The 69,505-nt window shown below is 45.0% G+C and overlaps 5 protein-coding genes and 2 long non-coding RNA genes across 12 annotated transcripts; 3 read left to right on the top strand and 4 right to left on the bottom strand.

Moving 5' to 3' along the window:
• Window positions 1-5,574: 5,574 nt before the first annotated feature.
• On the top strand, window positions 5,575-19,284 carry LOC115198950 (UPF0577 protein KIAA1324-like). Of its 2 annotated transcripts, none has more exons than XM_029761389.1 (22): window positions 5,575-5,797; window positions 9,393-9,513; window positions 10,061-10,250; window positions 10,646-10,793; window positions 11,091-11,180; window positions 11,286-11,391; window positions 11,596-11,745; window positions 11,857-11,945; window positions 12,083-12,263; window positions 12,516-12,644; window positions 12,892-12,982; window positions 13,213-13,315; window positions 14,036-14,173; window positions 14,337-14,606; window positions 14,834-15,007; window positions 15,132-15,321; window positions 15,490-15,586; window positions 16,003-16,104; window positions 17,874-18,000; window positions 18,161-18,339; window positions 18,461-18,623; window positions 18,785-19,284. In XM_029761389.1, exons 1-22 carry the CDS (start codon window positions 5,693-5,695, stop codon window positions 18,851-18,853), a joined length of 3,012 nt encoding a protein of 1,003 aa, XP_029617249.1. In that variant the 5' UTR covers window positions 5,575-5,692; the 3' UTR covers window positions 18,854-19,284. The 2 variants fall into 2 exon arrangements, with proteins under 2 accessions (XP_029617249.1, XP_029617248.1); XM_029761388.1 differs by having other exon boundaries at window positions 5,576-5,797; window positions 18,782-19,284.
• A 1,143-nt stretch (window positions 19,285-20,427) lies between these two features.
• LOC115198956 (uncharacterized) lies at window positions 20,428-20,863 on the bottom strand. The gene is made up of 2 exons (XR_003879325.1): window positions 20,823-20,863; window positions 20,428-20,676 (listed from the first exon to the last, which is right to left on the bottom strand). It is a non-coding gene; the product is annotated as an uncharacterized LOC115198956 (long non-coding RNA).
• A 65-nt stretch (window positions 20,864-20,928) lies between these two features.
• Window positions 20,929-24,795, bottom strand: LOC115198957 (uncharacterized). Its single transcript, XR_003879326.1, has 3 exons — window positions 24,707-24,795; window positions 21,201-21,328; window positions 20,929-21,114 (listed from the first exon to the last, which is right to left on the bottom strand). It is a non-coding gene; the product is annotated as an uncharacterized LOC115198957 (long non-coding RNA).
• On the top strand, window positions 24,753-31,814 carry LOC115198954 (tetraspanin-9). Of its 4 annotated transcripts, XM_029761393.1 has the most exons (10): window positions 24,753-25,004; window positions 25,589-25,637; window positions 26,626-26,650; window positions 26,857-26,936; window positions 27,066-27,257; window positions 27,354-27,428; window positions 27,550-27,651; window positions 28,343-28,474; window positions 30,332-30,415; window positions 30,496-31,814. In XM_029761393.1, exons 4-10 carry the CDS (start codon window positions 26,874-26,876, stop codon window positions 30,565-30,567), a joined length of 720 nt encoding a protein of 239 aa, XP_029617253.1. In that variant the 5' UTR covers window positions 24,753-25,004; window positions 25,589-25,637; window positions 26,626-26,650; window positions 26,857-26,873; the 3' UTR covers window positions 30,568-31,814. The 4 variants fall into 4 exon arrangements, with proteins under 4 accessions (XP_029617253.1, XP_029617256.1, XP_029617254.1 ...); XM_029761396.1 differs by lacking the exon at window positions 26,626-26,650; XM_029761394.1 differs by lacking the exon at window positions 25,589-25,637.
• Window positions 31,815-33,173: 1,359 nt separating this feature from the next.
• amdhd1 (amidohydrolase domain containing 1) lies at window positions 33,174-37,178 on the bottom strand. The gene is made up of 8 exons (XM_029761392.1): window positions 36,934-37,178; window positions 36,578-36,684; window positions 35,853-35,917; window positions 35,301-35,578; window positions 34,649-34,874; window positions 34,275-34,493; window positions 33,937-34,097; window positions 33,174-33,610 (listed from the first exon to the last, which is right to left on the bottom strand). The coding sequence occupies exons 1-8, from the start codon at window positions 37,062-37,064 to the stop codon at window positions 33,505-33,507; spliced, it is 1,293 nt and encodes a 430-aa protein (XP_029617252.1). The 5' UTR covers window positions 37,065-37,178; the 3' UTR covers window positions 33,174-33,504.
• A 170-nt stretch (window positions 37,179-37,348) lies between these two features.
• LOC115198955 (small nuclear ribonucleoprotein F) lies at window positions 37,349-39,097 on the bottom strand. The gene is made up of 4 exons (XM_029761398.1): window positions 38,966-39,097; window positions 38,565-38,684; window positions 38,074-38,138; window positions 37,349-37,594 (listed from the first exon to the last, which is right to left on the bottom strand). The coding sequence occupies exons 1-4, from the start codon at window positions 38,966-38,968 to the stop codon at window positions 37,528-37,530; spliced, it is 255 nt and encodes an 84-aa protein (XP_029617258.1). The 5' UTR covers window positions 38,969-39,097; the 3' UTR covers window positions 37,349-37,527.
• A 5,544-nt stretch (window positions 39,098-44,641) lies between these two features.
• Window positions 44,642-65,929, top strand: ntn4 (netrin 4). Of its 2 annotated transcripts, XM_029761390.1 has the most exons (10): window positions 44,651-45,246; window positions 46,003-46,544; window positions 52,192-52,464; window positions 59,615-59,741; window positions 59,927-60,112; window positions 63,143-63,356; window positions 63,513-63,607; window positions 63,925-63,993; window positions 64,570-64,743; window positions 64,880-65,929. In XM_029761390.1, the coding sequence occupies exons 1-10, from the start codon at window positions 45,189-45,191 to the stop codon at window positions 65,017-65,019; spliced, it is 1,878 nt and encodes a 625-aa protein (XP_029617250.1). In that variant the 5' UTR covers window positions 44,651-45,188; the 3' UTR covers window positions 65,020-65,929. The 2 variants fall into 2 exon arrangements, with proteins under 2 accessions (XP_029617251.1, XP_029617250.1); XM_029761391.1 differs by lacking the exon at window positions 64,880-65,929 and having other exon boundaries at window positions 44,642-45,246; window positions 63,513-63,558; window positions 64,570-64,676.
• Window positions 65,930-69,505: the final 3,576 nt, after the last annotated feature.

The following is a 69,505-nucleotide window of genomic DNA, read 5'->3' on the forward strand; positions in this document are numbered from 1 at the left end:
CCAACTATCAACAACATAAACTTGCAATGAAGTAAGATATCAGTGTATAGCCTCTGTGGCACCCAACACACAGCTCATCTAGCCTCCAATCTCAGGCTGAGCCTACCCATCAGGGGCATGTTAATTGGTGGTTGATGTAGGATACAGTATTTTACTGTTAACTTAATGGCTATATGGACTGGAGGCAAGCATTACCCAGTGATGAAATATGTAACTGTTTTGCACTTCGCTGAGTAGGCCTTTTGGAGTACCAATGATATATATATTTGAATCACAATTTAACAGTAGAATAGTAGGAAGCTGAATCTGATACTTTTCTTTGGCATGACTATTTTGCCACTCGATTTTTCTCTTTCTCAGGAGCATCTGTTAGTGGAACAGCAGGTTTTGGGGAGAGTTAAAACAGAGAGACTTTCTGCATTCTTCTGCTCCGTGGAAAAAACACTCATCGAGGGAGTACAAGTCTAGATAATGGCTGATTGCGCTCTTCAAGAATGTGGATGGCCATGTATAGGGGAGGGCAGCTTGTCTGTGTGTGTGTGTGTGTGTGTGTGTGTGTGTGTGTGTGTGTGTGTGTGTGTGTGTGTGTGTGTGTGTGTGTGTGTGTGTGTGTGTGTGTGTGTGTGTGTGTGTGTGTGTGTGTCTGGGTGTGTGTGTTGGTAGGAGGTGGGATGAGTGATGACACGACACTATGGCAGACCCCACTACTTCAGACTGGGACTAACAACAGATATTCACCCCTGCAACGGGTCTTCCCTATATGGGACCTATGAGCTGGACTGTCAGGTGCTCATACGTTGTAGACACTGCCCCAAAACTGTGGCTTGCTGCACCTCTACAGACAACCAACCATCTGGCACCTCCTTCCCATGCACCATACCATAGAAATTGTATTCCTATGGCATACATGTTTCCAGGGCAAAGCTGCCTAAATGTGTCCTGGTTAAGGTTGCAAAGAGAGGTTATATTACTGGTAACTTTCAAAGTTTACCAGTAAACTACCAGAATTTTGGTAACTTTCAAGGATTTTTTGTCATTCATCAAAGGACATCGAGTGGCCCTTTTGGGTACTTCAGATTATCACAGGCATCTGTAAATATATATAGGCCTCTGTGTGGCCTTATCACATGTAAAATATATAAAATAAGAGGATTTTTACCATAAACTTTATATAAGGGTTTCAGCACAAAATATTTTGCACACTTTCATTTATTTTACTATGTCAATATATCTGTGTTGTTAATGTTTTGCCACCAAACTGGTGGCAGTTGTGAATAAAGTCAATAGTTGAAAGAGTTGCAGAGTTAATAAAAAATGATGCCTGGTATTTCCCCAGTCATTTGTATTCTACTTCATTGATGTCTCATCTTGCATCTGGCACAACTCCTCTTGAGAATCAGGATAGGCCTACAACTGGTTTAGTGTGGTTGTTAGCTGACAAGTCAGCAGCTCAGTATCTTCCTGGTGCTTCGTTTAAAGTGGTGTGCAGTGCCAGGGTCTGCTGCTTGACCCAATGCTTGACCCATCTGTCTGCCTATTTAGCCTCCCCATTTTGACCAACATTCACCCCATTCCATGTTATTGGGCTGCTGTAAGATTATTTTACGTTCACCTAATCATTTATGGAAATAAACGGTAATATATTTTAACAGCAAACACTGTTGGTAATAGGTCTATACATAGATGGTGGACTTAATAACAAAACACATTGTTCTTGCTGTCAATTAGACTGAGGTAAAGTTGGTTTTAGATTCACACATTCAGACATTCAACAGACATTCAACAGATATACACCAACATCCATTTAAAGCTGTATAAATCAATAACCTTTTCACTGTTTGTCACAGAAACATAAAAATAAATATGGTTTATTCTATAAATGTCTAGCATACTTTTACAACCTTTGTTTTGAATAAAAATTCCAGTTTTGATTTGATGGAAGTACACGTCGCCTACATAGGTATTACCATATGCTTTGAGTAAACATTCCAGTTCTGATTTGATAGAAATACATAACATCTATAAAATGCCATTTAAACCTATATAAATCAATAACGTTTTCACTGATTACGACAAAATCATCAAGCTAGGTATGATTTATTCTATAAATGTCTAGCATACTTTTACAATCTTTTTTTGTCGGAAAAATTCCAGTTTTGATTTGATAGAAATACATAAAATCTATAAAATGCCATTTAAAGCGGTATAAATCAATAACTAATTCACCGTTTGTCACAGAAACATCAAACTAGGTATGATTTATTTTATAAATGTCTAGCATACTTTTACAACTTTTTGTTTTGAGTAAACATTCCAGTTTTGATTTGATAGAAATACATAAAATCTATAAAATGCCATTTAAACCTATATAATTCAAAAAGGTTTTCACTGATTATGACAGAATCATCAAGCTAAGTTTGATTTATTCTATAAATGTCTAGCATACTTTTACAACCTTTTGTTTTGAGGGAAATTTCCAGTTTTGACTTGATAAAAATACATAACATCTATGGACTTGGTGTATGTAGGAGCTATTTATTTTCGTGAATAGGATGGTGAACCTAATAAAGTGGCAACTGAGTGTAGATATCACAAACAACTCCTTTTGAGTCTGTTATACGTTTGATCAATGGATATAATGGTAAATCTGATCCCCAAGGTCCTCATAGGCTCACTTGGATATATAGAGTTGGAGGTAAAGAAAAAAAAAAGAAACTAGGACATTAAAACACTGACAGAATTCTTTCATACACATCCATTCACATAAAATATGTATTTTAAAGTATAAATACCCTTTTAAGACCACTGTCTTTCTGGACGTTTTAAAAGGTTTGCAAATAGTTATTTCTGCAAGGAATGTGAATTGAAAGGGATATGGTAATACCTACGTAGGTGATGTAGTTTCTCCACTGGTATAATGTGTGGTAGTTGCACACCTCCCTGCTGAATTATGAAGAGCTGATTTGGGCCAGTTTATATATTTTTTCATGATCTTTTGTGAAAAAACACATTTTGAAGTAGGCTTTATGCTAGCAGTTTAAGAGAGAAAGAGAGCAAATAGCATAGGGACAGCCCGGTTGAAGTCCTCGTTTTTAATGGTTAGTGCCAGTAGATTACATGAGGGGTTCACATACAGCTCAGAGGTAAATCATAATGTATACATTTAGCCCAAAAACAAAACATGTACCGTCCACTTCTTATATTAGTGTTTTTTGTTTTTGTTTTCCAACCTCTGTTATCTTTCAATACCCATGCTAATATATATATACTGCTCAAAAAAATAAAGGGAACCCTTAAACAACACAATGTAACTCCAAGTCAATCACACTTCTGTGAAATCAAACTGTCCACTTAGGAAGCAACACTGATTGACAATAAATTGCACATGCTGTTGTGCAAATGGAATAGACAACAGGTGGAAATTATAGGCAATTAGCAAGACACCCCCAATAAAGGAGTGGTCCTGCAGGTGGGGACCACAGACCACTTCTCAGTTCCTATGCTTCCTGGCTGATGTTTTGGTCACTTTTGAATGCTGGCGGTGCTTTCACTCTAGTGGTAGCATGAGACAGAGTCTACAACCCACACAAGTGGCTCAGGTAGTGCAGCTCATCCAAGATGGCACATCAATGCGAGCTGTTGAAAGGTTTTCTGTGTCTGTCAGCGTAGTGTCCAGAGCATGGAGGCGCTACCAGGAGACAGGCCAGTACATCAGGAGACGTGGAGGAGGCCGTAGGAGGGCAACAACCCAGCAGCAGGACCGCTACCTCCGCCTTTGTGCAAGGAGGAGCAGGAGAAGCACTGCCAGAGCCCTGCAAAATGACCTCCAGCAGGCCACAAATGTGCATGTGTCTGCTCAAACGGTCAGAAAACAGACTCCATGAGGGTGGTATGAGGGCCCGACGTCCACAGGTGGGGGTTGTGCTTACAGCCCAACACCATGCAGGACGTTTGGCATTTGCCAGAGAACACCAAGATTGGCAAATTCGCCACTGGCGCCCTGTGCTCTTCACAGATGAAAGCAGGTTCACACTGAGCACGTGACAGACGTGACAGAGTCTGGAGATGTCGTGGAGAACGTTCTGCTGCCTGCAACATCCTCCAGCATGACCGGTTTGGCGGTGGGTCAGTCATGGTGTGGGGTGGCATTTCTTTGGGGGGCCGCACAGCCCTCCATGTGCTCGCCAGAGGTAGCCTGACTGCCATTAGGTACCGAGATGAGATCCTCAGACCCCTTGTGAGACTATATGCTGGTGCGGTTGGCCCTGGGTTCCTCCTAATGCAAGACAATGCTAGACCTCATGTGGCTGGAGTGTGTCAGCAGTTCCTGCATGAGGAAGGCATTGATGCTATGGACTGGCCCGCCGTTCCCCAGACCTGAATCCAATTGAGCACATCTGGGACATCATGTCTCGCTCCATCCACCAACGCCACGTTGCACCACAGACTGTGCAGGAGTTGGCGGATGCTTTAGTCCAGGTCTGGGAGGAAATCCCTCAGGAGACCATCCGCCACCTCATCAGGAGCATGCCCAGGCGTTGTAGTGAGGTCATACAGGCACGTGGAGGCCACACACACTACTGAGCCTCATTTTGACTTGTTTTAAGGACATTACATCAAAGTTGGATCAGCCTGTAGTGTGGTTTTCCACTTTAATTTTGAGTGTGACTCCAAATCCAGACCTCCATGGGTTGATAAATTGGATTTCCATTGATTATTTTTGTGTGATTTTGTTGTCAGCACATTCAACTATGTAAAAAAAAGTATTTAATAAGATTATTTATTTCATTCAGATCTAGGATGTGTTGTTTAAGTGTTCCCTTTATTTTTTTGAGCAGTATATATACACAGTATATACGTACACTACCGTTCAAAGGTTTGGGGTCACTTAGAAATGTTTTTGTTTTTGAAAGAAAAGCAATTTTTTGGCCCATTAAAATAACATCAAATTGATCAGAAATACAGTGTAGACATTGTTAATGTTGTAAATGACTATTGTAGCTGGAAACGGCAGATTTTTATGGAATATCCACATAGGAGTACAGAGGCCCATTATCAGCAACCATCACTCCTGTGTTCCAATGACACGTTGTGTTAGCTGGAATGTTTACTCAAAGAAAAGGTTGTAAAATTATACTAGACATTTATCGAATAAATCATACCTAGTTTGATGATTCTGTGACAAAGGGTGAATTAGTTATTGATTTATACAGCTTTAAATTGCATTTTATAGGTTTTATGTATTTCTATAAAATCAAAACTGGAATTCGTATTCAAAACAAAGGTTGTAAAAGCCTGCTAGACATTTATAGAATAAATCATATCTAGTTTGTTGATACTGTGACAAACGGTGAATTAGTTATTGATTTTTACATTTGTGAATGGCTTTTGGCGAATGTCTGTTGAATGTCTGATGAATGTCTGTTGAATTTACGAATTTGTGAGTATAAAACCAACTTTACCTCCTTGTCAATGAGCTGTCTTAAAATAACGCAAAGCCAGTACTTTAGCAGAGTGACGTCGGCCGCGTGCCTCTGACAGGATGGCTCTTGAGCGCAGCGTAGCGGAGTGGGTGGAGAGAACCGCGCGCATGCATAACGACTGGGCACCAGAAGACAAAATCACGCACTGTCATTCATGCGTTTGGTCTTCATCCGAAGCCTTTGACGGACTGTCTTAAAACAAAACGAGGATGAAGGAAGAGTCACGCTGGTTCTGTTTTCTTAAATGTTTTTTATTCATCATCAGCGCCCGGCAATGGGTGTCCGCGAGCAGGAACCTGCGCCCGTGCAATGAGGTAAGAGCGCGCAGCTCGACACGAACGGCATTGGCTGTCACACTGTTATTTAGAACACTGTTATTAAACTACAATAAATAAGCAAGCCATGACATTGCCACCAAGTGCGCCGAACGCACAATGTGTAATCATCTTATACTATGTCCCAACCATATTTATCATGTTTATGTTACGAACGTTATCTTATGGGTCAATAATAAACATTAACCAGGGGATTATAGGCTACAACCTTCTGCCAATCGTTGTTATAAAATACCTATTGGCGTGGAATGGAGTGGAGATATACGATGTTATGGAGGCCTTCTTTGTTAGTGGTGGGATTTAAAATGTGTTGGTCGCCTATTCTTCTTATCGTCTTAAATCCTAAACATGTTGACAAAATATAAGCCTACATAATATGATGACGCGGCGCACTGAGCGGATCACTTGGCATCCATCATCGTCCGTGCTGCTTTCCGACGATGTGTCGGAGTAATATTACCGCTGAGTAAGAGGAAAACAGAGGGAAGGACAGCTGAACAGCAAGGGCCCTGACACTGCATTATCCGGTTAGATGTATCTATGACGGCTATGATATCAGCTCTCTAAGGACAATAGCTGCCTGGAAGCCATTTCTGTCCCAGCCTTCTCCATATTGTTTGAGCTGAAAATTATTGAGGGCTGTCAGATTTGTGTCCAAGAGTGTGTCCCATTACACTGCCAGATCTACACACACACACACACACACACACACACACACACACACACACACACACACACACACACACACACACACACACACACACACACACACACACACACACACACACACACACACACACTGATGGATTCATGGACGATGGATAGGTCACACTGACACTAAATATCTCCTCTTGTGGCACATGGTCTCCTCTGTATCCATGGTGACCACGATGAGTCACAAGGAGACAAATTATGCACATTAATCTCAATATCCTTTTATCTACCTCCAATTCCACTGCACAAGCCCCATATCCACAACAGTACCAATATTGACCCACCAGCCCCTCCCCAGACTCCAGTTGCCTCAGAGGAAAGCAGGTGCACTCCACTTGAAAGAGGTTGCCATGTGGCATGGTACTAAGGGGTTTCTATAGCTACCTCTCATCTAGCTGATATAGGGCCTCACCTATTGAGAGTTTGCTCATCTATACTCCACACACAGGCTTAAACTGTCTCTCTCTCTCTCTCTCCATCCTCAGATTCCACACCCCTCTCTCTCTCCATCCTCAGATTCCACACCCCTCTCTCTCTCCATCCTTAGATTCCACCCCCCTTCTCTCTCCATCCTCAGATTCCACACCCCTCTCTCTCTCCATCCTCAGATTCCCCACCCCTCTCTCTCTCCATCCTCAGATTCCCCACCCCTCTCTCTCTCCATCCTCAGATTCCCCACCCCTCTCTCTCTCCATCCTCAGATTCCACACCCCTCTCTCTCTCCATCCTCAGATTCCACACCCCTCTCTCTCTCCATCCTCAGATTCCACACCCCTCTCTCTCTCCATCCTCAGATTCCACACCCCTCTCTCTCTCCATCCTCAGATTCCACCCCCCCTCTCTCTCCATCCTCAGATTCCACACCCCTCTCTCTCTCCATCCTCAGATTCCCCACCCCTCTCTCTCTCCATCCTCAGATTCCCCACCCCTCTCTCTCTCCATCCTCAGATTCCCCACCCCTCTCTCGCTCCATCCTCAGATTCCACACCCCTCTCTCTCTCCATCCTCAGATTCCACACCCCTCTCTCTCTCCATCCTCAGATTCCACACCCCTCTCTCTCTCCGTCCTCAGATTCCCCACCCCTCTCTCTCTCCATCCTCAGATTCCACACCCCTCTCTCTCTCCTTCCTCAGATTCCACACCCCTCTCTCTCTCCATCCTCACATTCCACACCCCTCTCTCTCTCCATCCTCAGATTCCCCACCTCTCTCTCTCTCCATCCTCAGATTCCCCACCCCTCTCTCTCTCCATCCTCAGATTCCCCACCCCTCTCTCTCCATCCTCAGATTCCCCACCTCTCTCTCTCTCCATCCTCAGATTCCACACCCCTCTCTCTCTCCATCCTCAGATTCCACACCCCTCTCTCTCTCCATCCTCAGATTCCACACCCCTCTCTCTCTCCATCCTCAGATTCCACACCCCTCTCTCTCTCCGTCCTCAGATTCCCCACCCCTCTCTCTCTCCATCCTCAGATTCCCCACCCCTCTCTCTCTCCATCCTCAGATTCCACACCCCTCTCTCTCTCCATCCTCAGATTCCACACCCCTCTCTCTCTCCATCCTCAGATTCCCCACCCCTCTCTCTCTCTCACACACACTCACTCACTGACTCGCACACTCTCGTTCTCTTGCTCTTTCACACACAAGCACACACACATTTAACATGAACAGAACCACATACAGTCAGTATATACACACACACTCACCCACGTTGAATGCAGTAATGATTTGGGTGGCAGTGAGCTGTTTGTCAGTGGTCCTGATTGATTGCCATGACAATGCTGGGTGAACAGAAGGTTTGGGAGGATGGGGGATGGGGATGGTGAGCAACATGGTGGTGGAAGTGAAGTGTTGCATGACTGGCTGCAGATAGAATGCTTAGCGACAAACCACCATGTCCTCCAAAACAAGATGGCCATCCAGTCTCCTTATGCATTTTCTCTGTGGGGATCCTCCCTCTCTCTCCCTTTCTCTCTCTTTCTCTCTCCCTCTCTCTTTCTCTGTAACGTTCTCTCTCTCTCTCACACACACACACATGCTTGGTTGTGTGGATGAACTGTTTATTCCGGTAGAAGTTATAATGACATTGACCTGAAGTGACCTGTTCACAACTGGCTTACTACTTAGTAGTAAACAAACAGAAGAACAAATGCACATGGCTGAGACAAAGATGAGCGGTAATAACCCAGAGAATTGACTTAACATACAGCAGAACAGACCCCAGTCTCTGACTCAGAGACCGTGATGGTGACTCTCTGTCAATTATTAGTGGAGCTTTCTGTTCTTCCCGTCTGATTTTGTTTTCCTTATCTGCCCAGCCTCACTGATGACAACCTGCTCTACCACTGGCTTTCCATCATACTTGATGTTGGCTGTTTAGTACGCCTATGCAGCTTATTAGATTCATTTGGTGCATGCTGTCTTGAAAAACAACTGCCTATGACGAGTGAATGGGTGTTCTGGCACATTGACAAAGAAGTGACAAGGAGGTGTCACTAAAATGAAATCCTTGCAACCTGTTCTGTCACTGCAGATTTAAGTGTGTCTTAGATTGTTTTATCTACTGGGACATGTGTGACTGTGTGTCTAAGTGAGTGTGTGACTGATTGTGACTGTGTGTCTAGGTGAGTGTGTGACTGATTGTGACTGTGTGTTTTAGGTGAGTGTGTGACTGATTGTGACTGTGTGTCTAAGTGAGTGTGTGACTGATTGTGACTGTGTGTCTAAGTGAGTGTGTGACTGAGTGAGTGTGTGTATCATGCTCTAATATGACTACTGTGTGACTGATTGTGACTGTGTGTCTAAGTGAGTGTGTGTATCATGTTCTAATATGACTACTGTGTGATTGTGTATCTTCCAGACAGACTACTACTATGAGTATACAGAGTGTGACAGTGCAGGGTCTCGATGGAGGGTGGCCATCCCCCACAATCTGGGCACCTGCTCAGCCCTGCCGACTCCCACCAGAGGAACAGACTGCTGTGAGTACTGCGCGCGCGCACGTGTGTGTGTGTGTGTGTGTGTGTGTGTGTGTGTGTGTGTCTGGGCGCGCGTGTGTGTGTGTGTGTGTGTGTGTGTGTGTGTGTGTCTGTGTGTGTGTGTGTGTGTGTGTGTGTATGTGTGTGTGTGTGGGCGCGCGTGTGTGTGTGTTCATTCACATTTATTCCACCTTTATTTATTCAGGTTTGCCTCATTTAGATAAAAAATCTATTTTTCCAGAGAGACCTGTTCAAGATAGCTGCGTACGTTCATGAGAGAGAGAGAGATACTGTCTAGGTGTGAATGTATCTGTCACATTGTGTGTGTGTGTGTGTGACCCTCCTCTCTCCCTGTCTCCCTGTCTCCCTGTCTCCCTGTCTGTCTCCCTGTCTCCCTGTCTGTCTCCCTGTCTGTCTCCCTGTCTCCCTGTCTCCCTGTCTCCCTGTCTCCCTGTCTGTCTGTCTGTCTGTCTGTCTGTCTGTCTGTCTGTCTGTCTGTCTGTCTGTCTGTCTGTCTGTCTGTCTGTCTGTCTGTCTGTCTGTCTGTCAGCATTCTCGTGTGCAGCGGGAGAGTTCCTAGAGATGTCCACTCAGCAATGTACGCCGTGTGCGGCCGGCTCCTATTCGCTGGGCAGTGGGGTGCGTTTCGACCAATGGGACACTATCCCTGCTGGCTTCACCAGCCTGGCCACCTACATGGACCCAGGACCCAGTGGAGAGGAGAGTCAGGCCTGTAATAGGTAACACACATGTCGGGTTTTACTGTCCTTGTGGGGAACAAACAGTTGATTCACATTCAAAACCCTAGCTCTTAACCCTAACCTTAACACCTAACTCCTAACCCTAACTTTAACCCCTAAACCTAATTCTAACCCTAACCTTAACACCTAACCCTAATTGTAACCATAAACATAAAATAGCCTTTTTCCTTGTGGTGAAAATCTTACATTCTTTCCTTGTTTTACTATCCTTGTGAGAACTTCTGGTCCCCACAAGGATAATAAAACCCAAAACACACACACACACATACATACATACATACACACACATATACTACACACACCTGTCCGACACATACAGCCATACACACAAACTCACAGTAGTCCTGTATTCTCTTTCTCTCTGTGTACTGTAGCTCATCGTGGACTCCGCAGGGTGTGTATCTGGAGTCTAGTCGTGATGAGTGTACCGTGTCTCTGGTCTACGCTGTGCATCTGGAGAAACAGGGCTCTGTCTCCTTCAGCTACCAGTACCCTGACAACAACATCTTTTTGGAGTTCTATGTGAGTCTGACTCTCTCCTCCCTGCTGAACTTTATATCAGTTCATTTATTACCCTTTTATTTAGCTGGTTGACGTACGTAGAGATGAAAAGTGGGTCTGTTTTGTGGTAGCAGGGAAGACTTTAATTGTACATTAATATATTTTTGTACATCATTGGCTTTACGTTACTGGGTTTTACATCAGTAGATGTGGGCAATTGAGTGCTTTTCTGTGGTGAGGAGAATCAGCTGCTAATTGGAAGCGAGAGAATCATGTGATGCAATGTTCTGAGTGGTTACTGCGGTGACGTGTGTTCAGGTCCAGAACGAGCAGTGTCAGGAGATGGCCCAGACCGACGATCAGAAGTGGATCAAACTCACCACCAACGGAGAGTGGGACACACACACGGTGAGGAGGAAGGCAGTGTGTGTGAGACGTGTGTGTTATATGATGGGTGTGTGTGATGTGTGTAACAAAATCTGTGTGCAACATATTGTGTGACATGTGACTCAGGTGAATCTGAAGTCTGGCACTAACATACTGTACTGGAGGACGACAGGGGTCCTGGTCGGAGGGAAGATGGTTAAACCAGTGTTGCTCAGGAACATACAGATTGAGGGTAATGACCGCTCGTACCCCTACTCCCTGTCTTCACACTCACCTATATTCTCTCTCCCATTCCGCATGCCTCTGTAATGTGGTTGGTCAAGGCACTCCAGATTCTGCCCACTCCAGAACTCGCCCTTTTTAGATCTAGAAAATGAGGCCACAGTGTGAGACGACAGCAGACTCTACATCCTAATGAATGAATGTGTCTCTTTAGGTGTTGCCTACACCTCGGAATGTTTCCCATGCCGACCAGGCTGGTTTAGCTCCGCCCCTGGCTCCTCCTCCTGCCAGCCCTGCCCCAGGAACACATCGTCTAACAAGGGAGCCACCTCCTGTACTCCCTGCCCCGACACACAGTACTCACGTATGTACTAGACACACACACACACACACACACACACACACACATTGAAATGTATCAGTAGATACCAGTTAAAATATCTACTGTCTCTCTCTCTTTCACTCTTTCCCTCAGATGAAGGATGGTCACAGTGTAAGGAGAGGCCTCCGTGTTCAGAGAAGGATTACTTTCAGATCCACACAGCCTGCGACAGCGAGGGAAAGGTAAGTCACACACACATAAAGTGTGCATATAGAGAGAGAAGGCTGTGGTCATATACATTAGATTACAATGCATAGGACATTCTGTGTATAGTATCTCTATGGTTGTGATGTAACTGCTGTGGTTGCCGTGGTGACAGACGCAGGTGATGTACCGGTGGGTGGAGCCGAGGATCTGTGAGGAGAATGTGACGGGCGCTGTGGCACTGCCCCCTACAGGGGAGAGAGAGGCCTGCCCGCCCTGTAACCCTGGTTACTACAACACCAACGACTCCACCTGCTTCCCCTGTCCTCCTGGAACACACTCTGACGGCACCTCAGGTACACACACACACACACACACACACACACACACACACACACACACACACACACACACACACACACACACACACACACACACACACACACACACACACACACACACACACACACACTATATATGTATATTCACATGTGTATATACATTAACAGTGCACATACACACACTTACAGTTCACACACACACGCCACTCACGTCTGTATTGCTGTATATTGAAATGTGTTGTTGACGGTTGTGTGTGTCTGTCCCAGTGTGTGAGGAGTGTCCTGCGGGGACAGAGCCAGTACTGGGGTATGAGTATAAATGGTGGAACGTCCTCCCTTCCAACATGAAGACTTCCTGCTTCAACGTGGGCAACTCCAAATGTGACGACATGAACGGTGAGACAGAAACATGTCTCGGGTGATTAGGGTCAAGAGATGTGTAATATGTATGTAGTAGTACACATGGGTGAATAGTAAATATGTCTAATATAGACATCCTGCTGGGTATGTAATAACTCTGTGTCTCTCTGACTAATGGGAGCATAGATGTCTTTTTAATAAATATGTGGTGTCCCTCAGATTGTAAGGAATATAGACGTGTGTTTAATAGAATGTGTAATCACAGTGATATGTTGTCGTTCAGGCTGGGAGGTGGCAGGGGATCACATCCGTAGCGGTGCTGGAGGCTCGGATAACGATTACCTCATCCTGAACCTACATGTTCCTGGCTTCAAGTTAGTCTTGGCTTGACTGTGTATTATTGTTAGAGCTCTCATGTTTTTCCTGGTTAGGTCATGTGGTCAGAATGAACACATGGCTATGGTTATTGTGAAACATGAAATGTGTGTGTGTGTGTGTGTGTGTGTGTGTGTGTGTGTGTGTGTGTGTGTGTGTGTGTGTGTGTGTGTGTGTGTGTGTGTGTGTGTGTGTGTGTGTGTGTGTGTGTGCGTGCGTGTTCTGCCAGGTTACCCACATCACTTGCTGGGATGACCGGGTCTGAGTTTGGCCGGATCACCTTCGTCTTCGAGACAATCTGCTCTGCCGACTGTGAGCTCTACTTCATGATGGTGTGTTGGGCCATTCACATCTGCACAAGTGTGTGTCTAGGTTCTCAGGGAAATGTTATTGACAATATCAACAGTGTTTTAGCCAGTAAATAAATATTACCCAACCCAAAATAGCCAGTATGACATAGCCAATACACGAGTGACCTACTTTCATCCCGCTATTGGATAAATACATATCAATATCTATGTTTGTTAGTAAAGCCATATAAAGCAGAACAGGGTTCCCCAACTGGCGGCCCGCAGCCCCCCGAGTTTTCTGAGCCCAAAGAAATAATACAAAATGTAATTGTTGGACATAAAACACTGTAAAAACACCAGCAAATCAGCTACAAGTGATTTTAATTTTGGAAATCTGTTCCCAAGTATGCCCACGCATAATAGAGAAATATATGTGATCGTATAAAAATGGACACAAGGTTTGAAATTATTATGTTTTAGTCAAATATTATGTTTGGGCTTCTTGCGGTCAATCCGCTCAAGAATACATCAGCCCGCGGCTGAATCTAGTTGATAATCCCTGCAGTAGACTCAGTTAAAACAACCCATGTATCCAAATGAAACCAAAGTATATTTGAACAAACACAGCCAATCACAGCACACAATATACACAACTAAATCACAGTAAAGCAGTGAGATTTCAGATAAACCAGTCACTGTGTAAGTTGTAAACGAGAGTGATCCGCTCCCATATAAACCCTGTGTGTGTGTCGCCCCCTGCAGGATGTGAACAGGAAGAGCACCACTGTGGTGGAGTCATGGGAGGGCAGTAAGGAGAGACAGAGTTACACACACATCATGACCAGGAACGCATCCGTATCATACACTTGGGCCTTCCAGAGGACCAACCAGGCTCAGGACGTGAGTACACACACACACACACACACACACACACACACACACACACACACACACACACACACACACACACACACACACACACACAAAGTGACACGGTACACACACATACTTCACAGACACCCTCACATAGTGCACTATAATATATTGGCGTGGGTGTATCTAGGTGCGGCGGTACATCAGTGACGTGGTGATACTCTACTCGGTGAGCGTGACAAACGTCCAGGATGGCGTGGCATCTGCGTGCCGGGCCTGCGCCCTCCTATCCCAGAGTTCTCAGCGGTCTGGGTCGTGTATTCCATGCCCAGCTGGGTTCTACATTGACAGAGACACCAACCGGTGCCAGGAGTGCCCCCCCAACACATACCTGTCGGGTCACCACACATATGGAGAAGATGCTTGTCTGCCCTGTGGCCCAGGGAGTAAGAGCAACAAGGTACTATATTACTCACAAACACAAACACACAAATCATATCATCATTCAACCATAAGTTACAACCTTACAAACTAACCTTACGTAACCATTATAATCATTAGAACCACTTTATAACATTAAATCCTCATAACCTAATCTAAAATCTCAGGGCCATACTTAAGAGTTTTACTCTCATCCAGCTATTTGTGCGATGTGTGTTGACTTGAGGCTATTGTGCCCCCTCCTAGGAGCACTCTCGTTGCTATAGCGACTGCTCCTTCAGTCACACGGAGAACAACCGCACCCTGACCTTTGACCTGAGCTCTCTGAGCACCGTGGCCTCGCTCACCATTGGCCCCAGCTTCACCTCTAAAGGCACAAAGTATCTCCACGTCTTCAACGTCAGCCTGTGTGGACACCAGGTAACACACACACACATTCGCACACGCACACACACACACACACATTCATGCACGCACACATCAGCTTGTGTGGACACGAGATAACACACACGCCTCAGGGTCGTCGTTGTGTGTTCTGTTTCAGGGGAAGATGGCAGCTGTCTGCACAGATAATGTCACCGATATCGCCAACAAGGACATGGGGAGTGATTCCACCCAGTTCGTCAACTCAGTGGACAGCTTCATCTGTCAATCAACCATCATTCCTGCGGATGGGCGGGGCTTCAGGATGGCTCTGGCATCCCAGTCTATCAGTCTGGCTGATACCTTCGTCGGTGAGATGGCAGTAGAATAGTGCCTTCATAATGATTATAGGACAGTGCCACAACCACTAGTAGTCATATAGCCAGAGCACAAAGTATACTCTTGATCTAAAAACTGATTTATTTTCAACCATTTCATTTGAAACTTGTTTTCTCCATCTCTTTCCGTCTCTCTCTCAGGAGCGACAGTGGACAGTGATTTAGACGGAATAAACGCCAGACCAGAACTCTTCTCTGACAACTCAAAAAGCATACCAGACATCAACTTCTTCTACAGGTAGGCCAGCGTAGAGCTAGACGCCATAGAACAGCATTCATAGTTTTATGGTTCCAGTGAAGATCAGTCATTGTGGTTGAAAGTGGGTTGAAAATGTATTTTTTGTACACTGCTGCTACGCGATGTCTATTAACTATGCATAGTCACTTTACCCCTACCTACATGTACACATGACCTCGACTAACCTGTATCCCCGCACTTTGACCCTGTATATAGCGTCGTTATTTTATTGTGCTACTTTGTGTTTTTTTTACTTAAGTTTATTCAGGAAATATTTTCTTCACTCTTTCTTGAACTGCATTGTTGGTTAAGGGCTTGTAAGTAAGCATTTCACGGTAAGGTCTACATCTGTTGTATTCGGCGCATTGACAAATAAAATTTGATTTGATTTGTGTGTGTGTGTTTGACTGTCTCAGGTCGACTCAGGCGACTGGATCCTGTCAGCGTGGTCGGAGTGCGGTCATGACCATACGCTGCAACCCAGAGAAGACGGACCGCGGGCAACTCACAGTGCCCAGGTACACACCTGTCTGACTGTCTGCTCAACATCACCTGTCTGACTGTCTGCTCAACATCACCTGTCTGACTGTCTGCTCAACATCACCTGTCTGACTGTCTGCTCAGCGTCACCTGTCTGACTGTCTGCTCAACGTCACCTGTCTGACTGTCTGCTCAGCGTCACCTGTCTGACTGTCTGCTCAGCGTCACCTGTCAGACTGTCTGCTCAGCGTCACCTGTCTGACTGTCTGCTCAGCATCACCTGTCTGACTGTCTGATCAGCATCACCTGTCTGACTGTCTGATCAGCATCACCTGTCTGACTGTCTGCTCAACGTCACCTGTCTGACTGTCTGCTCAGCGTCACCTGTCTGACTGTCTGCTCAGCGTCACCTGTCTGACTGTCTGCTCAACGTCACCTGTCTGACTGTCTGCTCAGCGTCACCTGTCTGACTGTCTGCTCAGCATCACCTGTCTGACTGTCTGATCAGCATCACCTGTCTGACTGTCTGCTCAACGTCACCTGTCTGACTGTCTGCTCAGCATCATCTGTCTGACTGTCTGCTCAGCGTCACCTGTCTGACTGTCTGCTCAACGTCACCTGTCTGACTGTCTGCTCAGCGTCACCTGTCTGACTGTCTGCTCAGCGTCACCTGTCTGACTGCCTGATCAGCATCACCTGTCTGACTGTCTGATCAGCATCACCTGTCTGACTGTCTGATCAGCGTCACCTGTCTGACTGTCTGCTCAGCATCACCTGTCTGACTGTCTGCTCAACGTCACCTGTCTGACTGTCTGCTCAACGTCACCTGTCTGACTGTCTGCTCAACGTCACCTGTCTGACTGTCTGCTCAACGTCACCTGTCTGACTGTCTGCTCAGCGTCACCTGTCTGACTGTCTGCTCAACGTCACCTGTCTGACTGTCTGATCAGCGTCACCTGTCTGACTGTCTGCTCAACGTCACCTGTCTGACTGTCTGCTCAGCGTCACCTGTCTGACTGTCTGCTCAACGTCACCTGTCTGACTGTCTGCTCAACATCACCTGTCTGACTGTCTGCTCAACGTCACCTGTCTGACTGTCTGCTCAACATCACCTGTCTGACTGTCTGCTCAACGTCACCTGTCTGACTGTCTGATCAGCATCACCTGTCTGACTGTATGCTCAACATCACCTGTCTGACTGTCTGCTCAACATCACCTGTCTGACTGTCTGCTCAACATCACCTGTCTGACTGTCTGCTCAGCGTCACCTGTCTGACTGTCTGCTCAACATCACCTGCCCGACTGTCTGCTCAACATCACCTGTCTGACTGTCTGCTCAACATCACCTGTCTGACTGTCTGCTCAGCGTCACCTGTCTGACTGTCTGCTCAACATCACCTGTCTGACTGTCTGCTCAACGTCACCTGTCTGACTGTCTGCTCAACGTCACCTGTCTGACTGTCTGCTCAACGTCACCTGTCTGACTGTCTGCTCAACATCACCTGTCTGACTGTCTGCTCAGCGTCACCTGACTGACTGTCTGCTCAACGTCACCTGTCTGACTGTCTGCTCAACATCACCTGTCTGACTGTCTGCTCAACATCACCTGTCTGACTGTCTGCTCAACGTCACCTGTCTGACTGTCTGCTCAACGTCACCTGTCTGACTGTCTGCTCAGCGTCACCTGTCTGACTGTCTGATCAACATCTGAGCTGAAACCGTTTGTGTATTATTTATATGTGAATTTTCATTAGCTCCTTCTACATTTCTCGTGTGTGTGTGTGTGTGTGTGTGTGTGCACGTGCAGTGCGTGCCCTGCAGGTACGTGTGACGGCTGTACGTTTCACTTCCTGTGGGAGAGTGGGAGTGCCTGTCCCCGCTGCACCCAGGATGACTATCACCAGATAGAGGGAGCCTGTAAGGGAGGGGCCCAGGTAACTTGTTCCCTCTCTCTTCATCTCCTTTAACACACTCATGCTACTCTTACTTTCACCTCTTGGTATTTCAATTGAACCTACTTTCTATCCTTCTCTACTCTCTCTCCATCACTTCCTCCCACCTTCCCTCTCACCTTCTCTCTCTCTCTCTCTGTAGGAGACTCTGTCTGTGTGGAATGAGCCAAAACTGTGCATCAAAGGCATGTCCCTGCCAGCTAAGAGCTCCGCCCCCTGCGAGGCCATCGCCCTATGGCTAAAGGCTGGGGTAGGGGGCGGGGCCTTCTTAGCTGTGCTGCTCGTCTCTCTCACCTGCTATTTCTGGAAGAAGAACAAGAGGTGATTGACTGACACCTGTTAATCAAATAACCATCCTAGCCATAGGCTGTAGTACAACATTCCTGACTCCTGCGTCTCTGTGTCCTGTGTGTTTCTGTGTCACTGTGGCGCCCCCTGTCAGGCTGGAGTATAAGTATTCTCGGCTGGTGATGTCAGCCAATAAGGATTGTGAGCTGCCAGTGGCAGATAGCTGTGCCCTGGCCGAGGGGGAGGAGCCTGAGGATGACGTGGTCTACTCCCACAAACCCTCACTGCTCGGCAAGCTCAGGGCCATCGCCAACAAGGTGTGTGTGTGTGTGTGTGTGTGTGTGTGTGTGTGTGTGTGTGTGTGTGTGTGTGTGTGTGTGTGTGTGTGTGTGTGTGTGTGTGTGTGTGTGTGTGTGTGTGTGTGTGTGTGTGTGTGTGTGTGTGTGTTAACCCTGTGTGTATCTCTATCCTTCAGCAGAGGGAGGGAGACAGCAGTGAGTCGGTACAGCTGAAGTCATCCCAGTCTGAGAGATGGGTCTGGGGGTAACGACGAGAAAGAGGAAGGAAGGAAGGAAGGAAGGAAGGAAGGAGAGAGGGAAATAGAGAGAGAAAGAAGAAGCGAGAGTTGGTAGGGTTGGCACTGAGTTCCACTCCTCTTCATGTCTTCTGGGCTCTGCTTATTCCTGAGGACTCCATCATGGCTCCAGCTGCTCCAGTTTCCTCTGCAAAGGTACCTGTTCCCATGATTCTGACTGAAACTGGAAAGTGGTTTGGCTCCCCACCCTAGACCCTACCACACAGGGGAACACAACCATGCTTATTGCCATGGATATTGAAGGGCTGCAAATGAAAGAAACTGTCACTGTTTTTGTATATTTTGTATTGTCATTTGGAGTTTATCTGTACAGTCATGTCCAAAGTATTTATAATTATTAGTGTTGTTATGATTGATCTTTATTAAATTCTCACTTGCCTTGCCGTGTTTGTATTTGTGTGCAGTTCTGTTCTGTTAGGCTACACATTATTATTATTATTATTATTATTAACAATAATACAACAGTAGTTAATGGGGCCTGGAATACTCCTGAGAATACCATGTCTTGCAGAATTAGACCAGTTTGTTAGGAATTTGACGGCTATTTGCGCTTTCAAACCTCAATAGCTTTCAAACCACTTGAGCCACAGACTCCAAATAAGTGTCACGATGTTGGAAAAATTGCGCACAACATTGCACAGGTCTTATTTTCATGATTTGGGCATTAATTTTCTTTCCAAAGCTAAGAAACATGTGGAAATGTGAGCAGCATTTTGTAGGGAGCGTAAACAAAGTACAAACTTTTTTTACATTCAAATTTCAATAGCTCCTTGGTCATGTGACCTACTGGACTCAAACAAGGTTCAGAATGTCCACTGACTACCCTTCTATATTGCACACCCTTTAGTTTGTCCATTTTCATCTCACAAGATTTTACAGGAATTTTTCTAAATTAAAACTTCAATACCTCCTTGGGCATGTGACCTACTGGACTCAAACAAACTTCAGAATGTCCACGAACTAGCCTTATATATTGCACACTCTTGTTTGTGTACTGTAAAATCACGCAGTGTAACGTACATTTTTCAAAGTCTTACATTTCAATAGCTCCTTGGTCATGTCAATTACACACCTAAGAAGCGTGCAGTGGATATACACCCATATTGCATAACCTCTAGTCATGTATCTTCTATATTGTTGTAGATTAATATTAGTTTGACAATTAGGGGGTTCAGTCCAGTGATGTGTTTACCCTTTTCTTTAATATTTATCTATAATAATTGGTAGTTCTAAGTAGTTATTTTCCCTGTTTTTTTATTTTGCCACAGTATTTAACAGCGGTACACAATTGGAGAGAGACAGATAATATCTCCTTTCGTCGTTAATATCAACCATAAAGGAAAATGGCAAAGTACGAGAGTCATGTTATTAATTGTCCAAAGCAGGGATGGAGAGTGAGCTAGTGAGGTAGGCTGCAGTGGGTTTGCTGGTCAATACATATACTGAACATGTAACCACAGTAATGGTGGCCACTAAATCAATTAATAAAAATCGAATATTGGCAAATTAAACAGAAATTGTAGACCTTTAAACTTTTCCAACATGTCAACAGACACTTTACTTTAAATAAGTACAAAACATTTCACAGTGTTAACTTTGTCTTTATCCCTGGTTGATGTACATTTCAGAGCCTCTTCAGTGTGGATGGGGTATAGCAGACATTTTCAACAACACAGACAGCACTTCCAGTTTGTGTTCTTTACTCTGTTGAACTCTTTTGTCTTCATTCCTAGTTACAGCACATGGAACCACCGTTGGCATGCAAAACATTCAATCTAAAACAAAACGTAACACGTTATAAATAATATCAAATATCAATGCAGTATGACGAATTAGCCATCCATTGTGTTATATCATAAATTGTCTTACATGCCGTCACTGTTGTCAGAAGGTTATAAACATGTTAAATAAAGTTACTAACCCAGTCAGTCTTTGGGCCACATCCAGGTTCTTTATCAGTGGCACACATGAAGCAGTTGTTGGCTTTGTTGAACTCTGAAATCATAGGCCTGAACTGAACATATGGCTGTCCCACACAACTACATAAAAATAAAGAATTGACATTTACTTTGAATTAAATGTCATTACATACCAGACATTTTTAGTATATCCTCAACCATTTCTTTTCGCAGTTGCTCCATGTGTTTTTGTCAAGGTTCTATATCAATTTGGGAGGGGATGTTTGGGAAGTTCTGTGTAACTTCCTTGGCCATCTTCACCAAAAAATAAAATATCATTTTTTTTACATAATTGCCACATAACAGCTAACCATTAATTGTTGAAAAAATAACAATCAAACCTTCATTACAAAGACCCTGCAGCTGAAGCTGTCCTGCTGCATGGTGGGAGTTATTTCCCCTCCTTTCCACTTTATGTCCGCCCAGTCGTCTTTTCCATGGCAGGACCTTCTCATTTTGAAGTATTCTCCTTTTTAACGTAAACATAATGGAATTCTGATTAGTTATAGGCAAATGAATACACAGGTCAGAACTGTATGCTGATTTCCTTATCACTATAATCTAGTAGAGGTCATTTCCTTTATGCCCCATTCTATACACAGCCTAAATTATAAGCACTGAACCATTTACAGGAGAATAATAAAAGTAGCATATAGGATCCAACCCTATCACAGAGGGCATACATGTAGAGCGTTTGTAGACTTTAAGAAAAAAATATTAAGTGACAGTTTCATCAGTACGTGCTTAAAGAAAGTCATATCACAAAGATCACAGATGACAGTGCCCACCAAGTCTATGACTATGGAGAATGAATTGAAAGCACCAAGTGTGTTAAAGTGTGTTTGTCAAAATAATATCTGAAAATGTCAGTTGTTGAACATAATACAATTTACGATATATGCAGTTGAGGAATATTCCTTGTACCAACACTACATGTAGGACGGACATAAGACATTCCCAAATATAGTATACAGATACATAGAGGCATTTTTCAGCTGTGATTTTACCACTCAGGATCCAGAAGGGATATGACAATGGGGCCAGCACAGGATGTAATACACCCTTACAACTATCTACTTTTTGATCTTCTTGACTTCTTATCTGGTAAACTGCTACTATGTGTCAAGAAAAGATCCCCAATTAGGGGTTAGTGTACTCCAGTAAAAAAGGGCTGGTTTAGATTAAAAAGTATTGCCATGTGTCCCTGTTCATAGGGGCATGAGAGACTAGTCAGTGGTAGAATTGAGTTGGCACTTTATTGGCCCAAACAGCCACAGACCCACAAGGTTGAGGTTACTCATGTACAGTAATTTGTATTTTTTGGGGGGCATTGACGCATTGTGTCTTCTAACTGTCCAAGAATAGGATCCAAAGTGTTAGGAAATATTTGTTCCCATGAATACAAAGGAGGATGTCTGTCCTCATACCTCTGGCACTTTAGTCAGACTGCTAGACGGTGTAAAAACTTTATGATGGGGCCGGCAACGGAGTTCCCATTGACTAAGCACCACGGAGACCAATCAGGAGAGAATACATACAGGTCAAGGGTGCCAATTGAAAGTCAAGGGGTGTGTCTGTGCCTTTTGGATTACTCTCTTTTTACAGAGAACCCCTGTGGTTCATGTCAAGAGCTACCCTTCCCCTTTGTCTGCTCTATGCATGTCTGAAAGTGACAGAGCCAGCAGCCAAGAAAGTTTTTCACAGTATGTCCTAAAAAATTATTACACTTATGAATATATGTAAAATGCTAGTATGTATTAGATCCAGTACAATGGAATAACTATAGTCCACTGACTATATACAGTGGGGGAAAAAAGTATTTGATCCCCTGCTGATTTTGTATGTTTGCCCACTGATAAAGAAAGGATCAGTCTATAATTTTAATGGTAGGTTTATTTGAACAGTGAGAGACAGAATAACAACAAAAATATCCAGAAAAACGCATGTCAAAAATGTTATAAATTGATTTGCATTTTAATGAGGGAAATAAGTATTTGACCCCCTCTCAATCAGAAAGATTTCTGGCTCCCAGGTGTCTTTTATACAGGTAACGAGCTGAGATTAGGAGCACACTCTTAAAGGGAGTGCTCCTAACCGCAGCTTGTTACCTGTAAAAAAAGACACCTGTCCACAGAAGCAATCAATCAGATTCCAAACTCTCCACCATGGCCAAGACCAAAGAGCTCTCCAAGGATGTCAGGGACAAGATTGTAGACCTACACAAGGCTGGAATGGGCTACAAGACCATCGCCAAGCAGCTTGGTGAGAAGGTGACAACATTTGGTGCGATTATTCGCAATTGGAAGAAACACAAAAGAACTGTCAATATCCCTCGGCCTGGGGCTCCATGCAAGATCTCACGTCGTGGGGTTGCAATGATCATGAGAACGGTGAGGAATCAGCCCAGAACTACACGGGAGGATCTTGTCAATGATCTCAAGGCAGCTGGGACCATAGTCACCAAGAAAACAATTGGAAACACACTACGCCGTGAAGGACTGAAATCCTGCAGCGCACGCAAGGTCCCCCTGCTCAAGAATACATATACATGCCCGTCTGAAGTTTGCCAATGAACATCTGAATGATTCAGAGGACAACTGGGTGAAAGTGTTGTGGTCAGATGAGACCAAAATAGAGCTCTTTGGCATCAACTCAACTCGCCGTGTTTGGAGGAGGAGGAATGCTGCCTATGACCCCAAGAACGCCATCTCCACCGTCAAACATGGAGGTGGAAACATTATGTTTTGGGGGTGTTTTTCTGCTAAGGGGACAGGACAACTTCAACGCATCATTTGACGGGGCCATGTACTGTCAAATCTTGGGTGAGAACCTCCTTCCCTCAGCCAGGGCATTGAAAATGGGTCGTGGATGGGTATTCCAGCATGACAATGACCCAAAACATACGGCCAAGGCAACAAATGAGTGGCTCAAGAAGAAGCACATTGAGGTCCTGGAGTGGCCTAGCCAGTCTCCAGACCTTAATCCCATAGAAAATCTGTGGAGGGAGCTGAAGGTTCGAGTTGCCAAACGTCAGCCTCGAAACCTTAATGACTTGGAGAAGATCTGCAAAGAGGAGTGGGACAAAATCCCTCCTGAGATGTGTGCAAACCTGGTGGCCAACTACAAGAAACGTCTGACCTCTGTGATTGGCAACAAGGGTTTTGCCACCAAGTACTAAGTCATGTTTTGCAGAGGGGTCAAATACTTATTTCCCTCATTAAAATGCAAATAATTGTATAACATTTTTGACACGCGTTTTTCTGGATTTTTTGTTGTTGTTATTCTGTCTCTCACTGTTCATATAAACCTACCATTAAAATTATAGACAGCAGGGGATCATATACTTTTGCCCCCACTGTAAGGGTAGTCAGTGGACATTCTGAACCTTGTTTGAAGTCTGCTGGCTCTGTCACATGACCAAGGAGCTATTGAAATTTGAAAGTTTGAAAAAGGAATGTAAAAACGTGTCAGATGAAAATGGACAAACTAAAGGGTGTGCACTGTGTAGGGCCACTGAGTGTACATTCTGAATCTTGTTTGAAGTCAGTAGGTCATATGACCAAAGAGCTATTGAAATTCAAAAATGTAAATAAATAATTTAAAATAGTGCGAGATGTTAATCAACAAAAAAAGTGTGTGCAATGTGTGTCTATGCCATCGGGTTAGCTACAACCAGTTTTGAAAGTTTCAGCAGTAATGTTTTTTTTTTATTATATATTTTTTTAGGAGTAATGGTTAAAGAGCTATTGTGAAAAATGAGATTTGTCACTATGTTCACGGTCCCTAACTACTGTTGGCGGACGTAAGGAAAACTACAGGCGAATATCCAACCTGAAACTGACTTTACCTCGGTCAAATAAATCCAGCATCTCCCAGGACGTCCTATACTCTCGTTGCAGTTCCATTCGGTAACATAATTCCTCCCCGCCACCAGACCAGTTTCCGCCCTTCTGAGAGAAAATACTTCGCGTATGATTAATCGACGACAGCAGGAAAGTTTAAATATAGCCTACAAAAAGAATACAATCGGATTTAACTTTTGCGTTATCGCGGATTCTACGCTGGAAAACCGGATAGAGGTCGGTCGCAGTAGTCAGGAGATGGTTGAAATGAGGATGAGCTGAACTCGAGCTGGTACAGTTACGGTACGAAATCATCTCTTTGGTCTGAATACTCCGGCCATGCTGTTTAGGACAAGTCTAAAATCATCCCAGCAGTCTTGGGTATCAATCCAGTCCGTAATTTTCTAAAACTTTTATGAGAATATATGCTTCTAAATTATGTTAGATTCACGCACGACCAACGTTATCTGTTTACAACGTCAACAAATTAAATCAGAGGTGTAGCCAAAACCATTAGACGTGGGTGCTAAACAATGTTGACATTTTCTTTGAACAGAATTTACATCATAACACTATCAGATTCAAACACTAACATAACACATTCTAGAGCGAGCAACAATGCTTCTTTCTCGATCCTCACCAAATGTCACTTCCTGTGGTGGCGATGTAGAAAAAGATGAAGGGGGAGTGCAATCTGTGATTTATTATTCTGTAGTTGGCCTAAAAGTGATGGTAGATTTATCTCTCGCTCTTTGTGTGTGTGTGTGTGTGTGTCAGAGCCCACCACACTTATTGGCTGGGAAAATAATTTCCAGAAGAACATAACTACTACTACATAGAACAACAATAGGCCTACATGAAAGAGTTGTGTGTGCTTTGTTTTACAGGTCCCTCCGCTGAAAGCTCGACGGCATCATCTAATTCCTTATCTAAGTGGTAAAATTATTCAGAGAGAGAGAGAAATTACATTTAATCATTCAGAATTATGAGAACAGTTTACATGTTCAAATAGTATCAATTGTCATGCCTCAACACAACCCCAAGAGGGCAGCACTTTCCCAGGAAATAAGTGACTAAATCAAAACATTGTTCATTATGTTCTTTAGTTTTTCAAATGCATTTTCTGTTATTTCTCCGGGGCTATCTGGAGGTTTTGGCTCTGTGCTCGTAAATACGACGTTCACAAGCACTTTTATATCAGGAGTGAATTGAATAGCCTACACAATGATTTAAACGTTGCTTTCGTCCTTAGGACTCCAGTCACTTTAATTCTTGAGCAAACGCTGCCCTCTTGTGGTTCAGTTGAAGAATTACAGTGGGGTAGTATTATCACAGGTAAATGTCAAACAGATGGATAGGAGTTTATAATCTTTATGTCAACTGTACATTCACCTGGGAAAATGTAGGCCCTAGTCTGTTGTAATCCCTCAAGAGATCAACCAAGTTTTGTTTTTTTACAGGGACGAGCAAAAAGAACATGACGTTTTAATAGATGGGTTAGCTGGAAATGTCACGATAACAATGTGCACGTTTCTATGGGGGGCAGAAGTCAGTGTGTGTTGTGATTCTGGATGGCCAGATTGTTAGCCAGAATGACAAGTGCCATGTGGCTTGTTCTTGATACCATGTCTTGTTTTGACTGATTTCATGGCAATGCTAATATGGCCCAAATTCGCAAGCTAATCAACAACTGGAACGATGTATTTGAGAGACAACAAGTGCTCATTGTGCACATGTATTTCTGTTTTTAATAAACATTGAATTTGAAATACAGTTTACACGTTGTCAGCAATGTAAAGCCAACCCCGTGTGTTTTGCCCCATAGTTGTGCAAGCGTTGGTTTTGTTGCTAAACAACCAACCCTTCTATACCTGCGAGTTTTGATTTGTTTACTTTGTTAACGCTGCACTGGTGTTTTTTTTAGGAATTACAAGAGTTTCGCAAGTGAGGTGAGTGCAGTATTACTATTTACTAGTACCTATGGAAATGCCCTCGGTTGTAACGACTTAAAGGAACAAGTTCGAGCAGTGTTTGAAGTAATATAGATATTCAGTCACATTTGAATTGTAGTCGATTGCTGATCATTTGCAAGGGAGAAAAAGTAGAAATTCTTCACAAAAGTTTTGCATAATAATCACTGCCGTTTTATTTGCAGATCGTCACAGCTTGACCATGGCTCGCGGCTGCCTCTGCTGTGTCAAATACATGCTGTTCCTCTTCAATCTGCTCTTCTGGGTGGGTGAACAACCTCACTGCACACATCTTCTGATTCTGCATTCTATTTTATTATTAAATCATAGTATACTAAAGGTGTAATAATGATTAGAGTAATGACATGTATTTATATTTTATTCTGCCTCTCAGTTGGGGGGCTGTGGTTTGTTGGGTGTGGGGGTGTGGTTGTCTGTGTCCCAGGGCAGCTTTGCCACCCTATCACCATCCTTCCCCTCCATCTCTGCTGCCAACCTCATCATCACCCTGGGTGCTGTCATCATGGTTACAGGCTTCCTGGGTTGCCTGGGTGCCATCAAGGAGAACAAGTGTCTGCTGCTGAGTGTGAGTGAACTACACTAACCACGATGCACCACACTACATTGCTTGGCACATTGGCAACCTCACCTGCCTCTCTCTCTTCTCTCATGTTCCCTGTAGTTTTTCATCACGTTGTTGGTGATTCTGTTGGTGGAGCTGATCCTACTCATCCTGTTCTTCGTATACACAGACAATGTAAGACTCCCATAGAAGCCACCTGTCAATTAAACCCCTGGTTATCCTTCCTCCTATGGTGTCTTTACCCATAGTGCTCTGTGCCTCTGCCTACATTTCTCATGATCCACTGTGTGTGCAGGTGAGTGAGAACGCCAGACAGGACCTGAAAGAGGGACTTACTCTGTACAGCACCAACAACAACGCTGGCCTCCGCAACGCCTGGAACACCATACAGACAGAGGTACGGTACCTAACTACTAATGATCTACCATACAACGCCTGGAACACCATACAGACAGAGGTACGGTACCTAACTACTAATGATCTACCATACAACGCCTGGAACACCATACAGACAGAGGTACGGTACCTAACTACTAATGATCTACCATACAACGCCTGGAACACCATACAGACAGAGGTACGGTACCTAACTACTAATGATCTACCATACAACGCCTGGAACACCATACAGACAGAGGTACGGTACCTAACTACTAATGATCTACCATACAACGCCTGGAACACCATACAGACAGGGGTACGGTACCTAACTACTAATGATCTACCATACAACGCCTGGAACACCAGACAGACAGAGCTACTAATGATCTACCATACAACGCCTGGAACACCATACAGACAGAGGTACGGTACCTAACTACTAATGATTTACCATACAACGCCTGGAACACCATACAGACAGAGGTACGGTACCTAACTACTAATGATCTACCATACAACGCCTGGAACACCATACAGACAGAGGTACGATACCTAACTACTAATGATCTACCATACAACGCCTGGAACACCATACAGACAGAGGTACGGTAGCTAACTACTAATGATCTACCATACAACGCCACACTAATAGCATTCCATCAAGGGAGAGGTGCAATATATAACCCTGTCTCCTCTCTCCCTGTCAGTGGCATTGTTGTGGGGTGAATGGGTACACAGACTGGCACACTGCCCTGCAGGAGAAGGTGGTTCCTGACCACTGCTGCCAGGATTTCTACCAGGACTGTGGGCGCAATGCCACCAACCAGTTCTGGACACAGGTCAGTTTGTGTTTGTTTAAAAATGTTTGATCAGACACACACACACACTCCCTGATGGGAGGGAGTGTGTGTGTGTCTGATCTTCTCCTCCCTCCCATCAGGGAGTGTGTGTGTGTCTGATCTTCTCCTCCCTCCCATCAGGGAGTGTGTGTGTGTGTGTGTCTGATCTTCTCCTCCCTCCCATCAGGGAGTGTGTGTGTGTGTGTGTGTGTCTGATCTTCTCCTCCCTCCCATCAGGGAGTGTGTGTGTGTGTGTGTCTGATCTTCTCCTCCCTCCCATCAGGGAGTGTGTGTGTGTGTGTGTGTCTGATCTTCTCCTCCCTCCCATCAGGGAGTGTGTGTGTGTGTGTGTGTGTCTGATCTTCTCCTCCCTTCCATCAGGGAGTGTGTGTGTCTGATCTTCTCCTCCCTTCCATCAGGGAGTGTGTGTGTGTGTGTGTCTGATCTTCTTCTCCTCCCTTCCATCAGGGAGTGTGTGTGTGTGTGTGTCTGATCTTCTCCTCCTCCCTCCCATCAGGGAGTGTGTGTGTGTGTGTGTGTGTGTCTGATCTTCTCCTCCTCCCTCCCATCAGGGAGTGTGTGTGTGTGTGTGTCTGATCTTCTCCTCCTCCCTCCCATCAGGGAGTGTGTGTGTGTGTGTGTGTGTCTGATCTTCTCCTCCTCCCTCCCATCAGGGAGTGTGTGTGTGTCTGATCTTCTCCTCCTCCCTCCCATCAGGGAGTGTGTGTGTGTGTGTGTGTGTCTGATCTTCTCCTCCTCCCTCCCATCAGGGAGTGTGTGTGTGTGTGTGTCTGATCTTCTCCTCCCTCCCATCAGGGAGTGTGTGTGTGTGTGTCTGATCTTCTCCTCCTCCCTCCCATCAGGGAGTGTGTGTGTGTGTGTGTCTGATCTTCTCCTCCTCCCTCCCATCAGGGAGTGTGTGTGTGTCTGATCTTCTCCTCCTCCCTCCCATCAGGGAGTGTGTGTGTGTGTGTGTGTGTGTCTGATCTTCTCCTCCTCCCTCCCATCAGGGAGTGTGTGTCTGATCTTCTCCTCCTCCCTCCCATCAGGGAGTGTGTGTGTGTGTGTGTCTGATCTTCTCCTCCTCCCTCCCATCAGGGAGTGTGTGTGTGTGTGTGTCTGATCTTCTCCTCCTCCCTCCCATCAGGGAGTGTGTGTGTGTGTGTCTGATCTTCTCCTTCTCCCTCCCATCAGGGAGTGTGTGTCTGATCTTCTCCTCCTCCCTCCCATCAGGGAGTGTGTGTGTGTGTGTCTGATCTTCTCCTCCTCCCTCCCATCAGGGAGTGTGTGTGTGTGTGTCTGATCTTCTCCTCCTCCCTCCCATCAGGGAGTGTGTGTGTGTGTGTGTGTGTGTCTGAGCTTCTCCTCCTCCCTCCCATCAGGGAGTGTGTGTGTGTGTCTGATCTTCTCCTCCTCCCTCCCATCAGGGAGTGTGTGTGTCTGATCTTCTCCTCCCTCCCATCAGGGAGTGTGTGTGTGTGTGTGTCTGATCTTCTCCTCCCATCAGGGAGTGTGTGTGTGTGTGTCTGATCTTCTCCCCCCTCCCATCAGGGAGTGTGTGTGTGTGTGTCTGATCTTCTCCCCCCCCCATCAGGGAGTGTATGTCTGATCTTCTCCCCCCCCCCCCCCATCAGGGAGTGTGTGTCTGATCTTCTCCCCCCATCAGGGAGTGTGTGTCTGATCTCCCCCCCCCCCTCCCCCCCATCAGGGAGTGTGTGTCTGATCTTCTCCCCCCCATCAGGGAGTGTGTGTCTGATCTTCTCCCCCCCATCAGGGAGTGTGTGTCTGATCTTCTCCCCCCCCCATCAGGGAGTGTCCTTTTTCACTTCTCAAGATTGTATGTTTCTCTCTTGTCAGGGTTGCTATGAGAAGGTGGAGGAATGGCTGGATGACAATAAACACCTGCTGGGAACCATCGCCATGTGTGTTCTGGTCATACAGGTAAGGTGTGTGTGTGTGTGTGTGTGTGCGCGTACATGTAATGTTGTTGCAGTGTGATTGATGTGACTTCCTGTCTGCAGCTCCTGGGTATGGCCTTCTCCATGACTTTGTACCAGCAGATCCACCGATCCGGGAAGAAGTACGAAGCTTAGAACACACACACACACACACACACACACACACACACAGAGTTTGAGACCCATTACTTGTATACAAAATTATACTCTAAAGATACACACACCTGCCACAAAACAGCTTTTTAATTAGTGTTTATATTTACACACCCTTGTATCATTTTGTGCATGAAGGCAATATTGTTTTTTAATGATCATTATAATCAGTGTTCTTGGCCGGGATTCAATCCGACCACGGTTTGTCAACAATGCACGGTAAATGGGTTATTCCACAAATAAAGTGCCAACAATTAGCACTTTGACGTTGTCCCTCGTTCTGTTTTTCCGACTTCTGGGAAGATTTCAACCAACTTCACCCCAAAATTCCTCCATGTTTTCAACATCATTGAAATTCTACTGTAAAGAGTTGAACTGGTTTTATTAGTTATGTTGTTGCTTTGACAGTCTTTTCTGAAGGTTATTTATTTCATGCAATTTAATTTGTCTGTCCCTCATTTTAAGGCCAACCCTGTTACGTAAAACTGAACTCGTATTTATATGGTGAAACTATTCCTTTTTAAGAAGTTTTTTTCAAAACAAACTGTCAAATCAGTATAAAAGCAGGTGAGCTGGTTCTACTCTTTTTGGTAATTTTCTGGTGTTTTGTAGTTAAACTGAGCGTGTTGATTATAACGCGTCATCCCTGTTACCCATAGATTGGATTTGTTAAAACATTTCTAGCCAATAGTTTTGTGAAGCTTGCAGTCATTTGCCCCTCCCTGTTGCACACGTGTCCATTCCCCCTGTCACAAGTGGATTTATGGCTGATTTCAGATTAAAACCTCAACCCTGTTTTTTTAAAGACACTTTAATTGTTTTATTTAACCGCTTATGTGAAATTAATAGTTTGTTTTGACCAATTTACACTGCCCAAAATGTTATCATTTTGTGGAAGGACACAAATGCTGCATATAGCTCAATCAGAAATTCCCTTTAAAAAGCTGAATTGTCGACAACCCGCAGTCGGATTGAATCCTGGCCCTAGTTCAGTTACGGGGGGGACTAAGGGTGGGTGAGGAAGGGGAGGTTTGATTGTGTGTATGGGAATAGGGACACCCCTCAGTCATCCATAATAGAATGGCTTGAACACAGAGTAATGGGAAAGAGGTTTGATTTCATGCTTTAGAAATCCTTAAACGGATTACATTTATATTGTATGGATTTATTCTTGTAAAACCAGTGTTACTGAGATGTGTTCAATAAAAGTTAAGCTTATTCTGTCAAAATGCTCGCCATTTTTCCTTCAGTTCAAATTCCAATTCATCTAGTACAGTTACTCGGGTTACATTGCACCAATGTGGTTGTGAGTTCAAACCTTAACTCTTACACTTGAGTCAAGTTCTGCAACTCAATATCAAAGATTTAGACTTCAGTGGATGTCGTAGCAGCAAATGTTTTAAATTATAGCCCTGGTATAATAAAAAGGGATGATCAACTCGTGGCTCTATGCGTATAAATGAGGCTGTGTGTTCTATGGAACTCCGTGGAAGGTCAGTTCCACTTCGCTGCGTGTTGTGAAAAACACCTTCCACGTCATTCATTCTCTTCCATAGAACACATAGCCTCATTGATTATCCGTTACACAATGAGTAGAGGGAGAAATGTGAAGCAGTCAGTGGCTCGGTACTTAAATCTCTGCCTCCTACCTAGAGGTTATGGGTTCAAACCTCATCTCTTGTGCTTTTATGTACGTTTCAACAATCCTCCATGTCAAACATACAGAGGGGAGTGTGAAGGAGTCTGTATCTGGTGTAAGGCTCTTGCCCCATAAGTACAGGGTTGTAGGTTTGAACCCAGTTGCTGGCTCTGGCTCATGGTTGCCTATTGGGACTCTGAGTCAAGGGGAGTGGCTGCCACACAAAGATGGTCGGAGCAATAAGCGGGGTTGGTTAACTCCTGGGGGGGCCTGCAACTTCAGAGCAGTGGTTATGAAGAAAATCTCCAGAAAAAAGTGGACACTTAGTATTTAACTATAGGCAACTCTCCATTTAAATACTAAGTGTCCACTTTTTTCTGGAGATTTTTTCCCCATACCGTCTTTGAGTGGCAGCACCTCTTTAGCACTCGAGTAACCATGCTCCAGTGTCACACACAGGGCTGGAACCCAGGATCCTATGGTATCTCTTCATATATTTAACACAAACATGTAACAAAATAAATTATGTTAGACAAGAGTTTATCTCAATGTTCAACTTGGCGGACTCCCTTGTCTACCACACACCTATGGTTAAACAAACTACGATGATTCCCATCCAGCTCCCAGTCCTCAAAACCTACAAAAGCAGGTCTCTCTGCTTTCTCTTACCCTCAGACATTCTACTGGATCATACTGAGCACAGTCCCCTTGCAACACTACTGGTACGCTTGATCAGTTGAGCTGGCAGATTGTACCATGTTCTACAGGCTGAGCTTCCTCACTAATGATTCACTCACCTCGCCTGTGTTAGCTTTACTAACTCTCCTACAACCTCAGCAATGAGACAGGAAGGGGAGGGGTGTAGAGCTGAAGGGTGAAAGATTAACAGAGCAAGAACGAGAGGAACCAAGGGTCAGAAGGTCTCCAAACTAAAACAGGGCAAAAAAAATGACAGTGCAAGAATGCAGACTTTTGTTTATGGTAAGAAAAACATTTAAATCACATTATTTTTAACAAACAGTTACTGGATATGAACCCTACCCAACTCTACAGTAATTTGGAGATTGTTTCTCCAATGGTTCAAAGCCCATACTCAAATGTTTCCACATACCCCACTGACATTGAATATCTGGTTAATATTAACTGTCTATTTACAAAACCCTGACTGTGAGCTGTGTCCATTTCTAGAGACACACAGCCCTGTCCACAAGGCCACGGGGCTAAGGGCCGTGTGAGACTATGTCTGGGGGAAGAACAATTATTGCAAACCAATTTTGGAGTTAGAAGTCCATGGTTTTGTCGTTGTTGTAGACGACGTTGCCCCTGATGACAACGTAGCGGATCAGTTCCTGGTGTCCTCCTAACTGGTAGATGAGATGCTCCCACCTGCCGGACAACACCATCAACACAACACTGTCAGTCCACACACTAAAGTGTCAGCCACACACACACACACAATCAACACAACCTTTGGCAGTCTTCCTCACACCATCAGCACAACCTTAGGTCGTCTCACTCACACAAACCAATGGGTTCCATTCACACTGCCATTACATTTTAGACAACGACATACACAGTCCTCACCACAATTATAAGATAACCTTTCAGCAGCTAGATGACTTAACGGTCAACTGGAACATACACTGTGGTGTCTGACCACTAAATGAAGCCAGCTCTTACAATATAGTAGTATTTATTGACAGCAACTTTACCGTGATGCCTTGAGGACCAGCAGGTCGCCGTGTTTGTTGACCTCCAGGGAGCCGTGTGTGTGAGAGCGGCCCAGGGCGTAAGCTGCGTTGATGGTGGCGGCGGCCAGAGCTTCGGGCATGGACATCCTCATGTTGACACACGCCAGGTGCATCACCACCGGCTGGGATAGACAGAGAGGGATAAATAGATGATGACAGAGGGATAAAGAGATGACAGAGGGATCGCTATATAGAGGAATAGGCTTTTTACCTCATCTCACTAACTCATTGAACTTACCCCCACAGCCCCCTCCATCTTTCCCCCCTAACTTTCCTCCCCCCCATCCTCTGGTACCCACCATAGAGCAACAGTAGGCATTAGGGTTGAAGTCACTGCCCAGGGCAACAATGACCCCAGCCTCCAGCATGTCTCGGGCCCGTGGCTGGGGTAAACGCAGGATGTAAGCGGTGGTTGGGAGCAGGACGGCGGCGGTCTTAGCTGTCGCCATGGCAGCGATGCCCTCATCTGTCACCTCCTCCAGGTGACTGATAGCCAAGGCACCAAGCTCTGCCCCCAGCTAGCACCACCAGTGAAAAACACACACACACACACAATACAGGAATGGTTAAATGAGATGGACAGTACCATAGACACTTAAATAATACGTACAGGTAGTAAACCAGCTGTTGTTACCACAATGACAGTAGAGAGGCGCAGGTTGATGATGCGTACCTGTGCAGAGTTCATGGGGTGCAGCTCGTCTCCGTGGAAGTTGATGTTGAGGCCCATGTCCAGGCCAGCCTGCAGGATGGAGCGCGTGGAGGACAGGTCAAAAACACCCTGCTCACAGAACACATCTATGTTGTCCACCCTCAGGGCCCCCGCTGACATACGCTCACGCAGCCGCGGCAACTGGACCTTAAGGATGTCTGTTGTCGCCTCGGCAACAGTCTTACCCCTGGGAAAGAATCAGAAAGGGTGGGTATTTAATAACACCTAGTGAGGACGAAAGTCAGTAGGGTTAGCTGTATGGGTGTGGGTGTAATACATGACCTCAACAGGTCATGACGGGGTGGAAGTGAGGTGTCTGTTCAGGATGAGGAGTGTTCAACATGGTGTAGTGCAGTGGTTACCAAACTTTTTCGGTTACTATACCACCAACTGAATTTTGCTCTGCCCAGAGTACCTCTAAAGTACCACCTCATGTGCATTTTACCAGCAAGTCTATGGTGTCATGAGTCTTGTCAAGTACCCCCTGTGGATAGGCCAACTACCCCCTGTGGATAGGCCAACTACCCCCTGTGGATAGGCCAACTACCCCCTGTGGATAGGCCAACTACCCCCTGTGGTCCTACCACTGGTGTAGAGAGTGTGTGTTCAGTACTTAGGGACAGCGTGTGCTCCACAGTAGGTAGAAGATATATTGATTGGCAGGGTACGTCTGGCCGTCTCGATGACCTCCAGCATCTTCAGCTCTGTCTGCAGCTCCAGGCCGTAGCCACTCTTACACTCCACCAGGGTGGTGCCTGCCCGCTGCATCCGACCCAGCCTGCCTGTCAGAGAGGCCAGTAGGGTGGAGGCAAGAGCAGCCCGGGTGTGCTCCACTGTGAAGTGGATCCCTCCTCCAGCACGGTGCACATCCATGTAGGTGGCACCAGCCAACTGTAGGCACACACACAACATTAACTAGGCTGCGTTTTGACAGGCAGCCCAATTCTGATATTTTTTCACTAATTGGTCTTTTGAAAAATCAGATCAGCTCTGAAAAAGATCTCACGATCTGATGCGATTGGTAAAAAGACCAATTTGTGGAAAAAAGATCAGATTTGGGCTGCTTGTGTAAACGCCATATAAACCTTTACTTTTACTCTAAAAGGTGAGTCATATTACAAGCTGTTGAGGCAGAGGGGACAGGACCCATGGATGTCATATTTACCTTCATGGCAAATTCATGCACCCTGTCTCCAGCCCATACGGGGTGGGTGTGTGCATCAACCAATCCTGAAACGCAATAATCAAAGAGCACAGCTGCATTTCTGTAAAACCAAATTCTCTACATGATAGAACACTATATCAATGATTCAAATATTTGTATCAATAGAACAGGGGTCCATTCAGCAGACCCTAACGTTTTGGAACATTCAAATTAAAATATGCTACGTAGACCAAACATGGCTCTCTGACACACAGGAGGCTGTGGAAGGGGGGGAACGGCTCATAATAATGGCCAGAACAGAGCAAATGGAACAGCATCAAACACCTGGAAACCATGTGTATGATGTATTTGATACCATTCCACTGATTCCGCTCCAGCCATTACCACGAGCCTGTCCTCCCCAATTAATGTGCCAACCTCCTGTGCTCTGACATGTAGAATACGGAATAACGTCGGCCCTATTCATGGAAATTCTATCTGCACCGTTCGACAAATAAACGTGGCCAAGGTTGCATGTTTACATGGCCCTTGCTGTCCAGTATCCTTGGGACGTCCCTACCCCATTGAAGTTGCCATTTAAAATGGTACGAGTTAAATGTAGGTTTAGGAAAGGGTTATGGTTAGGATTAAGGATCCCAGATAGCGCAAACCATGTTTAAACCTGTGCGCACACATAGATCTACCGCCCCCTGTTGTCCAGCGTGGTGTATTGCACTGATACTTGCCTGGAACGACACACATGCCAGTTGCATCGATGACTTTATCAAACGAGACCCCTGCATATTGGAAATCAATGGTGCTCGCTGGTCCAATATCCTTTATCAGACCGTCGCTGCACGAACAATACACAGCTCTTTTAATCAATAGTTTGCGGTGGAATAACATTTGGTTTAGCCAAAATTTTATTTTACTTTCAGAGCACGTTAGGGCAATCCGTAGTCTGCGACGTTTGACAGCCGCAGTCAACTCGTTCTAACCAAATTGTAACAAACATTAACTAGTAGCCAAACCACTGAACATTAAACAATGTTGCAATCTGCAGCCCTATATCCTACATTAGTGATACAATGTTTCGACTTACCTCCCGATAACCAAACTACTGTTCTCAATCACACACAGCTTTTGCATCCCATCCTTAGTCAGGAACTTCTCATTGTTGTTGCAAATTAAAACCACCTGTTTCGCGTTCTTTACCAAAAGTTTGTTGGACATTTTGAAATAGTCGAAATTAAACTTAAAAATGTTGAATTACTTTTGTGAGTCACCTCTATTTCTATGTCGCCTCGCTGTCACTTTCTAGAGGTTTGGGAAAAGTAAATATGTGGTCAACAGGTGTTCAAAGTGCAGGAGCCAAATCCCGGGCGGGGCTTTGGAAATGAGGAATACTGTACATTGATTGACAGGCTCTGTTCAATGTGTAGTGTTTGTTAATGAGGCTGAGACACCACATCAATCACCTCCCTCACAAACCTGTAATAATGCCACCAGACAGCAGGTTTAGGAATGGGTACAAAAAAACATTTTATTTTTTTTCTACAGTAATAATTCTTGAAAGTTTCACACATATAAAACTAACTCGCATCCCAAGAGTCAATTTTCCACATAGTGAAAATGAAAAAACAAAGATTCAAACAACACTCATCCAGATCGTCAGTTGTAAGTCTCCTCCTCGTCATCATTCTTTCATTTCTCCGTCCTCCTCTTCTTCCTCCACTCCTCTAATATATAAAACATTATTGCACCTGCGGATAGAGAATACGCACTTTAGATGGAAGAGAATTACACTGTGAACAGCCACTATCAAACATCTGCATCAGTCACACCAGAAGCATGCTGGACACAGAAGTGAGAATACATTTCTACTGGTACTCATTAAAGGGTTGACTGGCAGTTCAACCAATAAATCAGAATATAGAGTTGCATTCTATTGCAGAAAATATCTGATTTCAACAAATACTTCCTTCCCTCCCTCATCGCTTTCTTGAACTGGGTATTATAAGTGGGACTTTCCTGAACTTGTTCCATATGAAACTTGATTTTGTGGCAAAACACTTTCTGTTGAAACAGTCTACACTAATGAATACACCCCAGGTCCCTGCTCTAAGAGAGGTAGGTATTTCATGAACGCAGTCATTGCCAATCTTGATCACCTCAGGAGCGAAGGACAAGAGGCAGAAGGCAACATTGTAGAGAATCAATCCAGAACAGGGCTCTTATTTACCTAACAAGTACTTCTCCAAGGTGACCAGACAACGCTCCATCCACATACTCTTCTGTGTTCGCCAACTGTCGAAACCAATGACAAAAACATGACAAATTTACATTGGCATTAATCTGCACAAGCCACACACACACACTGTCCAGGTTAGTGCAAAATACAAGTCTTGCACATGCAGCATACGTGGACAAAAAATGAATAACTTGTGGGGGACTTTTATTTTGACATGAGATAAGCAGAGAGAAAGTGGGTCTACAACAGACCCACGTTTGGAAAATCTGTTTAATAATACATCCATTTAGATATTGTCTCAAATTCCGTCATAATGACCAATCGTCCTGCCCACCAGCACTGTAAACTGAAATGGAATTGTTTTTAACTTCTGGCTTCCCACGGACTGTTTTTGTGCAATCCAATAGAATTGAAAGCAACGCTAGCGTATGTAAATACACCCACGTTGCTAAAAGCACCGGTGTCCAGGTGTGCTCCCTCACCTGCATGTTCATGTAGCTGTCCACAGACACTAGGTAGCCCTTGTACTCCATCCCCCACTTCAGCTTCACCGGCTTGCCTGTCAGGCCGTTCAGGAAGGGCTTGGGGTTCAGAGGTAAACTCTACACACACAGCAACGGGAAGGTGGGATTATTGTTATGGGTAATACTTTAATAGAACGTTCAGACCCATGTGTAGGGAAGAACAGACGTATATCATCATGCAATGAAACGCATATTAGATGTAAATCTGCAACATGACTTTATATGCTGCTCATTCACTGCAATGAATGAATGGGATAACGTTAGCTGGCTGGAAAAAGGCACCCAACTCAACTGCTAATCCGTTTTTCTATTCAAAAGATCCTGGCAATTTTATTATAACCAAGCATATCAACACTCACCATTGCGGTGCTATTATATTTTAGTACTTTACTATCTTTTCGACACAAAAACGTCCAGACTAGCACACATTGCCGCCGAAACCAGGAAGCTGGAGCATTTCAACTTTGACCCAAAACAAAGGTTAATCAATTATTGAGAAGAAGAGCTCGAAATATTTATGTACCGCCACCTAGTGTACTGAGGGGCAAAAATTAAGAGACATGATTTACATTTCCATGTTCATTGCTCATTGCGACAGATATTTTATCGGAAAATGTTATAGATAAGTAAAGGACAGTAAACTATTATATTTATCCATATCCATCTTCAAACGGTTGCATTTTTATTCAAAAGACTGCCCATGTGTATGGGACAATGGCGCCCTCTGGCGGCTATAGCGGTTATCGTGTTGAGTACTGCACCTCGGTCCTCTTCCAAAAAATCTTTGGGCTGTGATGTGACTTATTTACTGTCAATGAATGTAATCTACCTAGATAAAGCTTTACTAATTTCTATGTAACGCAGCAAATAAACAAATTCAATGTTTTCAAGCCAAACCCCAGTCTTCAGCCATTTCCCAGGAGGAGTGACCCATCAATGGAAACCACTGGTGTCCAAGGATATTGTAATTGAATTAAAAACATTTGAAACAAGATTTGAAATCTGCATTTAATTTCAAATAAAATATTTATTTATTTTCAATAAATGAATATATTTTGTCTGGAATTGCATGAAGAACTTATGGCATAGAGGTAAACTGTCATATCTGGGTCTGTCTGGCAGCTCTCTTTACTGTTACTTAACCATTTGGCAAGTTTGAACTTGAGATCATGAATAATACTTAAAACAGCAAGGGGTAGTTTAAGTGGAAATTCCTCTGAAATTACACTAAACTGTCTTTACATTACTGAAATACTGATGTCCTTACATCAATGTTAATGTGTTTGTGTGAGCATGTTCAGGTATGGGTGGGTGTGTGTGGGTGTGTGTGTGTGTTTGTGTTTTGTGTGTGTGTGTGTGTGTGTGTGTGTGTGTGTGTGTGTGTGTGTGTGTGAAATCAAATCAAATGTTATTCGTCACATACACATGGTTAGCAGATGTTAATGTGAGTGTAGCGAAATGCTTGTGCTTCTAGTTCCAACAGTGCAGTAATATCTAAAAAGTAATCTAACAAATTCACAACAACTACCTTATACACACAAATGTAAAGGGATGAATAAGAATATGTACATATAAATATATGGATGAGCGATGGCTGTGCGGCATAGGCAAGATGCAGTAGATGGTATAGAATACAGTATATACATATGAGATGAGTAATGTAGGATATGTAGACATTATTAAAGTGGCGTTATTTAAAGTGACTAGTGATACCTTATTAAATGGCCAGAGATTTGAGTCTGTATGTTGGCAGCAGCCACTCAATGTTAGTGATGGCTGTTTAACAGTCTGATGGCCTTGAGATAGATGTTTTTCAGTCTCTCGGTCCCAGCTTTGATGCACCTGTACTGACCTCGCCTTCTGGATGATAGCGGGGTGAACAGGCAGTGACTCGGGTGGTTGCTGTCCTTGATGATCTTTTTGGCTTTCCTGTGATATCGGGTGCTGTAGGTGTCCTGGAGGGCAGGTAGTTTGCCCCCGGTGATCTGCAGACCGGACTACCCTCTGGAGAGCCTTGCGCTTGTGGGCGGAGTAGTTGCCATACCAGGCGGTGATACAGCCCGACAGGATGCTCTCGATTGTGAATCTGTAAAAGTTTGTGTGTTTTAGGTGACAAGCCATATTTCTTCAGCCTCCTGAGGTTGAAGAGGTGCTGTTGTGCCTTCTTCACCATGCTGTCTGTGTGGGTGAACCATTTCAGTTTGTTTGTGATGTGTACGCCGAGGAACTTAAAACTTTCCACCTTCTCCACTACTGTCCCGTCGATGTGGATAGGGGGATGCTCCCTCTGCTGTTTCCTAAAGTCCACGATCATCTGCTTTGTTTTGTTGACGTTGAGTGAGAGGTTATTTTCCTGACACCACACTCCAAGGGCCCTCACCTCCTTCCTGTAGGCCGTCTCGTCGTTGTTGGTAATCAAGCCTACCACTGTAGTGTTGTCTGCAAACTTGATGATTGAGTTGGAGGCGTGCATGGCCACGCAGTCATGGGTGAACAAGGAGTACAGCAGAGGGCTGAGAACGCACCCTTGTGGGGCCCCAGTGTTGAGGATCAGCGGGGTGGAGATGTTGTTTCCTACCCTCACCACCTTGGGGCGTCAGAAAGTCAAGGACCCAGTTGCACAGGGCGGGATCGAGACCCAGGGTCTCGAGCCTAATGACGAGTTTGGAGGGTACTATGGTGTTAAATGCTGAGCTGTAATCAATGAACAGCATTCTTACATAGGTATTCCTCTTGTCCAGATGGGATAGGGCAGTGTGTAGTGTGATGGCGATTGCTTCGTCTGTGGACCTATTGGGGCAGTAAGCAAATTGGAATGGATCTAGGGTATCAGGTAGGGTGAAGGTGATATGATCCTTCACAAGTCTCTCAAAGTACTTCATGATGACAGAAGTGATTGTTACGAGGCGATAAAGGGCATGAAAGGGCATTGTGAGTGCGTGTGTGTGTGTTTGTGTGTGTCTGGTTGTATGAACAGACATACACCTAGGTATGTATCATGGGAAAACTCTTATACTGTTAAAGGAGAGTTAAACTATCACTAATCATGAGCTGCTGCATGCATGACCTAGGATAACACTGACATGTCCCATTGTCTATTGTATAATAGATATGCAGGGATGAAGACTCATGGGGAAGATGGAAACAGAAGTGCAGGATATAATCCAGGAGAACTAGAGCTCTCAGCAAAACAGAGAATGAAAGATATTACACAGTATGCAGGTCTGCTCTGGTGTGCTCCGTGGAGAGTAGCCATGCTGGGCTCATTGAGGTGAAGCGGAAAGCAGCAGAGAGGAGGCGGGTTGAGGGCCTATCAAAGAATTAGAGCAGGAGATCACTGAGCTAGAGGAGGGGGGGGGGGGCATTGAGGGTCAGAGCCCCACATCATTCCTGAATACTAATGCAGCTCCATGACTTCACTGTCCTACTGTATAATGCGCATCACCAGCACTGACCACAGGAGGGCAACATGTACATAGACACTGTTTGTTACTTAGCTCAAATTTCACAATATTTGGAAACGTGTAGCCTATTGCAGAGAGAGAATATGCTACAATCAAACCCCATATCCTAAACAGCACTGTCACCAGCTACGCTTTTATATAGGCCTAATGACAAAATGAGAAGTTATAATATTATTGAGATTTTGCCTATATTAGGCCTACAATAAGATTTATTGCTGTCATTATTAAAGGGATATTTTGGGATTTTGGCAATACCCTTTATCGACTTCCCCTGAGTCAGAAGAACTCGTGGATACAATTTTTATGTCTCTGCGTGCAGTTTGAAGGAAGTTGATAACTAGCGCTAGTGGAGCTTGCTAACTAGCATTAGCGCAATGACTGGAAGTCTATGGGCATCTGCATGCTAGCAGATACCTACAGACTTCCAGTCATTGCGCTAACGCCAGTTAGCATTGGCTCGCGAAACTACCTCTTACTGCCTTCATAATGGACATAGAGACCTAAAAATGGTATCCACGAGTTCGTCTGACTCTGGGGAACTAAGTATCCCTTTAAGAGTCCTTTGGAAACGGAAGCAGGACTATGGTAGGCTATTAAAAATTAATCTAGGAATTAAAAGGCCAACCCCTGGTATAATCATCTCTGCATAGGGCAGGGCAGTTCATTAATTAATTGGTACTGCATAAAACAGATCAGTTAATAATTCTCAATAGGCTTGCATTCCACTCCAATTAGCTGGGATTTTGTCGGGATAGGCCATCAGTAGCATATTGTCAACATAGCCCACAACATATCCACAATTTGGAAGTAAGTGCCCAGTGAAAATCTCTCTTTTAAAAGTTAATATTAATCGCTTTGACTCGTCCTACACTCGTATTTGTGGCCAAAACATAAATGGGAGAAAAAACACTTCAAAACCCCAACCTCAAATTTGTATCTCAAACAGATGTTTCAAAAATGCTTGCTATTTCCTCATATAACATGACGTCATCTCCTTGAGGAGGATGAGCTGGCCTATCAGTGTTCTAGAGGAGGATGAGTTGGCCAATCAACGGTCTACTTGCGTGAATATTCATAATGTCCAGTACACACACACCATTCTGTTGTTGGGGTATGCCCACACCATTCCAACACAGAAAAGCTGCTGTTTTAACATAATTAATAAAACATCTTGTAAGGAAAACTATTTCACTCATATTGTCAGTTATTATAGGTCATATTTCATAGAAATCTGGAAACACTGGTCAGTTACTTTAGTTTAAAGTGAGTCACTAGCTAGGTTGCCATCAAATTGGTGACAGATTTTCTTGTGAATATTCTAAAATCTGCATGTAACGCCCTGGCCATAGAGAGGGGTTTTTGTTCTTTATTTTGGTTAGGCCAGGGTGTTACATTGGGTGGGCGTTCTATGTGCATTTTTCTATGTTGGTTTGTTTCATTGATTTTGGCCGTGTGGCTTCCAACCAGGCACAGCTGTAGGGTGTTGTTGCTGATTGGGAGTCACACATAAGTACCTTTTTTCCGTTGGGGTTTTGTGGGTAATTGTTTCTGTTTTGTATTGCACCTGACAGTACTGTTTGGCTGTCGGTTTTCTTGTTTTGTATAGTGTTCTTTCGTCCATTAAATTACGTCAATGATGAACACTAACTCCGCTGCGCCTTGGTCTACTCTCTCTCCCGACAGCCGTTACACTGCATAAATAAAATATGCGCATTTGATGTGTATTCATTAAAATGACTTGTGCTAAAAGTCTGTGTGTGATGACATTGTGCACATAAAAATAACTGTTGCGGTAAAATTCCCATGTACATATGAAAAAAATACAAGTTAAATGGGTTTCCATTGTATTTTCAACTCTACTGATGTCACAAAACATGTGTTATATAGCGAATGTGCCCACTCTGGTATTGGCATGTGTGCTCTAGCCACCAGCTCGCAGATACAGTTGTGGGTACAGTCTACACATGATAAGATTATTATGGCCAAAAGAGGGAGATTGTTTAAATGTGTCAAACGGCAGCCAAGCATGGATTCATCAAGTCACCAGAATAAGATCCTCGATATTAATTGGAAAGTAGCATCAAGCTCATCACCTTGCACTTTCACCACCCTGTGAAGTTCATCATTTATTTCATCTGTAGCCTAATAAACTGTATGCTTTCCCGAGTCCTAGTAGGATGACCACATAAACATGTCATCCGTGACTCCAAGTTTACTTCGATATGATGGTTATATCAATATTTGGTCATAAAAGCGTTTACACCTTCATTTCTCGCATAATACATTAACCTACACAAAAATATCCAACCTCATATTTTACCGACAAAATTAGCTTTTTCCATCAGACATGTTGTACATTTTGTTTTAGCGGACATGTAGGCCTACTTTATTCGCATAAATAGGTTGGATGGAAACGTGGTTAGTCTCCTTTCTAAAAAGGGGCAACTATTTCCCCCAATGTGAATCCTGTTCAGCTCACGAACCTCAATAATTCTGGACCCTGGGCTTTGTTATTCTGCGTTCCTTTGTTTTGTTTACACGAAGTGTCAATAAACTTTTTTTTATCCGGATGAGTGTCTGTGGATTGGAGAGGTTGGGATGACCACAGCGTGCCAGCTCTGACCTGACACTAACTGGCTCCACACTACCAGGGATGTTCCTTTAAAGAGAAAAATGCAAAGAGACGGGGCGGAGCCGCAAGCCCGCTGTCACTCTCTCAGTATTCCATAGTAGACTCACAGTATATCTTCAGGCTATTAGCAAGCAAATGAACTGTAAGGTAGAAGGTCCCGACGAATACGAGAGAACGAAAATCAGTCCTCGGCTTTTGCAGAAGTAAATGCGGCATAATGGAATACTTTTCCCTGGGTGTCTGAACCTTCTGTGTTGTCAAACTGGGGACTTTGTTCTTCTTTGATCATATCTGATTGTTATTGAAATGGATAGTATAACCTACACTGGCTTTGAACCTTGGCTTTACATTCGCGGATGAAATCTTGCATCTATTTGCCACTTGAATAACACCAACGCGGTGTCGCGTTGCCTATTCACAAGGCTGCTCTCTAGGTATCTCATAGGCTAACCTCTTCTTGGGAACACTTGCTCTTGGGTCGGAACTATGATGTGGACTTTGTTTGCTGTTTTTACCTGTACTGGACTATCTGGTATTCTTGCAGGTTTGTATTTTTTCTTTAAAAAAATAACCCTGCTCCTAGTCGAATTGGATTCATAGGCAGTGTATTCATTGTGTGCAACAATGTAGCGTTCCCGCTGTCTCCGAACAATACGCGTGATAAGTGCAGCAACGGTGACAAAAGTATTTCCTCACGCTCCGCTCTGTTAACCACCTCGGGTCAACATTCTATTTGTGTGGAGGTGAAACTCGTGTCTCATGATATCATTGAGATTTTCTCTATAATGTAGAATGTTTTCAAACGAAACACAAAGACACTGATGTTTTTATAACTATGTAATAACCTCAAAAGACCAATACGATGAAGGCTACTGTGAGCTACCATCCATTGTTGACTGCCAAAAATAGATTTGGAATACCTGCCCACATTATAAACAGAATTGTTGTGTTATATAAAAACATGAACCCCCGTTGTGAACAGAACGGCCCTTGTGTGTATGTTGGCAGTGGAGAGGACTCTTAAAGATGGCAGTGTTGCCCAGAAGGTGTTTTTACATCCCATGCGCAATGCATCTGGAACACGTCTGGAGTGCACATTCTCCTCCCATAGCTTCCCAAAACCTGATCTGTGTCAAAGTCCACATTGAAGCATTCAAGTTAAGACTTTAGATTCAAGTTTAGATCACACACACACACACACACACACACACACACACACACACACACACACACACACACACACATCCTCACCCTCCTCCTCCTCCTTCCCCTATAACCTGTCCTTTCTCTCTTCCTGTAGATGTGGGTCGTGTAGGGGGGGTAGCCCCTCGCTGTGAGAGCCAGGCGTGTAACCCCCGAATGGGCAATCTGGCGCTAGGCCGCAGGGTCCTGACCCAGACCGTGTGTGGCTACAAGGGCACCGAGCCCTACTGCTCCTACTCTGACCCCTCCTCCTCCACAGCGCCCTGCCCCCCGGCCAGGTGTGGGGAGTGCAACGCGGCCCTCCCCCTGCAGGCCCACCTGGCTGCAGCCATGGCCGACTCCTCCTTCCGCCACCCCAACACCTGGTGGCAGTCGTCCGGGGAAGTGGAGTCTGAGACTCTGCAGCTGGATCTGGAGGCAGAATTCATCTTCACCCACCTGATCATGGTGTTCCGCTCGTCCCGCCCTATCGCCATGACACTGGAGCGCTCGCAAGACTTTGGGCAGACCTGGAAGACATTGCAGTACTACGCCAGGAACTGTAGTGCCACCTTTGGACTGGAGGAGGGAAAGGCAGTGCTGGACGGGGCCCCCTGCACCTCCAAATACTCTGGAGCTTACCCCTGTACCAGGGGAGAGGTGAGGAGGGCTTTTGTGTGTGTGTGTGTGTGTGTGTGTGTGTGTGTGTGTGTGTGTGTGTAGACAGACAGACAGACAGACAGACAGGACTGTCTGAGTCTGAACCAGGTGTTAGTCCAGGCAGCAGCTCAGACTCACACCTCTAGCCGTCCAGGATGTGTCCTGTCATGGCACCTTACTTATGGACGGATGAACAGCTGGAAGGAAGGAGGGATGATAGATGTTGGCTACTGTACTACACACAGGAGTGTCCACTCCACTTCCCCCATTCATAAAGCTAACCTGCATATTCCCCTGTGTGTTTAAATCACGGGTCTCTAATCTAAATACAGGTACTAATCAAAACCGTGATGAGTTGAGTCAGGTGTGTTAGTGCTGGGCTGGAACTCCAGTCTGCGCACCCTAACCTCTCTACAGCTCTCTACGGCCTGGGTAGTCCATAGTACCCATGCCAGCAGCAGCACTACGGGGGATAGTGTTATTACTACAGAAGGGTGGTTATCAGGTGGGTGTAGGGATTATGTGACAAGAAAGGGTTCCTGGCAGCTCCTTGATGTCTAACTGAAACAGTGTGTGAGGGGTTTCAGCTCCTACCAAGGCAGAGCTAACAGTTCACTCAGTGCAGGGAGATCAGGTAGTGCAGGGTTCCCCGACTGGCGGCTCACAGGGCCGGACTTGGTGGTTTATTAGGCCCCCCAAGTTTTCTGAGAATAATAAAAAACAATATATATATATATATATATATATATATATATATATATATATATATATATATATATATATATATATATGTGTGGATGTGTTGTTGTTTTTTTGTCGGACATAAAACACTGTAAAAACACCAGGAAATCAGCTCCAAGTAATTTTCATTTTGAAAATCTATTCCCAAGTATTCCCATGCATAATAGAGAGACACGTGATCGTAAACAATTGTAAGCAAGGTTTGAAATGATTATGTTTTTGTCAAATATTATATATTTTTGGGCTTCTTGCAGTCAATTTGCAGTCTATAAAATTATTTCCAATTATGTTGCGGCCCCCCGACCATCCGCTTAAGACAAAAATGGGCCGTGGCTGAATCTAGTTGATGATCCCTGATGTAGTGCATGTTGACTCTGTAATGAATCTAGTTGATGATCCCTGATGTAGTGCATGTTGACTCTGTAATGAATCTAGTTGATGATCCCTGATGTAGTGCATGTTGACTCTGTAATGAATCTAGTTGATGATCCCTCATGTAGTGCATGTTGACTCTGTAATGAATCTAGTTGATGATCCCTGATGTAGTGCATGTTGATTCTGTAATGAATCTAGTTGATGATCCCTGATGTAGTGCATGTTGACTCTGTAATGAATCTAGTTGATGATCCCTGATGCAGTGCATGTTGACTCTGTAATGAATCTAGTTGATGATCCCTGATGTAGTGCATGTTGACTCTGTAATGACTCTAGTTGATGATCCCTGATGTAGTGCATGTTGATTCTGTAATGAATCTAGTTGATGATCCCTGATGTAGTGCATGTTGACTCTGTAATGAATCTAGTTGATGATCCCTGATGTAGTGCATGTTGATTCTGTAATGAATCTAGTTGATGATCCCTGATGTAGTGCATGTTGATTCTGTAATGAATCTAGTTGATGATCCCTGATGTAGTGCATGTTGATTCTGTAATGAATCTATTTGATGATCCCTGATGTAGTGCATGTTGACTCTGTAATGAATCTAGTTGATGATCCCTGATGTAGTGCATGTTGACTCTGTAATGAATCTAGTTGATGATCCCTGATGTAGTGCATGCTGACTCTGTAATGAATCTAGTTGAGGATCCCTGATGTAGTGCATGTTGACTCTGTAATGAATCTAGTTGATGATCCCTGATGTAGTGCATGTTGACTCTGTAATGAATCTAGTTGATGATCCCTGATGTAGTGCATGTTGATTCTGTAATGAATCTAGTTGATGATCCCTGATGTAGTGCATGTTGATTCTGTAATGAATCTAGTTGATGATCCCTGATGTAGTGCATGTTGATTCTGTAATGAATCTAGTTGATGATCCCTGATGTAGTGCATGTTGACTCTGTAATGAATCTAGTTGATGATCCCTGATGTAGTGCATGTTGATTCTGTAATGAATCTAGTTGATGATCCCTGATGTAGTGCATGTTGATTCTGTAATGAATCTAGTTGATGATCCCTGATGTAGTGCATGTTGATTCTGTAATGAATCTAGTTGATGATCCCTGATGTAGTGCATGTTGATTCTGTAATGAATCTAGTTGATGATCCCTGATGTAGTGCATGTTGATTCTGTAATGAATCTAGTTGATGATCCCTGATGTAGTGCATGTTGATTCTGTAATGAATCTAGTTGATGATCCCTGATGTAGTGCATGTTGATTCTGTAATGAATCTAGTTGATGATCCCTGATGTAGTAGTGCATGTTGACTCTGTAATGAATCTAGTTGATGATCCCTGATGTAGTGCATGTTGATTCTGTAATGAATCTAGTTGATGATCCCTGATGTAGTGCATGTTGATTCTGTAATGAATCTAGTTGATGATCCCTGATGTAGTGCATGTTGATTCTGTAATGAATCTAGTTGATGATCCCTGATGTAGTGCATGTTGATTCTGTAATGAATCTAGTTGATGATCCCTGATGTAGTAGTGCATGTTGACTCTGTAATGAATCTAGTTGATGATCCCTGATGTAGTGCATGTTGATTCTGTAATGAATCTAGTTGATGATCCCTGATGTAGTGCATGTTGATTCTGTAATGAATCTAGTTGATGATCCCTGATGTAGTAGTGCATGTTGACTCTGTAATGAATCTAGTTGATGATCCCTGATGTAGTGCATGTTGACTCTGTAATGAATCTAGTTGATGATCCCTGATGTAGTGCATGTTGACTCTGTAATGAATCTAGTTGATGATCCCTGATGTAGTGCATGTTGACTCTGTAATGGTACTGCTCCACAGGCTTTTCCCTGGTAGGATTGCCTACATGTAATTTTATGATCCGCTGTATCGTACATCCAAAAGCAGTCTTCCCCCGTGAGTGGTGTGTGTGTCCATGCAAGTGTGAGCATGTGAAAGTGTGTATGTGTTTATTTGAGGGACCCAGCTACTATAAGATACATGAGTCATGTTGTGATGTGCGTGCAATGCATGTTTGTGTGTGAATGCTTGTGTGTTTTTGTGTGTGTGTGAGGGAAGCAGCGAGACACTGTGATAGTAGCATGACCTGTACCCTCTAACCTCTGTCTGATGACCCTGAGGTCAGGGGAGGGGTCCAGACTCCAGAGTCCTTTCAGCTCCTCATCACAGAGCCTGTTATACTAAACCATTCTCCACTCTCTCTATCGCTATGGTTACTGTAATTATCATGTGATGTTCATCATTAACTAAAACCATAATTCTGACAGCTCAACTGTCTGTGGCCTGTCTGGTGATGACAGCAAGGCATGTACAGAACTGTGTGTGTGCTTTACCCTGGGAGCTGAGAGCTGTGCTCTGTGTGTTATGTTCATACAGAGGGCAAGGTGCAAAAGCAAATATGCCTACCCTGTCAGGCTTTCACCTACTAGCTCAATGTGTCGTGTGTGTGTGTGTGTGTGTGTGCGTGTGTGTGTGTGTGTGTGTGTGTGTGTGTGTGTTTAGTCAGTGTTAAGTGTTTGGGCTCCTGCAATCAGATAAGTGTTTAGCTGTGATGGATAGCAAGAAGGAGGGAGGAGGAGGAGTGTCTTAGCTTGGAGCGATACTGTGAGGGAGCAGGTATTCTCAGCTTCCCCCCTCCTTTATCTGATGAACATTAAAAAGCATGTCATCTCTTGTGCTGAGAGCTGAACATGTTCATCTGAATGGGGGAAAACCTGGGAGGCTTGTTCAGGTACTAACTGAAGAGGTCTCGTTAGTCTCTCTGTTGGAAAGCTCAGGGCTCCTTGTGTTATTTATGAGGTCAGTTGGGCTGGAAGAGTGTGTGTTTAGGTGTTATAGAGACTGGGACCTCCTTAGGGAGGGAGCCGTCCAAACAGAGCCCCACACACACCTCTCTCTCTCTGTCTGTCTGTCAAGGAGGAAGTGCCGTTGCCCTGATGGAAGTTGGTCCTGCAGGCGAGACGGCCCATCCCCCTCCTCTCGCTCGCTCTCTCCCTCCATCAATGCCCATTGTTCCTGTTTACCAGAATACAGTCCACAGCGCTTTGATGGAATTAGGGCTGTTAAAGCCAGTCTTACACTGTTTTTCAGACTGTAACAGGAAGAAAAGATTATGAGCGTAGAAATGCCACATGCTCCCCTGACTAAGATTTCTGTGGGACTGCTCCTCTGTTTCTATGGTTTGGGACACCATACCCAGACAGTGACTTGACATTTCATAAAAACTTTAATGAGAGACTTACTTTGTTTGTTTGTTTGTTTGTTTGTATGTGTGTGTTAGAGTTTGCTTTCGTTGTGTGGGTTGCATGAAGTCTGTGCCCTTCTGGAGAATCCAGAAGGCCTCTTGTGGAATTTTTGCAGGGTATGGGAATGTTGATTGGTTAAGTGTGTGTGTAGTTGGGAATGTTCATTGCATGTTGTGTGTGGAGTTTGGGATTGTCCATTGGGGATGTGTTTGTATGTGTGTGTGTGTGTGTGACAGTGTTGCTGCGGTGTCGCCAGGCTATCGCAGAGCCTTTGTCCAGGGCTGAGTTATGTGGGGCTGCATCTCTTGCTTGCTCTTTTGTCTCGTCCTCCTCTCCCGCGGACTGGCGCCCCTTGCCCTATTTGTTGTGTTCCCTTAATTGCGGAACACAATGCCGTGACTCTGTGACCTATTCCAACAACAGGGAACTTAATAGTGCTCCTCCCATCACACCCCAGGCCAGCCATACAGCCAATGGAGACACAGCATGGGCTTGACTCACAAACACACACCCCTCACCCAATGATATCTATATCAGGGATACATACTCTCCTCCAATAACACTCCCTCCCAGCATCACACACTTCCTTCAATGACAACTAACTCCCCTTAAACAAACACACTTCTGCCCCAGTGATATCTGTGTCCGAAACACACTTCTGCTCCAGTGATATCTGTGGCAGAAACACACTTCTGCTCCAGTGATATCTGTGGCAGAAACACACTTCTGCTCCAGTGATATCTGTGGCAGAAACACACTTCTGCTCTAGTGATATCTGTGGCAGAAACACACTTCTGCTCCAGTGATATCTGTGGCAGAAACACACTTCTGCTCCAGTGATATCTGTGGCAGAAACACACTTCTGCTCCAGTGATATCTGTGGCAGAAACACACTTCTGCCCCAGTGATATCTGTGGCAGAAACACACTTCTGCTCCAGTGATATCTGTGGCAGAAACACACAGCCCTCTCAGGAACACAGTTCACCCTCAACAACAGCAGCAGTGTAAGCAGGTTGCCATAGGAGCAGCCACCGATGTGATGGCAATTGTGCTTGGGCTGGGGGGTAAAATGGAGGGATCATCAATTTAGGGATGCAAGACTCAGTGAGAGAGGAAGAAAGAGAGACAGAGAGAGCGGTGCAGAAAAGAAGATGTGTTGTCACCAAGTCTTGCATAATAACATAGTGCCACTAACTCGTATCGTTTTGACTGACTGTTGGATTGGTTGATTGACAGGTGATCTACCGTGCCCTCCCCAAATGGGAAGCTCTTGACCCATATGGCGTGGCAGGCCAGGAGCAGCTGAGGGTGACCAACGTGCGCGTACGTCTGCAGGAGCGCCAATCCTGTCCCTGCCAGGCCAAAGATCCCACTGTTGGAGTCCCGCCCACCCAGCACTTCGCCATTTATGACCTCATCGTGAAGGGCAGCTGCTTCTGCAACGGGCACGCCGAGCAGTGTGTCCCCGCGCCCGGTTACCGCCCTGTCAGGGACAGAACCAACCACGTGGTGAGTGTGTGTGTCTGTGTTTCTGTCTGCGTATCTTACTGTCTGTGTGTGTGTGTAAGTGCGTGCATACCCGTGTTCATGCATGTGTTTTGTGTATCAGTCATTAGCATAGTGATGAGGGCTATCACCTTTCTCTGTCCCACTTCCTGTGCTGGGCTTGCTCTGTCTGGGTAGATAAATAGCTGCCTTTCCTGTGATCCAGATTACAAAGGAGATGTTGATATTGATTCAGCACTGGGCTAATGATGGTGTTGAAGTCTAAAAAAGTGTGCGCGCGCGCTGATAAAGGTGTGAATGGACATGGCTGATTCACAGTGTGTAGATGGACATTAGAGATGCAACGAGCGTTTTCAGTCTGCCTGTGGAACGCCTATCTCTGCCATCTCCACAAGCAGTTCTGCCCAACGCCTTTTGAAGCAGAGCGCCTATTCTATTGCAATCAGCAGGCCCAGAGAGCAGGGAAAGTGAGTGTGACAAAATAACCTTTAGACTGCAGACACAGAGACAAAGACATAGACACACAGAGACTGTCTGACTGTGGGTAACTATAACTTTGTGTATGAGTGTTAAGCCCACAATAGCAGTGTCTGTGGCAGTATTACAGTATCTAGGAGCTTGTATGTTTGCAGCCGGTCAGTCTGTCTCCTCTGTGTGAGCCCACTGTAATCAGAGGTGTCTGTCTGTCATCCTCCCCCATAATATCACTGGCTTATCTAGTAACGTCGTGGACTACACCTAGTTAACCTAGTTTGGACTTGACTCTATCTAGGCTACAAAAGCATCCTCAGAATGTGTTTGAAGCTTTTTAATGTTCATATTCTAAACATTAGGTTATATCACAACACGACCTAACGTTGTAGGAACGTCGGTGTGTCGTGTGATATGCGGGAGAGTTGGGTAAACAAGCGTTGAGACGGGGGACGGTATGAGGTTATATAAGTACTTTCCCTTTCCCTCTCTCTCGCTCTCTCTCTATCAGCAGTTTGTTTTCTGTCTCTGTTTCGACCCAGGACGGTCATATCTACCAAACCCAAACAACCAGAGCACGACAAGACAGTGAGGAGAGATTAGAAGCCTGTAAACACACTCAAACAAGACGGGAGGGTGTGAGTTTGTGTACATGTTTTCCTACCTAATCAGAACCAGAATGTCCTGACAAGGCAGGAAAACAAGACACTTTTTGAAAAGTCAAGACTTTGTTCATGTCCTGAATTTGTTAAAATGCTATTTTAGGCTTAAGGGTTAAGTTTAGTGTTTGGGGCTAAGATCAGGGTTAAGGTTAGGGTTAGGTTTTAGGTTAGGAGTTAGGGTTAGGGGGTTGAGGTTTAGGTTAGAGTTAGGTTAAGGGAAAATAGGATTTTGAATGGGAATATATTTTTACTCCCCAAAAAGTCCAGAAAATTCTGAGTACCCCTCGCCATGGCACATGGAATGAGGCGGGGTTGGTTGTGGGCGGAGTCGGGCCTGTACCAGCCCCGCCCACCACACGTTTTCATTAGTTCATTCGCATTCCACCACACTCTGCTTTTTGATATGTCAGCACATACAGTACCATTCAAAAGTTTGTAAACACCTACTCATTCAAGGGTTTTTCTTTATTTTTACTATTTTCTACATTGTAGAATAGTAGTGAAGACCTCAAAACTATGAAATAACACATATGGAATCATGTAATAACCAAAAAACTGTAAAACAAATTGTTCAATGTAGCCACCCTTTGCCTTGATGGCAGCTTTGCACACTCTTGGCATTCTCTCAACCAGCTTTATGAGGTAGTCACCTAGAATGCATTTCAATTAACAGGTGTGTCTTGATAAAAGTTAAGAATATATTTCCTTCTTAATGCGTTTGAGACAATCAGCTGTGTTGTGACAATGTAGGTGTGGTATACAGAAGATAGCCCTATTTGGTAAAAGACCAAGTCCATATTATGGCAAGCACAGCTCAAAACAGCGAAACCACAGTCGGTCATTACTTTAAGACATGAAGGTCAGTCAATCCAGAAAATGCCAAGAACTTTGAAAGTTTCTTAAAGTGCAGTTGCAAAAACCATCAAGCACAATGATGAAACTGTCTCTCATGAGGACCGCCACAGGAAAGGAAGACCCAGAGTTACCTCTGCGGCAGAGGATAACTTCATTAGAGTTAACTGCACGTCAGATTGCAGCCCAAATAAATGCTTCATAGAGTTCAAATAACAGACACATCTCAACATCAACTGATCAGATGAGGCTGTGTGAATCAGGGCTTCATGTTCGAATTGCTGCAAAGAAACAACTACTAAAGGTCACCAATAATAACAAGAGACTTGCTTGGGCCAAGCTACATGAGCAATGGACATTAGACCAGTGGTAATCTGTCCTTTGGTCTGATGAGTCCAAATTTGAGATTTTTGGTTCTAACTGCCGTGTCATTGTGAGACGCAGAGTTGGTGAACGGATGATCTCAGCTTGTGTGGTTCCCACTGTGAAGCACGGAGGAAGAGGTGTGATGGTGTGGGGGTGCTTTTTTCAACAGGACAATGACCCAACACACCTCCAAGCTGTGTAAGAGCAATTTGACCAAAAAGGAGAGTGATGGAGTGCTGCATCAGATGTCTTGGCCTCCACAATCACCCGACCTCAACCCAATTGAGATGGTTTGGGATGAGTTGGACTGCAGAGTGAAGGAAACACAGCCAACAAGTGCTCAGCATATGTGGGAACTCCTTCAAGACTGTTGGAAAAGCATTCCAGGTGAAGCTGGTTGAGAGAATACCAAGAGTGTGCAAAGCTGTCAACAAGGCAAAGGGTGGCTACTTTGAAGAAACTCAAATATAAAATATATTTTGATTTGTTGAACACTTTTTTTTGCTTACTACATGATTCCATATGTGTTATTTCATTGTTTTGATGTCTTCACTATTATTTTACAATGTAGAAATACCTTTTAATGAGTAGGTGTGTCCAAAGCTTTGGCTGGTACTGTAGATGCAACAGAGTAGCTAGCTAGTTAGATGGCTAACATTGTAGGTTTATAGAGTCATGTCTAACAATACAAATCATTAATTTCTAATCCATTTTTTGGGTTCATCATTTCTGTTGGCTGTAAATACTTTTTATACATGCTTATGCTGTTAAAGCAATTCATTTTTTCACACATCGAAAATTTTTGTTTAGTCTGTTCCTATGGTTACCGGTGCCCTTTCTTCTGTTTTCTGGAGTTGTGGAATTTGCGGTTTGCCTAATTGAAAGTGATGCAAACTAATACAAATAGTGGAATCATGCTATATTTGGACTAGATAATGCTAAACAAGGTTGGAATGTTGTTACATAATTTAATATGAAATACAATAATGAATTAGTTTGACAATATACCCCCATTTCATGGGTGCACAATCTCTAGATAAGGCTGGACAGTGCATACTGTATGCCCCAAAGCAATTATGCAGTCTTAATACATCCACAGTGGGATTTCAATTTTTTTTGTTGTTGTTGTAAACAGGTGTGGCCTAACAGTGAAATGCTTACGCGCAGGCCCTTCCCAATAATGCAGAGAGAAAGAAAATAGAGAAATAATAGAAAAATAAAACACAATAATAAAAGTAATAATAGATACACAATTAGTAACGATAAATACATGGGGTACCAGCACCGAGTTGATGTGCAGGGGTACGAGGTAATTGAGGTAGATATGTACATATAACTACGAATAAAGTGACAGATAATAAACAGTAGAAGCAGCGTATGTGAGGAGTCAAAAAAGGGAGTGCAAAAAGGGTCAATGCAGATAGTCCGGGTAGCTATTTGGTTAACTATTTAACTAACAATTTAGCAATCTCATGGCTTGGGGGTAGAAGCTGTTCAGGGTCCTGTTGGTTCCAGACTTGGTGCATTGGTTGCCGTGCGGTATCAGAGAGAACAGTCTATGACTTGGGTGGCTGGAGTCTTTGACAATTTTTAGGGCCTTCCTCTGACACCGCCTGGTATAGAGGTCCTGGATGGCAGGGAACTCAGCCCCAGTGATGTACTACTAGGCTGTGCGCACTACCCTCTGCAGCGCCTTGCAGTCGGATACCAAGTAGTTGCCATATCAAGCGGTGATGCAGCCAGTCAGATGCTCTCAATGGTGCAGCTGTTGAACTTTTTGAGGATCTGAGGACCCATGCCAAATCTTTTCAGACTCCTGAGGGGGAAGAGGCGTTGTCATGCCCTCTTCTCGAATGTGTTGGTGTGTTTGGACCATGATATGGCCAAGTTTCCAAGAAAAAGGATATTACAGTTCTTCAGGTCCCGTTGATAGGATAGTCTCAAGCGGAGCTCGTCCAGTTTGTTCTCCAGTGATTGTACATTCGCCAATAGAACAGAGGGTAGAGGCGGTTTATTTACTTGCTGCCATAGTTTCATCAGGGTGCCCGCACGTTGGCCTTTATATTGCCGGATTTAGGGTCTGGTGTGAGCAGTATGTCGTGTGCCGCCGACTCATTGAAGTAGAAATCTTCATCCAAATCGAGGTTAGTGATTGCTGTTCTGATGTCCAGACGCTCTTTTCGGTCATAGGAACCGATGGCGGAAACATTATGTACAAAAGTTAAGATCAGCTCAAACAAAAAACAAAAAATAGCAGTTCAGGAGCCAGGATTTTGTGCACCCATGATTTCAACAGTTTTTTCTGTTTATTGTCAAACTAATTAATTATTGTATTAAATCTTAAATTCTAACAACATTCCAACCGTATTTAGCATTATCTAGTCCAAAGCTGGCATGATTCTATCCACTATTTGTATGTTTGCATCAGTTTTAATGAGGGACTTGAAATTCCACTTTTGTGGCTAATTGTTAATGTGGCTAGCTTCACATTGGTAGGGACAAGCGTGTACCAGGGCCGCGTTCAGCAGGAGGACTGACACAACGTTGGCCAACGTTCAGATATAAATGTAAAATGTAGAACAAACATGCCTCTGACTTAAGAAATCATGTCAGTTCTATTCATGGCATTTGAGTCTGCAACGTTCCAAAACGTTTTTTTACTGAACATGCCCAGGCGAACCCATTGAGCAACACGAACCCAGCTCTGCGCATCGCTTGTCTGGAAAGCCTGAGCAAATGAAACCGTGTGGTGGGCGGGGTAGGCCCCGGCTAGGGGCCTCTCGAAAATTCATCAAAACTAAGCTGTGTGTGTGTGAGCAAGTAAGTAAACCCAATAATCAGTGGCCTTGATATTGAGGGCTATTAGTGCCCAGACAGTTTTGTCCAGTCCAAAGTGTTTTTTTGGGAGAAACAGTGTTTTTGTTGTTGTGTTGCAGGGCTCACAGGTCCAGACCCCATGGGAAGGTGATAATGGTCTGTGTGAGCCACTCTGAGTTGACCACAGAGCCTGTTTTTGGCCCACATCCAACCCTCTGGGCCCATGTTCAGCTACTGGAGAGTTAGCAGCAATTAGCATAGCAAGCGGAGAGGCAGTAAGAGTCTCTAAAGGCTGTAGAGACTTGCACAGTAACTGTAGTCTGAGAATGAGTCTCTGGAGAGGTGTTGGAATTTAAAGACTGCACCTCATGGAGAGTATTGTGCTATACAGGTGTTTGCCTGAGTACACACACACGCTGATGATCGGATTAACACACACACTTATCATGTTGTTTGGATGAATACACACACACGCTGCTGATGAATGACTTAATTTCACATTGGCCCATAAAGCTTTTGATGTGTGAGGGGAAATGGGCGTGAGTGACGCCCATCCTCTGGGTGTGGGGCTGTCAAGGTCTTCCTGAGCACCCCTCTGTACCCTCTGCCACCCCTCCCTGTCCATGTCCAACAACCGCTTTATCAGAGGGTCAGAGTGTTTGAAATACAGGCCTGTCAAAACAGAACACAAGCTCTTGGAGATTGGGGGGTGGGGGGGTGGGGGGGGGGGGCAGGAAGGAGTGTGCGGGCATTTTATTTGTGTGCGTGCCGGGAGCCTGGGTATGTATTCGTGTGTGTGTGTGTATTGGTGTATGTGTATGCGCTAACTGTCCCATATTAAGCAGGCAAACGTGAAATTGTTTGGAATACCAGCTGTCTGGAGCTTGGCCAATGTCTCTCTCGCTCCTCTCCTTCCCCCCTTTTTCTCTTCTCCTCTCCTCCCCCCTCTTCTTCGCTCTACTTGCCTCCTTCCCCCTTTTCCACAATCAATTATGGTTACAGATGATTCCATTCTCATTGATGCAGTTATGTACACAGAGTTCCTTCACTCATTTTCTCTTTGTTTGTCCAATCCAGACCTACCACATCCATTTCTCACACTGTCTTACCCGTCTGTCCTTATCTTCCTCCATTCTCCTGGTTGATGGAATATGGTTGGGGTTATGTCTTGGGCTGGCACAGTGGCTGGGGTTGAGTTTGAGATAAGGTTAGGGTTAGATCTGGGGTTAGTGCAAGGGCCTGGGATATGTCCCAGTTCCGGTAGCTACAGGTCTCTCCCATGCCTGTGTTTAACCCTCTGTGTGAGCGTCTGTGCAGCATAGGGGAGAGGGCATTTTGAGGTAGAGGACAGCAGCCTCTATAGCCATACACCGTGGGAAACTGAAACTACCGCAGGGGTTGGAGTGTGTGTGAGCGTTTGTGTTCAGTGTGTGTGCATGCGTCTGTGTGCTTGAATGTGTGTGTGTGTGTGTGTGTGTTCAGGCCTCTCTCTGTGTCTCTGTTCCCCGCACAGAGGCACTGTAACCCAAACAGATAAATAGCTACCTCAGATGCCTTGTCAACCTCCCACCTAGAGTACATCATTAACCCGCGTGCATGACATTCCAACTCACAGGAATGACAAGGAGACTGTTATTGTGCTCTCAGCGCTGCATATTTCCGTGCTCACACACACACACACACACACACACATACACACACACTGTCCTTTTCAGGCTCCTTTCGTCACGAGGCCAATGTTCATTTCCAGCGATGAAGCCAAACAATCAGTCTCCATTCAGCAATTACAGGACAAGACCTGAAAGAGAACAGGCAGGGGAGCCCCCCCCCCCCCCGACCCCCAGGGGTTAGACTTGGGGTGCTGCTGCGCTCACGTGGGAACTGCTCTCTCCCTTACACTGACCTCTTTGTCCCCCTTTCCTCTCCCTTCCTCTCCCTTTCTCCTCCTCTCCCTCTCCTCTCCCTCTCCTCTTCCTCTCTCTCAGGTTCATGGGAAGTGTGTGTGTAGGCACAACACTGCAGGTGTTCACTGTGAGCGCTGCGCTCCGCTCTACAATGACCGACCCTGGCAACCTGCGGACGGACTCACAGGGGCTCCACACGAGTGCAGGAGTGAGTGACACTACTGCTATTCACTATACACTAGGGCCAGGAGTTCTATCTGAGGATGGGATCTGGTCAGGAAAAACTCATGGCCCCACTTACAGCCATCATTGATCATGATGACCAATCAGTGCCTGTTTAGAGAAGATTGACAGATATCTGTGATTCTGATGTCCCGCCCTGTCTCCCTATAGAGTGTAAGTGTAACGGGCATGCCCAGAGCTGCAGTTTTGATTGGTCGGTGTGGCGGGAGTCTGGCCAGCGCAGCGGAGGGGTGTGTGAGTGTCTACACAGCACAGAGGGACGCAACTGTCAGAGCTGTAAGACTGGCTTCTACAGAGACCCCCAGAGGGCGCACACGGCCCAGGACTCCTGTAAACGTAAGAGAAACTCACGCACTCCATATGTCTAAGGCGACAGCTCAAAGAACTTCAAAGATTTCAAGTAGTATTTGAACCCATGTCTGACTCACATTCACTGGCTAGCTCTATCACCCACTCACTGACTCAATCACACAAACACTCACACACATAAACACACACTGTAGGAATCCAGAAAACATGAGACACATACACACTGTATACACCCACCCTTACTGGCAGAGCCAACTCATTTCTGTCCAGAATGCTGATGGCTGAGATCACAAGCCGAGACGTGCTGGATAACGTCGCTCCTGATGGGCACCTGGTTCTTTGTGTGTGTGTGTGTGTGTCAGTGTGTTTGTGTTGTGTCTTTCACACGGCCTACGCTCTGTCTGAGGATTACACATAGATGAATCATCAGACTGGGGCATACCTGGGACCTGAGTGTCACACACTCAGACTTCCTACCCTGACCCCTGTCCCTGTTGTTATGGCTGTTTGTGTTTTCTGTGAGTCACTGGAGTGGTTCGTCATCACTAATCAACACAGTGGTGGCTCATGTAAGGAAAAGGAAAGGGAAAGGGGGATACCTAGTCAGTTGTACAACTGAATGCATTCAACTGAAATGTGTCTTCCGCATTTGTGTGTGTGTGTGTGTGTGTGTGTGTTGTTGGAGCTCTGTGATGGGACTTAAGTAAACACCAGATACCCATCCATAAAGACGACAGTGGTTACATTCTCTGATTATCTGTCTGATTTGACCCAGTGAGCTCAGCCCCACAGTTATGCAGAAGGCTGGGGAGACGCTGGCTTGTGTGTGTGTGTGTGTGTGTGTGTGTGCGCGCGCATCACTGCATGCTTGTGTGCATGTGTTTAGGTTTGCCTTTAGGGAAGTCTGTAGCATGTTGGTATTTTCACATTGTCAACAAGTGAGAGTGGAACACATATTTGGGGAATGTTTGTAGACAGGACACATTTAGGAGGAGAACCCCAGTGTCAGAGCGAGGTTGAAATCTGACAACTGAGGAATTTCCCTCCGTCTCTAGGAACATATTTCCAATTCCAGGCATGGCGGAGCTCTTTAAAGAAAACACACAATCGAGCCGCAAACTCACATACACACAGTAACAATGAGCGTGCGTGTGTGTGTGAGATTAGTTTTTGTTTGTTTTCTAAGTTGGTGTGTTCTGTGGCTGTTCGGGCAGCTGCTCTGTCACGTATCACTACAGACCCATAATGTTCTCATTGTGAGAGCTCACTGCGTCAACACATACACACATACACCTCCACACATTCTCATCTCTAAACTCCAATAATTATACAATTAATGTATTAACAATGTCCTATTATACAACATGAGAGAGCGAGAGAATGAGAGAGGGAAAGTGTGTGTGTGTGCACCTGCGTGTGTGTGCGGATGGCTTTGCTGCTTCTAGGCTGCTATCACTTGAGGTGACTGAACACTACAGTCTCAACAGGGCCTCAATAGATGCTTTTCAGGAAGAGAAATTATTTGAAGTTGAAGTTTATTATCGTACATGGGGAGAACCCTGAAGAGAGAGACTGTCTCTCCTAGCTGCCCTACATATGCCTTTGGATTTAATGTCAGTGTAATGATTCCTGTCTTTATGTGTGTGTGTCTGTGCGTGCGTGCGTGTGTGTGTATGTGTGTGTGTGCCTGCATGGGTCTTTACAAGGTCTGTTGATAATGAAAGATACAGAATGAATGAAACTACAGATGCATCATATCTATTATTTGTTGCCCAGTGCGATAAGTGATAAAGGTACAGCCTTGTCTGGGTCTCAGACAGTAGAGCCTTGTGACATCATCTCCCTGCACCCAGACAGGGGAGGGGGGAGAGACACAGGGGGTCTGGCTCTGGTTAAATAGTAATTTACTGCCAGTGGGGTAGGATGGGGGGGAGGGCTTCAAGCATCATTAAACAACAGAAATAAAGCTCTACACCACCCCTCCTTCTCCCCTTCCCATCTCTCCCTCCCTCCTCTTCTCTCTCTCTAGTCCTCCCCCCTTGTATCCCTCGCTCCGATGAGTACAGATTTATGGTGATACTGATACTTTGGCTGTTACTCTCACCCCCTGCAAAGTTCTCTTGTAATTCACAGACTACTAGGACAGCAAGAATGTGTTTGTGAATTTATGTGTACATTTTATGTGGTGTGTGTGTGTGTTTTGAGCCTTTGCAAGTTCTGTGTTTTATAGGGGGGTTATGATGTGTGTGTGTGTGTGTGTGTGTGTGTGAGGTGGTTGTTGAGTGGGCAGAACATAGCACTGACTGTGCTTGTCCCTCTATCTTATATTGTTGCGGTCTGTTTAAAGAACACACTATCAGCCGAGAGAAGGGAGAGAGACAGGAGAGAGAACTGTGGAAGGTATTTGAGAAAGATGTGTGCGAGTGTGCGCATGCCTGTGCATTCCTGCGCATGTGCTTGGGTGCATGCGCATGTCGTATGCGTGTGCATGTGTCCTTGTGTGTGTGTGATGGCGATCTGATAAGACGATGACAGAGAGACCATTGTGCTTCGTGGTCCGGGACAACCCTGGACTGTTCCAGTCAGTCCAGAGTCCTTTGGGAAGTGGTCTCTCTCCCTCTCCCAGTCTTATCACTTCCTCCTCCAGGCTGGGCTACAATGAGGTGGCACGCTCTGGAGTGTGTCTATCTGTGTGACAGTTACGCAAAGGGGACTCTACATGACTAATAAGTGCCTAATAAAGTCATAGGTAGAAAAACAAAATATACTCAACTGGAAATGTTGCCAACATTAGGGCTCTCAATCTGAATGTGTGCAGTGGTTTACTTTGTGTGGATTTGATTGGCTGTGGTTGAGTGTGGTGGATTTAATTGGCTGTGGTTGAGTGTGGGTGGATTTGATTCGCTGTGGTAAGGTATAAATAGATCCAAATGAATGGCTGTGGTTTATTTGTGAGTAAATAACATTGTATTTGATTAGCTGTGGTGGAGTTATTGTTGTATATGTGACTGATGTGCCATGTCTCCCCTCTCTCTCTCCTCCCTCTCTTCCTCCCAGCATGTGGCTGCCACCCCCTGGGTTCAATACCCTTCCACCTGGGTGGGGGTTCTCTCTGTGACCCTACCAACGGAGACTGTGTCTGCAAGCCCGGCGTGGGGGGCTCCCACTGCGACAGGTGCATGGTGGGATACTGGGGTTTCCATGACTACGGCTGCCGTCCGTGCGACTGTGCGGGAGACTGCGATCCCTTCACGGGATACTGCATGTCTGGGTGAGTCATATATATATATATATATATATATATATATATATATATATATATATATACATACACACACACGTACACAAACACACTGTTGGATATGATATATATAATATTACATTTATATTAACAGCAAGTCTATAATGTGTGTGTATATGTGTACAGGTCAGATCAGGACCTGTATAATCTGGAAGGAAACTCCAGTGAGCTGGTGAGGATCTTTAGGGCAGACGAGCTCTTTTCTGCCCTACACTACTCAGGTTAGACATGGGGTCACCACCGTGTGTGTGTGTGTGTGTGATGTGGTATGCGGTCTGCTCCACAGCCCAGTGCCCAAGCTTTAATGGTTAAGTAGTGAAAGTTATGGTACATCCTTACAAGGGCAGAGAACAAAGATCTGTGTGTCTGTGGACAGTTTCCAAAATGTCCCTCTCCTCGATCTCCCAGGGCCTACAGCTGAGGGAGACACATTCCTCCTTGATCACACACACACACACACCCACCCACCCACACACAGAGCAGGTATCCGGACGGGATATTGGTGTGTAATATGTCAATGTGATTGTGTCCCCTGCAGAGAAATGTGAGTGTAAGGAGCAGGTCCTGGCTAACAGCAAACTCTTCTGCACCATGAAGTTTGCCTATGGTGAGTACTGATACATACATGAACAACAGCGAGAGAGTTGATGGTAATAACACCATATTTGTTTTTTTGCTTCCTTGGTTTCCACTGTGTTGTTTGTTTATTGATAACTCTATGTAAACAGTATTTTATTGTACAATAAAGGCTTGTTAAAAGTCAATATCTCTTTCCCTCTCTCTACCTATCTCTCTGTCTCATATCTCTTTCCCTCCCTCTCTCTTGTTCTCTCCCCCTCGTTCTTTCTCCATTCCTCCCTCTTTCTCTCTCCCTACCTCTCCTTTCTCTCCCTACCTCTCTTTTCTCTTCCCTCCCTCCCTCCCTATCTCTCTCCCCCTCTATCTTGCGCACTCTCTCTCCCCACTCTCCTCCCTCCCTCTCTCATTTCCTATCGTTCTCTCTCTCTCCCTCTCTCCTCCTTTCTTCCCTCTCTCTCTTTCTCCTCCCTTGCTCTCCATCTTTGTCTCTCTCCTCCCTCCCTCTCCCTCCATCTTTATCTCTCCTCCCTCTCTATCCCTCCATCTTTATCTCTCTCCTCCCTCGCTCTCTCTCTCCACTTCTTTCCCTCCCTCTCTGTCTCAGTGTTGAAGGTTAAGGTCTTGTCAGCCCATGATAAGGGCTCCCATGCTGAGTTGGAGGTGAAGGTTCAGAAGGTGTTGAGTCAGAGCACTAAGGTGAAGATCCAGAAAGGACGAGTTACACTCTACCCAGAGTCCTGGACCGCACGGGGCTGCACCTGCCCCATCCTCAACCCAGGCCAGTCTCACACACACACCTATGCACACACGCATTCACAGGCACACGTGTGCACACACGCACAGTTACGTACGCACACGCACACACGCAGGGCTGCTGAGCTAATGATGTCTCTGTTTATGCTTTGACTACTTAGGTGGGGAGTACTTGGTGGCGGGCCATGCAGACAGGAAGCAGAACCGTCTTATCGTCAACATGAAGAGCTTCGTCAAGCCCTGGAGAGCCAGCCTTGGACGCAAGGTCCTCACACTAATGAAGAAAGACTGCACCTGGTAAACAGACGGGAGGACACTGGGAGATGGACAGACTGACTGATAGATGGAGAGAGAGAGACAGAGAGAGGAGAAAGAAGACACTGCCATTAATTTGTTTTTGCCTTCTCTGGAGGGGGAGTTCTCTTATGGAGGTGGGGACTAAACAGACTATAAATGCCTGCCCCTATCTGCCCTGGGCCAATAAGAGTGTGTGGCTGGCAGAGAAAACATATAGAGACTCTATGAGCCTCTGTTTGAGTGACAGTTCAGCCCTCTCTTCCACGCATACATAGGCAGCCAGCCAATCCCTCGCTGTAGCACTTTAGCCCAGGGCAGAAGGGCCAATAGGATCATGGGTTGACCTCAAGACTGGACAACAGAAGGACACATTTGACCCTTTGTGACCCCTGTAGGAAGGCTTGTGGTGGATGGTGACCTGTGCCTCTTTCCCCAATGTGTTCTGTTACAACAAACTGTCTGTCCAGCTGTGTAACAGACACAGATGTGTACACACAGAAGGATGTTGAATAAGCCATACATGCCACTACAGGTGGTTGAGTCCAGGTGTGTTTGCGAATGTGTATGTGTGTTGTGAACTCTGTGTGTGTGTGTGTGTGTGTGGCTGCGTCTGATGAGCACAAATCCATCCAGCTTCAGTCCAACTGATCCGTTTTTGACTCTGAAATTTGGGCAGGATAACCTCTAGAGATAAAAAGAGTTCTATCACAACAACATACACCACTGAATATATATGACAATACACACATTACCTCCCAATATGTAATACTGCTGTGACCTACAGAGCCCTGAATTCATCTCTATTCCTTCCTATGTCTGCTCCTGTACAGTATTACTTGTATATATCTATAGAAATATGATGATGTCCTCTCTCTTTATTTGATGATGTGTTAATGTAATAATGTCATTCCGGTCAAATGCTGAGGCGTTACATTTTCTTTAGATTTCCTCACTGTGGAAAAACCCCTGTACTCCGGGTTAGTGAGGACACAAGGCCGATAAGTGGAAGCACACACAAACAAATACTGCTGTTTATAGACTTTAAAACAACAGAGTTACATTTCTCCATCAGGAGCCTTGGAATACCTCAGATTAGTTTGATGAAAATATCCTTATCATCCTTCATTTCCCTCCTGTCTTTCTCTCCCTCACCAGACTAGGTACTAATACACCCCTCTCCCAAAACACTGACACGTTCACACAGACTCAGGGAATGTTGACCATAACAGAGAGATGGGAGAGCAGACAGAATGTTTGGCTTTAGGGAGAGGGTGTTTGCTGCGGCATTCCGGACCATTCCTGGCGTTCTCGTCAGAGCGACGTGGATGAGCTCAAGGTGCCGAGATATTCCACACATGCCAAGTGTGGGTAGTCCAGCTCTACTCCTGGCCAGGTCAGAGTTCACAACCTGCTATGGTGACCCTGCACACTTGGGGCGATCACAGGAGTGGGAGGCAGAGGTGTGGGTCAAGAGTCAAGGCCATGGGGAACTGAACTGCCCTTGGAACAGAGACACAACAGTGAGCCCCCCCCGGACTGGGAACACACTGGTTGAATCAACATTTCCACGTTGATTCAACCAGTGTTGCACCAACGTTGAATTGACGTCGGTGGGACCTGACTACTGCAACTGGATCACAAAACACATTCATATCAGCTACTGTCCTCCACCTCGCGCTCTCTCTCCTCTGGTGGTGGGACTGAGGGGTGTGTGATGTGGGAAGGTTGACTAGTATGCGTGTGTGTTTGGTCTCTCTGTGTGTACATTAGGGTTAAGTGCCTTGCTTAAGGGCACATCGACATGTTTTTTTTCACCTAGTAAGCTCGGGGATTCGAACCAGCAAGCTTTAGATTACAGGCCTAACACTCTTAAACGCTAGGCTACCTGGTGCCTTGTGTGGGTCAACTTCCACCCAGACCGCTGTGTTGTATAAGGGGATAGAGATACAGGAAAAGGGAGAGATAGGTGGGGGGAATAGAGGGAGGGGAAAGAGGAGAATGTGGGGGCAAGAGAAAGGAGAAGAGAGGAGAACAGGGGAGACACACACCAACCTGATCCCAGACCTGTTTCATGTGTAAGGAGGAGAGAGGATGGAGGGAGTGGAAGGAGAGAGCGAGTGGGGAAAGGGAGAATGATATACATAGAGAAATGCACGACTGAGAGTGAATGAGAATCACGTGGTCTTATCCTATCCGCTCCTGATTCAGGTAGAGAGGAAATGAAGAGAATGGAAACCTGACTGGAACTATCAACTCAGAGACTCAATCACTGATTCTAAAAATACCACAGCTATTCTGTACTATGTATCTTTTATTTCACCTTTATTTAACCAGGTAGGCCAGTTGAGAAAAAGTTCTCATTTACAACGGCGACCTGGCCAAGATAAAGCAAAGCAGTGCAACAAAAAACAACAACAGAGTTACACATGGGATAAACAAAAGTACAGCCAATAACACAATAGAAAAATCTATATAAAGTGTGTGCAAATGGAGTAAGGAGGTAAGGCAATAAATAGGCCAATAGTAGCGAAGTAATTACAATTTAGCAAATTAACACTGGCGTGATAGATGTGCAGATGATGATGTGCAAGTAGAAAATACTGGTTTGCAAAATAGCAAAAAAGTAAATAAAAACAATATGGGGATGAGGTAGGTAGTTGGATGTGTTATTTACAGATGGGTTATGTACAGCTGCAGCGATCGGTAAGCTGCTCAGATAGCTGATGCTTAAAGTTAGTGAGGGAGATATAAGTCTCCAACTTCAGCGATTTTTGGAATTCGTTTCAGTCATTGGCAGCAGAGAACTGGAAGGAAAGGCGGCCAAAAGAGGTGTTGGCTTTGGGGATGACCAGTGAGATATACCTGCTGGAGCGCGTGCTATGGGTGGGTGTTGTTATGGTGACCAGTGAGCTGAGATAAGGCGGAGCTTTACCTAGCAAAGATTTATAGATGACCTGTAGCCAGTGGGTCTGGCGACGAATACGTAGCGAGGGCCAGCCAACTAGAGCATACAGGTCGCAGTGGTGGGTGGTATATGGGGCTTTGGTGACAAAACAGATGGCACTGTGATAGACTGCATCCAGTTTGCTGAGTAGAGTGTTGGAGGCTATTTTGTAAATGACATCGCCGAAGTCGAGGATCGGTAGGATAGTCAGTTTTACGAGGGTATGTTTGGCAACGTGAGTGAAGGAGGCTTTGTTGCGAAATAGGAAGCTGATTCTAGATTTAATTTTGGATTGGAGATGCTTCATATGAGACTGGAAGGAGAGTTTACAGTCTAGCCAGACACCTAGGTATTTGTAGTTGTCCACATATTCTAAGTCAGAACCGTCCAGAGTAGTGATGCTAGTCGGGCGGGCGGGTGCGGGCAGCAATCGGTTGAAGAGCATGCATTTAGTTTTACTAGCGTTTAAGAGCAATTGGAGGCCACGGAAGGAGTGTTGTATGGCATTGAAGCTCGTTTGGAGGTTTGTTAACACAGTGTCCAAAGAAGGGCCAAATGTATACAGAATTGTGTCGTCTGCATAGAGGTGGATCAAGGAATCACCCGCAGCAAGAGCGACATCATTGATATATACAGAGAAAAGAGTCGGCCCAAGAATTGAACCCTGTGGTACCTCCATAGAGACTGCCAGAGGTCCGGACAACAGGCCCTCCGATTTGACACACTGAACTCTATCTGAGAAGTAGTTGATGAACCAGGCGAGGCAGTCATTTGAGAAACCAAGGCTGTTGAGTCTGCCGATAAGAATACAGTGATTGACAGAGTCGAATGCCTTGGCCAGGTCGATGAAGATGGCTGCACAGTACTGTCTTTTATCGATGGCGGTTATGATATTGTTTAGTACCTTGAGGGTGACTGAGGTGCACCCGTGACCAGCTTGGAAACCGGATTGCACAGCGGAGAAGGTACGGTGGGATTCGAAATGATCCGTTATCTGTTTGTTAGCTTGGATTTCACCATCCTACCCTGCCTTGAAAAAGGCAGGGTAGGATGGATATAGGTCTGTAACAGTTTTGGTCTAGAGTGTCACCCCCTTTGAAGAGGGGGATGACCGCGGCAGCTTTCCAATCTAGAAATCTCGGACGATACGAAAGAGAGGTTGAACAGACTAGTAATAGGGGTTGCAACAATGGCGGCGGATAATTTTAGAAAGAAAGGGTCCAGATTGTCTAGCTCAGCTGATTTGTACGGATCCAGGTTTTGCAGCTCTTTCAGAACATCTGCTATCTGGATTTGGGTGAAGGAGAAGCTGGGGAGGCTTGGGCAAGTAGCTGCGGGGGGTGCGGAGCTGTTGGCCGGGGTTGGGGTAGCCAGGAGGAAAGCATGGCCAGCTATAGAGAAATGCTTATTGAAATTCTCGATTATCGTGGATTTATCGGTGGTGACAGTGTTTCCTAGTCTCAGTGCAGTGGGTCTTATTCTCCATGGACTTTACAGTGTCCCAGAACTTTTTGGAGTTAGAGCTACAGGATGAAAATGTCTGTTT

This window comes from Salmo trutta, chromosome 8 (genome assembly GCF_901001165.1).
Source record: "Salmo trutta chromosome 8, fSalTru1.1, whole genome shotgun sequence".
Lineage (NCBI taxonomy): Eukaryota > Metazoa > Chordata > Actinopteri > Salmoniformes > Salmonidae > Salmo > Salmo trutta.

What these genes read in the sequence shown, in the direction of transcription:
- LOC115198950 (XM_029761388.1), top strand. Translation starts at nt 5,693, where the DNA reads ATGAAGGAAGAGTCACGCTGGTTCTGTTTTCTTAAATGTTTTTTATTC. An exon ending in GACATCAACTTCTTCTACAG is followed by an intron (nt 15,587 to 16,002) that starts GTAGGCCAGCGT and finishes TGACTGTCTCAG; the next exon opens with GTCGACTCAGGCGACTGGAT. An exon ending in GGGCAACTCACAGTGCCCAG is followed by an intron (nt 16,105 to 17,873) that starts GTACACACCTGT and finishes GTGCACGTGCAG; the next exon opens with TGCGTGCCCTGCAGGTACGT.
- LOC115198954 (XM_029761393.1), top strand. Translation starts at nt 26,874, where the DNA reads ATGGCTCGCGGCTGCCTCTGCTGTGTCAAATACATGCTGTTCCTCTTC. An exon ending in ACAAGTGTCTGCTGCTGAGT is followed by an intron (nt 27,258 to 27,353) that starts GTGAGTGAACTA and finishes TGTTCCCTGTAG; the next exon opens with TTTTTCATCACGTTGTTGGT. An exon ending in GGAACACCATACAGACAGAG is followed by an intron (nt 27,652 to 28,342) that starts GTACGGTACCTA and finishes TCTCCCTGTCAG; the next exon opens with TGGCATTGTTGTGGGGTGAA.
- amdhd1 (XM_029761392.1), bottom strand. Translation starts at nt 37,064, where the DNA reads ATGTCCAACAAACTTTTGGTAAAGAACGCGAAACAGGTGGTTTTAATT. An exon ending in TGGCATGTGTGTCGTTCCAG is followed by an intron (nt 35,918 to 36,577) that starts GCAAGTATCAGT and finishes ATTGCGTTTCAG; the next exon opens with GATTGGTTGATGCACACACC. An exon ending in GGAGCACACGCTGTCCCTAA is followed by an intron (nt 34,875 to 35,300) that starts GTACTGAACACA and finishes ATTCTTTCCCAG; the next exon opens with GGGTAAGACTGTTGCCGAGG.
- LOC115198955 (XM_029761398.1), bottom strand. An exon ending in ACAGCTACATGAACATGCAG is followed by an intron (nt 38,139 to 38,564) that starts GTGAGGGAGCAC and finishes TGGTTTCGACAG; the next exon opens with TTGGCGAACACAGAAGAGTA. An exon ending in CTTGGAGAAGTACTTGTTAG is followed by an intron (nt 37,595 to 38,073) that starts GTAAATAAGAGC and finishes CTCTATCCGCAG; the next exon opens with GTGCAATAATGTTTTATATA.
- ntn4 (XM_029761390.1), top strand. Translation starts at nt 45,189, where the DNA reads ATGATGTGGACTTTGTTTGCTGTTTTTACCTGTACTGGACTATCTGGT. An exon ending in GGGACAGAACCAACCACGTG is followed by an intron (nt 52,465 to 59,614) that starts GTGAGTGTGTGT and finishes CCTCTCTCTCAG; the next exon opens with GTTCATGGGAAGTGTGTGTG. An exon ending in GGCCCAGGACTCCTGTAAAC is followed by an intron (nt 60,113 to 63,142) that starts GTAAGAGAAACT and finishes TCTTCCTCCCAG; the next exon opens with CATGTGGCTGCCACCCCCTG.